The sequence below is a fragment of the Humulus lupulus genome, chromosome 2 (genome assembly GCF_963169125.1).
Source record: "Humulus lupulus chromosome 2, drHumLupu1.1, whole genome shotgun sequence".
Classification (NCBI taxonomy): domain Eukaryota; kingdom Viridiplantae; phylum Streptophyta; class Magnoliopsida; order Rosales; family Cannabaceae; genus Humulus; species Humulus lupulus.
Genome location: NC_084794.1, coordinates 157,029,962 through 157,102,050, shown reverse-complemented (window position 1 = coordinate 157,102,050; position 72,089 = coordinate 157,029,962). Strand labels below are relative to the sequence as shown.

Genomic DNA, 72,089 nt, shown 5'->3' with positions numbered 1-72,089 from the left:
CATAACCCTGGAACAGCGTTCCCTAGCCATGAGACAAACAGTCACCTGGGCCTTAGGCCCTGGCTGTAGTAACTAGTCTTAGACTAGACAAGCGCTTATAAGTTCATCGAACTTAGGGACAGTCCAGCGTCAATGCCTTAGAGCCATTCAACGCCGATATCGATTAGATCTAATCTTCATTTGGCCCTGCGTTCTTGATGCTATGCCATTCCTGACTCTTAGGTCAGTGTCCCTGACTAGTCAGTACATATACAAGTATACAACATTTGCTAGCATTTAATAGGAAATCCATGTCCACATTTATCAATCAACATGCCTCTATAACAATCACACATGTCATATATACACAGGGTGCAGTTTTCTTACCTTCTGTTCGAGCGAGAGATAATAATAAGAACGACCCCTGAGAACGATCAACCTTTTGGTTCCTTAGCGATTACCTGGTCATAACCAATTATGGGATTCCATCAATAAAATGAATAACAAAGGGTTCCCAAACCAAAACCTAGCCTCCGAGACATCGAATACTACTAAACTGGGTAGTAGGATCGATCCCGAGGCCTAAGGCTAACATCCCCGAGCCAAAAACCACTTTCTGGACAAAATGCCACTAAGGGTCGCGACCCGCCCTGGCCATGCCGCGGCCCGCCCCTCAAATAGAGGCAGTCTCCTTTAGCATCCCTCAAGAGCTGTGGCCCTCCTTGTCCATGCCGCGGCCCAACCCCCTGTTCAGCCAATACCCTAGTTTTTCTTCCCTTGCGATTTCCCTTGGAACCAACCTTTCAAACCAAGCTCAAACACCACTCAAACATCCAGTACAACCCCTAAACTTGATCTATAACACTTCCTCATCAAAACCCAAGTTAAACCCCAACCAAAACTTCCATTAATTCCAACTATCCACAAGGAAATCACAAGTTGAAAACTAAAGCCAAAACAGAGCATACCAGAAAACTAGTGGCTAGAAACTTACCTCAAACTCAGGTTGTGATGCTCTTAAATGGTGGAACACTCTCCCAAACTCCCAAAGTCTACTTCCCAAGCTAGAATCCTCAACAAGATCACAAAAATCACAAAGAAGATGAAGGAGAAGGAAGGTACGGGTAAGCTCAAGAACTTGCTCTGTTTTTCCTTCTCTTTAAAGCCATAAAGGGTTTATATCTATCCTAGGGGAAAATGACCATTATACCCCCAGGTCAATTAAGCATTTCTGAAGCTCCCAAGGGCAAATTTATCCTTTCCAACCTATCTCGTTAATCATAATTAACGCTCTCCAATTTCCGCTATTCTCGATAATCCCAAACACCAATAATTTATATCCCGTTACCCTTTAATTCCCAGTAACACTCTAATCATTAAAATCACCCCGAGACTCATCCCGAGCCCGGAACTTAAACTCGTTATGACTAGACCACTAACTAATAATCCAAGATCGTCTCATGTCGAATAGCTCGAACAAACCCACATTATGATGTGGTCTCAACAATATACCACCGACATGCATACAAATATACAATTATGCGCCCAACGGGCCAAATTATCATCACACCCCTGTAATTAAAATGTGGACCCACATGCATGCATTTAACATCATATTACAATATAATTCACATAAACATGCATATATTCATTTAATGGCATAATTAAACAAGTATGGCCCTCCCGGCCTACTAATCCCGCCATTAAACCATATCGGAGAATTCGGGGAAATACAACTATAATAACAAATATTCGTTAAAAGGATCCCTCGGCTCCAGTAGAGTGTTTCTTTCAACGTCAACTTCGATGTTGACAACCTCCTCGGTTCCTTCCTTCTCTTCCCAGGAGGTTACTACCATGTTGTTTATGCATGGTCCTTTCTTTGCCTTGACCATTGACGCATTATAGCATTCTCGTGCATCCCTATGGTTATCCTGTATGCATCCTTGCCCTATGCTCGTGGGGAACTTCAAAGATAGATGCCAGATAGATACTGCTGCGTGTAACGCCATCAGGAGGGGTCTCCCGAGCACTATATTGTAAGCCGATGAGCAATCTACCACTAGGGATTCGATCAACATAGTCTCGTGCCTAGGGGCATCCCCCACCGTGACCAGTAGTTTGACAGTTCTTGCTGGTGCTTGAAATTCTCCTGTGAGCCCATATATCACTTGGGAACACAATGTTAGGTCATTGACCGTGAGCTTCATCTTCTCGAGGGATGATTTGTAGATGATATACACTGAGCTTCCCGTATCCACCAAGCATCTCTTCACTCATGCATTTTCGATTTGAATGGTAAGGACTAGAGGGTCATTGTGGGGGTACCTCACGTGCCTGGCGTCATCCTAGGTAAAAGTGAGAGTTTCACTTTCATACTTTGGATTTTTTGGAGATCGCTCCTTGACTGCCATTCACTGGGAAGACTCCCATACCTCATATCTGAGGGTCCTTGCATATCGCTCATGATCATTGTTACTATTACCTTCTATGTTGGGCCCCCCAAATATGGTATCCAGTGTGAAGTCTATGGCCGCTAGCTCCAGTGGTGGACTCCTCTGCCTTCGGAATTCTAGATTTCTGCTTGGGGTTTCGATCTTGACTTGGTACCTTGAGAGGTTTTCTGATCGAAGAAGAAACTCTTTCTCATCCTTCAATTGTTTGCACTCATTTGTGTCGTGCTCAAAATCATTATGGAAATGACAAAACTTATTCTTGTCCTTCTTTCCTTCTGAACGCAAGGGTCGTGACTTTTTCTGAACGCAAGGGTCGTACCTCCTAGTATGTTGCCAAGTAAATCTCAGCCCTTGATGTAGTCAGGATGGTGTAATTGGTGAACCTGGGTGGTAGGGCTGATGCTTAGGCTGTTTGTCGGCGGGTGTTGACTTAGCTTTCTTCTCTCCACCCTGCTCAGCACCTAGGGTATTCCTTTTCTTACCGTTGCCCCCACTGCCGCCCTGAGGATTTGAGCCGTTCTTATCTGCCTTGACAGTGGTCGGATGGTTTATGCCTTTTTCTTCCTTTATGATAGCGTCATCTAGCTTCATGTATTTGTCTGCTCAGTTTAGGAACTCCTGCAAGGTGTTGATGGGGTTCCTGTGCATACTATCCCACAAGGGACTACAATAAATTATTCTTGCTGAGATGGCCACGAACTTCCCTTCATCTCCTACCGTGGACGCTCGGTTTGCCTCTCTCATGAATCTTTGGATGTTGTCTTTGAGGGATTCATCTTTCCCTTGCTTGATGTTAGCTAGCCAATTAACATAAACTGGTTGAATTCATCCGACACTGAAGACCTTGCAAAATTCCTTCCTGAACTGCTCCCAGGAAGTGATGGATCTAGGTTTGAATTTCCAATACCATTACCGAGCTGAGTCAAAGAGAGTGGTAGGGAATACCCTGTACCTATAATCATGCTCCACACCGAGTAACTCCATCTGATCCTCGAACTTCCCAATGTGTCGTACTGGGTCCTCCTTCCCAGTGTATGTTGGGAGTTTTAGGGTCTTGTATTTCAGTGGTGGTTGAGCAACTTGGATATTAACACTAAAGGGACTCGTACTTCTATGTGCCAACTCGATATTGGAAGGTTTCTTTACAACACCCTGGACAGCCATGATGAGTGCATCTATTTGAGCCTACAGTGCTGGTGGGATCGCTGCTCCATGTAGGGTAGACGCCCCTAGTACCCCCTCCTAAGCGCTGGTCCTCCTGTTGATGACTTCCCTCAAATCCTGAGGTTGTGCATCTTTCCCAAGCCTATCGAACACAATATTGCTGTTGTTCATCGGTTCCTTTCCCTTGCGAGACTGAGGGTGTAGGGGTGGCAGGTCCGCCTTGCCCTTGTCGGTGCGATCATGTCCCCGAGCCTCTCCTCCTACATGACTTTGAGATTTTGAGCGGCCATTTCCATTTTTTTCACGCCTCTCAGATGTTTGACCTTCATCTTTTGCATTGTTTCATCTGTCCCCCTGGGAGGGGGCCTTCGAGTTGGTAACACTCTTACTTTGAGATGAAGTGTTATTCTTCTTAGTCATGGAGGAGGCAATCTAGGAATGTGTCTCTTCATCCCGTCTATGGGAAAGTGGCTCTGAAAGCGTCCATGGGGTTCGACTCCTCCTCTGGGACTCTCTGTTACTGCTGTCTCGCATTCCTACTGCTTTGGCTTGAGCTTCTCTCACTGCCTGAGCAACAACTTTAGCGTTAGCTCGGGCTAATTGAGTAGCCCCCTACAGGGCCACAACAACCTTCTGGTGCCTTCGGTTAGCTTCTTGCTCCCTCTAGATCATCCTCTGAACCTTCTCATCTATCTCCCGTCATTGTCGTTCCATAGTTTCCCTCTGGAGGGAAATTTCTACAGCAAGGGCCACCTGCCTCGCCAGAAATTGTGCCATCTCCTCCTGGTGAGTATCCTGTGGATCTTTTGCATCAGGTTGGTCTCCAACCTCCACCTGAGGTTCATTAACGGGATCGATGAGATCCTGAGTGTTGGAATCCCTGGGAGTCGTCTTCTTTGTCTGACTGGGTTTTGGAGGCATCGTAAACTGATGAAAGTGTGTTTCTTGATTTTGTACTCTCAATGAAAGCACCAAAATGTTGACCTGTGAAATTGGCCAACGGTCGTATGTACAGTATACGATACATTTTGAATGAAATAAATATAATAAACAATAGAGTACGAATATCTTAAATAAAGACCAGAAATTTTATAGTGGTTCAGCCCTGTTCTGATGAACAGTAATAACCTAACCCACTGAGCTGTTAGTATTGAATCACTCAACAATTACACTGAGGAACAAAAGTATTCACTCGTTTCTAATTTGCCCAGAATTTCTCCCCAAATGTTCTTTGGATCTCAAAAATTCCAGAAAAAGTGATCCTTTGAAATGAAGCCCTGGGTCCTTTATTTATAGTACTCAGGGGCTGTTACACAATCAGTAATATTGGGATCGTGGTTTGGTACACGATTATCAGGTAGTGGAGATATGTGTCCACCTCCCCATGATTATGAGATCGTGGGTTTCTCATTGTTTCTCTAGATCGTGGTAGATAATGCACAGTTGAAACCTGTGGGAAAATGTTAAGTCTTGGTTGGTCTGTGAGACCTAGGTGCTAGGCCTGATGACCCTCTGGGTGCTGGATCCGTTAATCCTCTGGGTGTTGGACTTGTGATCTTTTGGGTGCTGGACCTATGATCTTTTGGGTGCTGGACTTGTTTGATCTCAGTTTGAACGAGTGTGAGTAATTCTCAGTGAAGTGTACTTGGGAGTTTAGGCCAACCACCCTATGAAGAATAGGGTAGGCTGACTACCCAGGTGGTTCTTGAGCATGTTAGGCCAACCACCCCTAGGGTATGTGGTAGGGGTCAGGCCGACCACCCCTGGGGGCTTTTGGGCATACTGGGGCCAACCACCCTTAAGGGTTGGGGTCAAGCCGACCACCCCCGGGGGTTCTTGGGCATGCTTAGGCCAACCACCCTTAGGGGCTAGGGCCAGGTCGACCACCCGTAGGGGGTTTAGGCCTGGTCGACTTCCCTATAGGTCTTGGACCTATCTTTTTTGCTCGTTGGTCTTTTCTCAATACTTCGTTGTTTTTTCCTGATTTGTGATGCCACGTGTCGCCTTCTCATTCATCATGTCATCCTCGTATTTTTTAGGGATAATAATATGCATAACAGGGACTTTGTTTCAGTCAAATGATTAGAGCTAGCACATTGTCGCTTACAACTCTAAGAAGCTTTGGACGAGCATTAGCCTACACGTACTATCATAGGCCTAACTACTGGACTTAGAGGAAAACTCCCCAACAATTATCATTTTTATTAGTCTAAAAATGAATTAGAGTGTCTCATTGATTTATAATGATAATTTATATAATATATTCATTATTTATGTATAAACATTTTAAGAATTAATATATTGATCACTATTTATGGAGTTTACCCACACATCATCGATTATATATGTACTTTTCTCCTATGTAAGACCGTTTTTAAAAAAAAAATATATATATATATATATATACCATTTTGGTCCTCTGGGTTTATACAAAATACTGTCTTCTAGTCTTCATAAATAGTGAAATGGTACCATTTGTTTTGTTGTTTTTATCAAAATGGTACCCTAAATCTATTTTTAGTCAAAATTATTTTTTCAAAGAACATTTTACCGCTACTTATATATTTTGTCTAAAATTAAAATTATTTTTAAAAACATATAAATTTAAAGAAATAATAATAAAATAAAAAGATGAGAGTGAACTAAATAAATGATGAGAAATATTTTCTTATTATTTAATATTTGATTTTAACTTAAATAACGTTAATATTTATTTAACTTAAATAAATATTATTATTTAAGTTAAATTCAAATGTTAAATAATAAGAAATTATTTTTCATCATTTATTTATTTTATTATTATTATTTAAATTTTATATATTTTTAAAATAAAATGTAAATATTATTAATTTATTAAAAGAATTAAAAATAATGTTAACTATTGACAAAATATATAAGCAAGGGTAAAATGATCTTTGAAGAAATAATTTTACCAAAAATAAGTTTAGGGTACCATTTCAGTATTTATGAAAACTAAAAGACATATTTGATATTTTGTATAAAGTCAAGTGACCAAAATAATATAATCCCTCAAATAAATGTCTCCTCTAAATTAACGAAATATTAAAGTGAAAGTTGTTAAACAATTATGGACAATACAACAATAATCGTTTGTTTTTTTGAAGGACGTTAATCTCTATCTCTTTCTTTCTTTACTTTTTTTTTTGAAAGTAAGCTCAAGTCTAACTAAAATATAAAAAAAGCTAGATGATTTATATAAATATATAGGGAGCTTTTTAGTTAGGGACATTATTTTTGCTTTTATTGTAGGAATATTTTCTATTTTCGGTACTTGAAGAAAGTATATCCCAATTTTTTTGCACGATGACATATATTATAGTTATAACATGTATTCTGCAAGTTTTCAAGAAATTCCGATGAATTTACAGTATCGAAATTAAAGTTCAAATATTACGTTTTCCAAGCGTATAAAAATATCAAACACACATACAACTAACTATTTGAACTCTGATTTCGACATTGTAAATTCATCGGAATTTCCCGAAAATTAGTAGGATACTTGTTATAACTATAACGTACGCTATCATACAAAAAAAATTGAGTTATAATTTCTCCAAGTGCTGAAAATAAAAAATGTTCCTACGGTAGGGACAAAAGTGATGCCCCTACCTAAAAAAAATTATACATATAGGGGAATTCTCCTATAGGGGCTTCACTTTAAGCCCTACCAGTAGGGCTCTCAGTGTTTACAACCCGTGAACAGTTTTCGGCGCGATTTTTTTTATGATCGTGTATATTGTACCTATTTAGAGTATCCTGCAAATTTTCAGAAAATTCCGAATAGTTTACAGTACCAAAAACTAGGTTCAAACATGTTGTTACATGTGTGACTAATTTTTTTTATGAGCGTGGAAAGCAACATGTTTGAACCTAGTTTTCGGTACTGTAAACTATTCAGAATTTCTGAAAATTTGCAGGATGCTCTAAATAGCTACATTATACACGGTCATAAAAAAAAATCGCGCCGAAAACTGTTCACGGGTCGAGAAACACTGAAAGCCCTATCGGTAGGGCTTAAAGTGAAGCCCCTATAGAAGAATTGTCCTATATATATATGGAACTTCTTATGTAGGGACATCATTTTTGCCCCTACCTTAGGAGCGTTTTCTATTTTCAGCACTTGGAGAAATTTTAACCAAATTTTTTTTGCATGATGGCGTATATTAGAGTTATAAGAGGTATCCCGCCAATTTTCAAGAAATTCCGATGAATTTACAGTACCAAAATCAAAGTTTAAATAGTCTGTTTTCCAATAGTATAAAAAAAAAATCAAACATGCGTGCAATCGATTGTTTGAACTCTGATTTCGGCACCGTAAATTATTCAGAATTTTCCCAAAATTGGCAAGATGCCTGTTATAACTATAACTATGCCATTATGAAAAAAATTGAGTTATAATTTTTCCAAGTGCTGAAAATTAAAAAAAATGCTCCTATGATAAAGGCAATGATAACTCTACAAAATAGAGTTATTTTACCACTTTTTATGTGATAATTGTTGCTTAATTATTGAGTTTTTAATTGATTTATTAAGTCTTAAAGTAATTTTGAATTTATTAGGTTTATTTTAATTTTAAAGATTTTTGTGTATTTTTATAGTTATTTTGTTGTAAAATGTTGTAGTTAATTATTTGAATTATTGTTGTTTAATTTGAGATAAAAAAAAATATTGTATTATTAAGCTTAAATGTTAAATATAAATTAAATTATAATTAATATTTTCAAAGATTTAACTTGATTTATTTTATAGTGAAAATATTTTATTATGATTTATTTTATGTTTATTTTGTTAGGGAATTTGTGGTATTTTTTGTGCTTGGAAAAAAGGATAAAAAACTGAAAAAGAAGTGAAAATGACATTTTCTAAACACTTTCAGCCACCTGGGCCCATCTCCTAGCCCAGGCCTAACAGCCTGGCCCGCCTCCATCTCCCAGCTGCATCAATGAAGCTTCTCTCACCTAGTCGAATCCCCACCTGCCAGCACCGAAGCATCTCACCCAGCAGCTGCCTCACGCCTGATGCAATCTCCTTCTTCCAGCTGCTTGGCTCCTTTAGCAAACCAGGACCACCGAACCACTCTTCCAAGCCCAGCCATTCTCCCATCAGCTCTTTAGCAAAGCAAGCCCAATTTGCCCAGGCCCTTTCTCACCTTCCAGCCTGCCTACCCTGGCCCATAAGCCACTCCTCCCTACGCCAGCCCGAAGCAACTCTCCCAGACGCCTGGGCCACCTCTGCAGTAGCCAGCTTCCCAGCCGCCCCTGCCTAGCCGTACACCACACAAAGCCACGCCTGGCCCAGCCACCCAACCAGCCACCAACACCATTCTTTTGAGCACAATATCCAAGCTTAATTTGTCACTTTGTCTCCTTTTCACCAAATTTCAATTTTCAAACATACAACATTTACATCAAATATTACCTTTTTATTATTATTTTTTATTATTTCATATGTTATTTTTGTTTAATCCTTATTTTTAATCCCCAATGTAATTTTATTTTATTTCTTAGTCCCCATCCCCTCCTATAAATAGGAGTCTCATACCACAAAATTTAGACACCCTCTCTTAGACCACTTCTTCCACCACTCTATTCTTTTCATCTTATTCTTCTTTTTGGTTATTTTCTATGTATTTTTAGAGGAAAATTTTGGCGGTTTTCCTCCAAATTTTCCCAAGTTATGTTTGTAATTTTTAGTGTGTATTTGTTATTATAGTTATGAGTTTCTAATCTTTTTAAGATTATTAAGGTGATGATGAAACAATATGTAACTAGATAGTATTTATTTTATATGTTGATTTCCCATTTTGTGCAACAAAGTTTATGGAATTTTATTATTCAAATATCTTCTTTCATCTTAAATATCATGTATTTTGGATTGTTAGCACATATTTACACTTTGTTCTTCATTAGTGCAAAAATATAATATTCTTTGTGTAAGATGTGCCATTAAATTGTACACATCTATGCTTAGAACAAAAATATTATATTTTGCTTTATAAATAATGTTCATTGATTTATTTGTTATTTCATTAGATTGATTTACACTAAATGCTTTGAAATTATAATTTTGAAAAGTGAAGAAAAATCTTATCTTGTTAGAAGTAATTTTTGCTTAAAATTATAAATCTATTTGGAGAATGATGGCTTGATTTATTTTAACTATTACTAAAACTTGGGAATCAATGTACTTATAAATATAATTGAACTTATATTTTGTGGATTCTAATCCTTAATAATCTTATTTACCATCTTGATTTCTATTATTAATTTATGCTTATATATTGTCTTTAATATCTATATTATTGTCTTTTATTTTATTTTCATCATTCAAAAATCTCTTCAATATTTGGAGTTAGGTTAAAATTTATTAATTTTGATTTAAAATAGTTTTCTTTTTTATTTTAGACAACTCTTTTGGGTTCGATCTCGTGCTTACACGAATACTATATTTCATATACGATTCGTGTGCTTGCGAGTATAAATATTTAAAACATATCCGTTTTAGGTCCATCAGGCATCGCCTTTGCCAAATTCCTATATATATATATTAATTTAAGGGAAATTCTCCTATAGGGGCTTCACTTTAAACTCTACCGGTGGGACTCTTAGTGTTCTCGACTCATAGATAGTTTTTGGCACAATATTTTTTATGACCGCGTATATTGTAGTTATTTAGAGCATCCTGCAAATTTTAAGAAAATTCTGAATAGTTTACGATACCGAAAACTAAGTTCAAACATGTTGTTGCACGTGTGACTAATTTTTTTTATGCGCGTGAAAAACAACATGTTTGAACCTAGTTTTCATAACTGTAAACTATTCGGAATTTTCTGAAAATTTGCAGGTTGCTCTAAATAGCTACAATATACACGATCATAAAAAAAAATCGCGTCAAAAATTATTCATGGGTTGAGAAATACTGAGAGCCCCACCAACAAGACTTAAAATAAAGCCTTTATAGAAAAAATATATAAAAGGGGCAGATAATCATTTCATTTTTAGAACATAAAATTAAAAGAACAGCAACGCGTTCAACACTATACATAATCGTTGAACTTGAACGTCACTTTCGTTCTTTCTTTACAAAATATAAATATATATTTATATGTTTTTCTTTTTTCTTTTTTCTTTTTTCTTCTTTCTTCTAAGTGGAGATTCTTTCTTTTGAATAGTTGAACGGCTCTTTTCTCCAAATTTGATTCCTCTCTCGTCTTTTTTATTATTGTCATTACAAAAAAAATAAAAAATAAAAACATCCATCTTTAGAAATTAAATCATTTATTTATCCTTTATTTTATGAAGCCAAGCGTGAAATTCCCGCGTCGTCTCCATATTTATTTTCATCTTTTGCATAAGAAATAGTATTGTTTATGATCAGTTTTGAGTCCTAGACTTGGTGGGTCTCGTCGTTTAGTCCAACAATAAGTGTGTTTTCAATAAATTTTCAAACAAAACAACACATTAAAGTTAAAAAAATATACATTTTTTTAATTATATATTTTATGGTTGCGCTTCAGAAGTGTTAGCTGGGGTTTATTTTATTTGTTACTAGGAAATATAGTCGTTCAAAGAGCGTTATATAACATTAAAAAAATTATATATATGGATTTTTAAATTTATTTGATTATGCTATAATATTTAAAAAATATATAATAAATGAATAAGAAAATTATAATTTTTTTATACGGATAGAAAATTATAATTTTTGTACAGGGACAATAATTCTTCCACCTTTCTCTTTAATGCTACATATATGTTATATATGTTTGTGTAATTCACTTAAAATTATATATATATATTTATATGATAATTTTTTTTATAGGGGTTTTATTTTAAGCCCTATCGGTAGAGCTCTCACTGTTTCTCGACCCATGAATAGTTTTCGGCGCAGTTTTTTTATGACCATGTATATTGTAGCTATTTAGAGCATCCTGCAAATTTTCAGAAAATTCTGAATAGTTTACAGTACCGAAAACTAGGTTCAAACATGTTGCTTTCCACGCGCATAAAAAAAATTAGTCACACGTGCAACAACATGTTTGAACCTAGTTTTCGGTACTGTAAACTATTCGGAATTTTCTGAAAATTTGCAAGATGCCCTAAATAGCTACAATATACACAGTCATAAAAAAAATTCCACTGAAAACTGTTCACGGGTCGAGAACACTGAGAGCCCCACCGGTAGGGCTTAAAGTGAAGCCCCTATAGGAGAATTCCCCTATATATATGCATACAAATAATATTAGATCATTTCTTAAAACAGTCTCATAAATCAATTTTTTTTCTTTGATTTTGCTAATAATTTTTCTAATTCTCTTATATAAAAATATGAAGAACTATATCATAATTTCATTTTTTTCTCTTTTATCTTATATGATCAACACAAAAGATAAATCATAACACAACAAAAATAAATTAACATTATACCGTCTTAATATTTTTGAGTATCTTGAACTTATTAACATGTTAGAGCATGTATATATATATTTTCCAAATGAGGTCAATATCACTATTTACCCAAAAATGGTCTTTGCTGACGTGGAAAACTTTCCTTACACATGTCTGGCACGTGGTGATTTCAAATGAAAAGATCCTGCTCGACCATCGACCAGGTGTTCCTGACACCATCAGAACTCGTGATTAGATACGACCAGTCTGGTCGCATGCTCTTAGTTATTTCCTTTAAGATACACAATCTTGTAATAATAACATTGAGATATTTTCCTTTATTTATCTTGATATGCTATCATTTATTGTAATTACGGCCCATTGGCCCATGTAACTCATCTGAACCTATAGTGATGATAGGGCTCAGGGGAAGGGGTTGAGTCTGAAAACCTTAGACATTTTTGGTATTCAGAGAGAAAAATAGAGTGTGATTATCCACAGAAATTGTAATCCTCTCAAAGCTTGTGAAACTCAAGAACCCTAGTTCTTTGATCATAATTTTGAGGTTCAAGATCAATAAGAACACTTAGTGGACGTAGGTCATTAACATTTATTGGGGCCGAACCACTATAAATCATTTGTGTCATTTCTTTACAATTTGATTCCATTCTTAACTATCATATCATTTCTTGTCGTAATTCTGACTCTGTGTCGTTGGCCAAATCAAGGGTCAACATTCTGGTGCTTTCATTGAGAGTTTGATCAAGAAGATCAAATGGCAAAGACATCCAAGAAAGCTGGACAGACCGCTGGCGCTGCACCATCTCAACCTCCTCCTCCAACTGTGGCTGAGAATGAACCACATTTGGAATTCGAAGAGGAGGAATTAGATTCAGACGAGTTGGCCAATCTAATGGCCAATCGGGAAAGTGCAACACTGGGGGTGTTGCAGGACGAGTTGGCCAATCAGGAGAGTGCAGCGAAAACATTGGCGCTGCAGCAAAGGGAGATTGAGCGTCAGTGCCAGGAGCTGAATGAGCAGCAGGCGGACATGGATCGTCGGCAGAGGGATGCCACGACCTTTCTTGAAGCAGCCATTCAATTGGCTCGAGGACAGGCTGTGCCGACATCTCAACCGGACCAGCCTTCGAGTGCGCCAGCTCATCGGGCTCCCAATCCAAGTCCTCTGCTCCAGCCAGCAAGTCCTCAAAGGTCGGAGCATCCACCTGTTTCCCAAGATGATGTCCCAATTCGGGACCCTGAGTAGCAGCCGCCATCTCAAGCTGGTCCTGGCAATCCCCAACACCAGGGCAGAATAAGGCCGAGTAGCCGCCCTGCAACCCTAGACACCCAGGGGACGAAGAGCTGAATCCACCGAGCAGGGGGCAGCGTCCTTCGACCAATAGAAGGACCAACGAGTCAGGCTCTGCGGTCAAGGCCCCCCCACGGAATAATAATGCATGGGGACCCAACGACCAGCGCAGGCCTCCCCTTGACGCTCGGGAGAACCAAGCCCGAGGAGGAAACAGTGTGAACAGCCAATCACGCCATAGTCGGCCACAGTTTAGAGACGGTCATGACTATAATGAGGCCGATTCTGGCAGGGGGAATGCTGGTCGGAAGGATGAAGGAAGAGGTGGAAACAGAAACCCCCCACCTAGAGTAAATAGGCCAACAAGCCATAACACTGGGGGGCAACCCTGACAGAATAACGTCTTTGATCGGTTAGGAGTTAGCGAACAGAGGCGCAAGGATGATAATTTGAGGGATGTACTCAACGACCTTCGTGAGAGGTACAATGAATACACTCCTCCAACACCTGTTTCCCCATCAATCCCAGATGCGGTTCAGGCACAAATTGATGCCCTGAACCAGGCAGTACAGCACCTGGTTGGGAGTCGAACATCCCGAATAGAGTATGATCGGAGGAGGGGCACTCCGTTTGTGCAAAAGATTGCTGTGGCAGAAACCCCCAGTAAGTTCAAAATGCCAGTACTACCAAACTTTGATGGGTACAGAGACCCAATATCTCACGTCAACAAATTTGAGATACAAATGGATATTCAGAAGGTGTCGGATGATGCCCGTTGCAGGATCTTCCCCGCCACACTATCTGACACCACCCAGGAGTGGTTCTTTAACTTCCCTCCTGCTAACATAGTATCCTGGGAGATATTCGTGAAGGAATTTTACGGACAATTTTATACGGGTCGCGTACACCCCATGAGGCCAACCATTTGGTTGAGATACGCCAAAAGGAGGGAGAGCCCTTAAAGGAGTATGTCCAACGCTTTATGCGAGTAGCAGCTAGAGCCAAAACAGTGGGTGACGAGGGAAAGATGATGGCCCTAACTGCCGGGGTCAGATGCCATTCTCCCCTCTGGAACAACCTGAGGAAAAATGGGGTAAAGTGTACCCAGGAGTTTCTGGATTAAGCTGATCAGTACATCAAGCTAGAGGACACGATTGCCAACAAGGGGAAATCGCCTACAAAAGAAAAGGGACCAAAGGAAGAACCCGCCAAGGCCGCCAACGGGTCGGATAAACCCAATGGCAGCGGGAAGGGCAACAGGAACAAAAATGATAGAAATGGTGGAAAAAGGGCGGGCAACGAGCCGTCAGCATCTGAGAATAAACGCCTCAAGGGCAATAGATATGAGCCAAGATTCACCAACTATACGACCCTTGTCGAAAGTCGAGCAGAGGTCTACCAGGCGACCATCTCTAATGTTCCTTATAAGCGAACTGCACCTATAAGGAAGGATATCTTCAAAAGAGATACAACAAAATTCTGTCGTTTTCACAACGACTACGGACATGACACCAATGAGTGCAACCACTTGAAGGACAAGATTGAGTTCCTGATCAGGCAGGGACATCTAAGGAGATATGTGCGAGCCACGAGAGGGTCTCGGCGAGAGGCTCAAGGTGGCAACGAGAAGGCGCCTGCACGTCAGCGCTCACCACCTTTACAGCCAACTCCTGTGGTAGGCACGTTACTCACCATCTGTGGTGGCCCACAACTTGCAAGGGACAGTGGGAAGGCAAGGGAACGATATGCTCGAACCCTACGCCACGACCAGGACATCGAGATGATAAGTGTGGAGGATCGAGTACCAAAGAAGGCTCAAACAAAGGAGGAATTAATAACCTTCTTTGAGGACGATGCTCAATACGTACGATTCCCACACTCCGATCCGCTGGTCATTGTTGTTCAAATCGCCAACATGATGGTTAAAAGAGTGTTGGTTGACACAGGAAGCTTAGTCAACATCTTATACAAATCTTCACTGGAAAGAATGAAATTGTCCGTCAAGGACCTGGAGCCATGCAACCAAACCATTTATGGTTTTTCTGGTGAAGGACTCGCCCCAACTGGGTCGATTAGGATCCCAGTTATGGCAGGAACTGCATCTGCAAACAGGACAGTACTCACTACTTTCATAGTAGTTAATTGTCCTTTTGAATATAATGCTATAAATGGGAGGCCAATTTTGGTCGACCTGCGAGCCGTTACCTCGATATGGCACCTTGCCATGAAATTCCCAACCGACGCAGGGGTAGGATGCATGTTGGGAAATCAGTAGGAAGCAAGGGAGTGCCACAACGCCTCGATATCTAAGGCGAAGAAAGGCATATCGAAGGAAGTTTCCGGAAAAGGGTTGCAAATGGCAATTGATGTACAAGCCCAATCAAGTAATGATGTCACCAAATAGGGCGTTGCCCAAAGTGAGGACAGAGATTTAGATCCTCACTTTGGGGATTTTGATGAAGAGATAGGACCCATCGAGGACCTTGAAGAGGTCCAACTCGATGAAGAAAATCTAACCAGGGTTGTGAAAATATATAAAAACTTAGAGACAAAAACGAAGCGAACACTAGTGGAATTTTTGAGGAAAAACCAGGAAGTCTTTGCCTGGTCATACAAGGACATGGTTGGAATAGACCCTGCAGTCATTAGTCATGTCCTGAACATAGACAAGAGTTTTCCACCAGTACAGTAGAAAAGGAGGCTACTCGACAAAGATAGATCAAAGGCCCTAAAGGAAGAAGTTGAGAAGCTGAAGGAGAATGGATTCATCATGGTAGCGTTTTATCCATCATGGGTCTCTAATCCTGTGCTTGTTCCCAAGACGAATGGAAAGTGGCAAACATGCATGGATTTCACAGACCTTAATAAAGCCTGCCCTAAAGATTGTTTCCCACTCCCTAGAATCGACCAACTGGTGATGCCATTGCAGGGCACGAGATTCTCTCATTCGTGGATGCTGTAACGCCCTGGCTACCCCAGAATAGTTACGGTGAACGGTGGACCGAAAATTTGACTCATTACCTGAGCCCTATGGTCGAAAACGTGCTCTAAGTGTAATTAACGGGTTAAGTTATAAAACCAATAAAAATGAAATGGAGATTTTATTACAAACTGCTCTGCAGAGCTAAACAAAACGTTTACAAGCTGTTCTCAGTACAAAATGGTCACTACTGTTGTAAAGTTACAATCCCGCCGACCTAAGCGGCAAAAATAGGGTAAACCCCCTAGTTCCTCTGAGAACACCTTGACCGTGGTGGTCAAGCGGCTGCATATGTACACACCACGACATCAGCTCTCCACTCAAGGCTAGGTGAGCTTCTCTTTCCCTTTACCTGCACCACATAGCACCCATGAGCCAAGGCCCAGCAAGAAAACATAATACTTTATATAAACATTATCAAATGATTATCATTATAATCACACTGAGCATAAAACTTTCAAACAAATGAGTAAACACCACATGAGGTCCTGATAAACCACACTGAGTGACTGACAGGCAAGTCACTAATTCAAATCGAAGAGTGGCTAATAGGTAAGCCACTAGCCTTCAACAGGTTCTGGTAACCGTACTGAGTGACTGCCATGCATGTCACTAATTCAGATGGGAGAGTGGCTGCTAAGTAAGCCACCAGCCTCCAAGCGCTTATTTCATTCATCGACCCTCGGGGTCGGTCTGGCATTAATGCTCTCTGAGCCATTCAATGCTGATAATTGATTTGATCAAATCTTGTTGGCTTGCGTGACACACGCTAAGGCCGTCCTGACTAATAAGTCAGCTCAACATGATCAGTGCTCAGTACCACCGCCGAACCTGACTAATAAGTCACAGCTTCACAGTTGATACTAGCACCCTTGCCAAACCTGACTAATAAGTCAGTACCATGCACAAATGAGCAACATATGCTAAGCATTCTGTATTCAATCCATGTCCATATTCTCACAATCACATGCCTCATGAATATCCACACATGTCACATTTGGGGTGCAGTTTTCTTACCTTTGGTTCGAGCAAGAACGAATAAAAGAAAAACCCTGAGAACGATCGACTTTTTGATCCTTTAGTAGTTACCTGGTCATAACCAAATCATGGGATTCCATCAATAAAATGAATAATAAAAGGTTCCCAAACCCAAACCTAACTTCCGGGACCTCAAACACTACTCAACCGGGTAGTAGGTTAAATCCCGAGGCCTTAGGCTTGCATCCCCGAGCCAAAAAGCTAATTCTGGCCAAAAATGCCTTAAGGGCCGCGGCCTTCCTTGGCCATGCCGCGGCCCTCCCCTCAGATAGAGGCGCCTAAACCCAGCAGCCCCCAAGGGCCGCGGCTCACCCCTGCCATGCCGCGGCGCAAGCTCCATTTCAGCCAAAACCCCTGTTTTTCCTCCCTTGCGTTTTCCCTTGAAACCAACCCTTCAAACCCAGTTTAAACACCACCCAAACCTCTCTCGAACACCCATTTAAACCTCCAAACATCACCCATAACTATCCCTCATCATAACCCAAGTAAAACATCCCAAGAACTCCCCTTGATTCCAACTTTCCATACCAAAATATAAAGCTGAAAACTATGAACGAAAACAGAGCAAAACCAGTAAAACAATGGATAAAACTCACCTCAAATTCGAAACCAAACCCTCTTCAATGACTGAGCTATGTCTACAACCTCAACCTCCAAGTTACCTAGCTTAATTCCACACCTTGAGCTCAAAACTCCAAAGAGGAAGAAGAGAGAAATGAACTTACGGGAAGGAGAAGAAGCAAAACTCTGTTTTGGTTATGTTTTCTCTACAGCCATCTAAACCATATATATCCAAATCCCAAATGACCATTATACCCCTAGGTCTTTAAAAGTCTCTAAAGCCAAGTCAAGGGCAATTTTGGTACTTTCCACCTACACCGTTAATCATAATTAACGCTTCCCAATTCCCGCTAATCTCAATATCCTCAAACTCCAATATTTTACATCCCGTTACCCTTTAATGCCCGGTAACACTCTAACCATTAAAACACCCTGAGACTCACCCCGAGCCCCGAGCTTATGCCTGTTATGACCAAAACGATAATTAACATTCCACAAGAGGAATTTCCGTAGGTTTGACGGGATAGAAAGTCAACAAACCCACATCATAATGTGGTCTCAATCTATATTACCAACATGCGTTCAAATAATCAATTTACCCTTAACGGGCCAAATTACCATCACACCCCTGTATAAAGAAATATGGACTCACATGCATGCATTTCACATCATATCATAATATAATCAACATATACATGCACTTTATCAATTAATAACATAATTAAGCAAGTACGGCCCTCCCGGCGTACTGTTCATGCCGTTAAATACATCGGAGAATTTGGGGCATTACAGATGCATACTCTGGATATAATCAGATCAGTATGTATCCTCCTAATGAGGATCACACTAGCTTTTGGACTGACACAGGGTTTTGCTGTTACAAAGTAATGCCCTTCGATATGAAAAACGCTGGTGCAACTTACCAGCGACTGGTCAACCACATGTTTAAGGAGCTAATCGGCACAAACATGGAAGTATATGTCGATGACATGATGGTTAAGTTGAAGAAGGGCGAAGGGCATATAGGAGGTATGACAAATGCCAAAGGTTCTCAAAAATTCCACGAGCAACCCCTAATGAGCTAAAATAGATGTAAAGTCTGTGGCCGTTTGCAGTCTAGGGTATAGATTTAATCGGATCTATGCCCACAGGAAAGGGCTGCGTCAAGTACGCTGTGGTGGCCGTCGATTACTTCACTAAATGGGCCGAAGTTGAGCCTTTCGCAACCATAATGACCAAGAAAGTGCTGGATTTCGTGGTCAAAAACATCGTGTGTCGCTATGGATTGCCAAGAAAGATTGTCTCAGACAACGACACCCAGATTGATACTGATCTGTTCACAGATTTTTGCGAGCGACGTGGAATTATCAAGAGCTTTTCTTCAGTCGCTCATCCTCAAGCAAACGGACAAGTCGAAGCAGTCAATTAAACGCTTAAAGATACTCTGAAGAAAAGACTCGAGGAAGTGAAGGGGGCATGGCTAGAGCAATTGCCTGAAGTCCTTTGGTCATACAGAACTTCCCATCGAACAGCAACAAGCCATACTCCATTTTCCTTAGCTTATGGATATGAGGCTATGTTTCCTTTTGAGTTAGATTCGCCATCGCATCGAAGAATAACGTACGATCAAGGCTCTACTAGCCAGCTATTGATGGAATCTCTTGATTTGGTCGATGAAAAGCAAGAGCAAGCCCAACTTCGAGTAGCTGCTTACCAGCAAAAGGTTTCCCGGTATTTCAACTCTAATGTACGTGAAAAGAACTTCAACGTAGGAGATCTAGTACTTCAGAGGGTTTTCCTCAACACCCTCAACCAGGCCGCTGGAGTATTCGGGCCTAATTGGGAAGAACCATACCAAATTGAAGAAGTCCTTCAACCAGGCACCTATAAACTTGCTCGCTTGATTGGAGATCTCATTCCTCACTATTGGAATGGAGAACACCTACGCAAGTATTACCAATAAAAAATTATTCTTAAAGAATTGGCTTGTATTAATTTTACTCTTTACAAGTTTTGAAAAAGGGTTGGTCATTTTATGTGACTGATCGTTTATAAGTTCAAGATTATTTTGTTGATCACTCGTACAGACAAGTTTTGTCCATTTATTACGAGAAATAAAAGGGACTGTGCACAGCCAGTCATTCTTGCCAATTATTGTATTTATTACAAGCATTTGCTCATTATGTGTGTTATTTTACTATATTTTTATTTTAAATTCATTGCTACGAGCAGTAATGTTCGAATAGGTTTTGGTCAAGGCAAGTGATCGAGGACCTAAAGCTCCTCAATCACTTGGGGGCCATATAAGGCATCTAGTTAGCAAAGCATATTGACAGGTATGTAAACACATGAGCAAAATAAGCGAAGGCATAGTACGGTACTTAGAGTATTTTTTAAAATTTTGTATTTTGTTAAATCAAACCAAAGTACTATGTTAATTTCGGTCATGCGAACAGATGTTATAATAAAATGCAAATATTATAATATCAAAAGGAATCCCTTTACATCGCGAGCAGTAACTGCTCGGATGTAATTGTTTGTTATAAGTAAAAGCTGCCCATGCAGCAATAAAATTAAAAAAAAAAAAAAGAAATTGTCTTTACATCACGACCCGCGGGTCGCGTATTTAAAAGATAATAAAATAAAAAGAAAAATAACAGACTATGAGGCTGGAGGATCTTAAGGAGTGTTCTGGTCGATAGTAGCGCCAGCTTAATTGTCTGCGCTGTCAATCCCCGTTGCCAAGGAAATCTCTGGGGAAGCAGGAATTTTGGCTCTTTCTTCTTCCTCTAGGGGAATGGTGCATTGGGTTATTTGAGTTCGTCTCAAGCGCTCAAACAGATAGCTGAAGTCGACCTTTTGATTATGCTTCCAAAACTAATAGAAGCAAAGGTGGGTGGCTTCCCTATACTTCTCGAAGTTTTTGGCATTAGTCTCTTCGATCTCCTTAACACGTCCCTCCAGCTCCTCCGTCTCTTTTCTGCTCGCAATCAGATCAAGCCCAAGCTGTTTGACTTCTTGGAAGTTGAGTTTGACACTCTCCCTAAATTTTTCTTTGTTTTCATTAGATTTGTTCAGGGCAGCCCATCACTCCAACAACTCTTCGGTCCGCTGGGCTTTCTGCTCGTGCAATTCATTGTTTTGGTTGGTCAGTTCTGTGTTTTTCTCGAGCAGGTCAGCATTCTTCCCCTCAAGAACCTTCATTGCCTCAATGTGCCTGATGTCAAAGTCTTTGGTCTGGGTAACCAAAGTACCCGTGCGGTACCAACCAGCAGTGATAGTCAGCAATCCCAGCGATTAGATAAAAGAAATACGATGATGGCAGAAATCAACAGAGTAAAATGACTCAACAACAGAAAACAACTTACACTGGCTATCTCGTTCAGCCCTCGGTTTATTATTTGGTCGGCTTCCACGGAGCTGGTGCCGATGATGGCTTCTTGACTGCGTTTGTGCTTGGAGAGTTTGTATATTCTATCCCTGGCCAAACTGACCACAATGCTGGCCAGAGTGTCTTTGGGTTGAGTGTGGTGTGGCTGGTCGGTAGGCACTGGAGGAGTAGAGTGTTGGTCGTCCGGTGCAGTTGAAGATAGCTGGTCGAGTGGAGAAGGAGGTGGCGTTGTTTCCTTTGTGGGAGGTGGTGTGGTTTCCTTTGAAGGAGCAGCTGCTGAAGGACCCTAAGTCTGGGCCTTCTTTGAAGCAGTTTTGCTGCTTTCTCCGCAAACCCTCTTGCTGTCTTTCTTCCTGCTCGAGGGAGTAGCAGTGGCGGTGTGGTGATCGAACACGTCTCCAGATGACATATCTGCATGTAAGGAAACATTGCGAGCAGTGAGACAATATGTATAGATGGAGATAAAAGGAAAGCAAGGAAAGTATAAGTAAAGTACCCGTGGTATAACTACTGGTCCCTACATTACTCACTGAACTACTGTTACCCTCACTTACTGCCTGGAAGAAATCTGAACCTAAGTTGCCGTCCCCGTCAAATAAGTGACAGGCAATTAGCAAACTATCTAAGAATGAGAAGACAATACCGTTCTCATCTGAAGACTCGTCGATGGTTGCAGGGGTTTCAGAAGCTTTATTTTTTCCTTTTCCAATAGGGGCAGGGGGAGCAGCTGCTCGCGTTGTGCTGGAGGGTTCCTTGATTATCACTCCAGTCATCCTCCTCCTTTGAGGTTGCGACACATCAGTGTGCTGCTCGGGAATCTTCTCGCCAGTGGCGCTCCTCGCTGTTGACTCCCTCACATCCTGGTGAGGTGCTAGAAGCCCGACCAGTCTCAGGTTAGCTTCAGTGACCAGCTGTTTAACGCTCTTCTCTACGTCAGTCATGCTGGCTAATAGTGCAGCTCGGACTTCCATTTCTAGAGTGGGAGCCGGTCGCTGCCATGGACCTAAAATATGCTAAATCTCTAAGGGGAATGCAGATAAAATACAAGGAAAATAAACGACCAGGAGAGCAAAGATATTACCTCCTTGAGTGAAGGCCAAGTTTTCGACCATGTCGGTAGTAAGAAAGTACTCTAGACGGTACTTCAACACATTGTATTTGAAGGTGGTATCACTCAGGAAAGTGCGAGTCGTTTCCTGGTGGAAAAGATGAAAAAACCTCGTATTCTCTTGGTTGGGGTTGGATTTGAGGTCGAACAGATAGTTGACCTCGTGTGGCGTAGGGACAGGCCACTTCTTATGACTATAAAGGATATAGAGTGTAGAAAGGATTCTATACCCGTTAGGGGTTATTTGGAAAGGAGCGACCCTAAAATAGTTGTCCACTCCTTGGAAGAAAGGATGGAGACGCAGGATCGCTCCTGCCTCAATATGATACCTCGACCAGGCTTTGAAGGCATCTCTAGGTAGGTTTTCATGTTGGTCTCTGGTCGGTCGAATTAAAGTTACCCCAGGAAGTCTGTACTTCCTGAGATAGTTGGCTATCATCCTAACCGAGATTTTGCTAGGCGGAGCAACGTACCATTCGACATCTGGTCGAATGATGTTTCGACGTTGGGCTTGATTTTAGATTTCTGGATCAAGAGTATTTTCATCTCGACCACTAGCCGAAGGAATTTAATCCCGAGGAGCACGCTGATTTAAAGACAGTGTGGATGCCAAAAATCCACCAAGGAAAAAAATCTATAGTCCCTGGTTGGAGCACATGATAACAGTCACTTATTCAAGTCACTGGGCTTGTCCCCATAGGTCTCATGAGACCACGTTCTGGCCAAAACTCTTAAAACCCCGTAAGTCTCTGCCTTTCTAGAGACTAAGTCACCTTTAGCCAAGAAACCACACACCATTGCGCCTGGCGAGACCCGCATGCTCAACAGGGCCATCTCGCCTCACATGCGGCCAATGGAGCCCCGCGCATTAATGCCTCGGCCAGGAGGGCCTCACGCGCACGCCGGTGCCCTCGCACACACGTTGATGTCTCGGCCAGGAGGTGTTAGGAAAATATATTTTGCCTCAATGGAAATTGATAATAATATTACAACTCTATGAAATATATTACAAATAAATTATGATTGATTGAATAAGATTACAAATCTATAACTGAAAATACAAATAAACTAAAGAACAAGAAGAAGAGAAGAAGAATCGAATGGTGAAAATACAACTCAAAGCAAAATGTTACAAGTAAAGTAAAATGTTTGAAATAAAGAAAAGAAGATTATAACTCAAAACAAGAAATACAAATAAACAAAAGAGAAGAATATGAAGATGAAGAGAAATAGAATAGAAAGAAAGAACAAACAAACTAAATAGAAGCAACTCTCACTCACACTACCAAAGTGAAGAGTGTTAGGGATCACCAACTTGAACAAGGTTTGAAACCTTTGGCCAAAAGCTTATTTCCCCCTAACTTAAGCACTAAGGGATCTCTCACAGATTATAGGAAATTCTTTCTGGAATTATCAAGCCTCAAGGTGTTTCTAGCCAAGTGCTCTAATGGATAGAAATGTTGTGTCTTTCAAGTGAGCTATAGGCTCCTATTTATAGAGTTTAAAGACACCCTTTGAATTTAAAATTCCACCAACCCCCATGGCTGTTACCAATGTTTAATTGGATTAATATGGAATTAAAAAAATGAGATTTGTGAGTTATTTGGGTTTGTTGAGCCGTTCAACAAATATTGAAAAAATTGAAAAATTGGTCAGTTTTGGCCTGTGGCCGCAGCCACTGGTCTCTGTCCCACAGGCCGCAGCCACCGACCAATTTCAGCACAAAAAATGTGATGTTTTTCCAAACGGTTCCAAACCCTCCCAAATGATTTTGTAACTCCCAAAACACATTATTGGGGTTAAAATCATATCTCTAACAGCCATATCACATATGACTTTATGAAATTCATCTCAATATTGTGTAACAACAATTTTACACAATAAAAGGTAATATTTGGAAGTTACAAATTTGTAACACCAAATATGTTACATTATTTGGATATATATCATATATCTAAATATTGTAACTCTCTATTATATGTTACAATATGTGACACACTTTGTCACATTTATTTAATCTAAAACATTATATTATAATATAATATAATATTACATTATATTGTAAAATAATATAACATTCCCCCACTAGATTAAATAGTTATCTATTGTAACACTTATTTAATCAATCATTATATTTTGAAATATAACATATCCCCCACTTGATTAAATAAGAACTCTCTCTTATAGGATTCATTGCATTAGTGCATAAAGCAAAGTGTTTTTCAACTTGAACTTTACTATAGTGTAATTATCACAAAATTTGTCGAAAATTAGGTTGCACTAGGCATTGAACCATCTTTTCATGATGACAAATCGGTGATAACACACACACCTTTGCGATGTTCACTTGAGACCTCTATGTCTCGCTTTGCACCGTTAATGGCCATGTGCACTTTCCATTCATGGACGTTCTTGAGAATACTCCCAATTCTCATGAGAGGCGGCACCACCTCTAGGTCCATATAGGTAGAATTCTTGCAGTATTTTGTTACCAAAAATACTTGTCTATACAAGACTGAATTCTATTAAAAAACCTTTCAATTTTAACCCTCCACTTGGTAACACACAAGTACTCAATATCTCAGATGGGACTTGTTTAGAGTACAACTAATATTCACTTGATTGACTTGTTGTTACCTATTGAACCTAACACTAGTTGAATAACTAGTGTTAAGATAGGTTACCATCGATCTTGAATCTCTTTAGGGAGTTTAAGTCCCATCCCTCGAGATGATGCAGCCACTAAATCCCTCGTTAGTGGCTTAGTGAAAGGATCCGCCAGATTTTCACTTGTTCTCACATAGGATATTGAGATGACTCCTCTTTGAATCAATTCTCTTGCATATCCATGTCTTAGACTAATATTTCTAGACTTCCCATTATACACTCCACTGTATGCTCTAGCCAATGTCGCTTGGCTATCACAATGTATCGATATAGTAGATACATTATCTTTGATTAGGGGAATCTCTATCAACAGATCCCTTAACCATTCAGCTTCTTTGCCAGTAGCAGCTAGAGCTATGAACTCTGCTTCCATAGTGGAATGAGATATACAGGTTTGTTTCTTGGAACCCCAAGAAATTGCACCTCCACCAAGTGTAAATACCCAACCAGTTGTGGACAAGTTGTCCCCAAGATTGGATATCCAACTTGCATCTGTATATCCTTCTAATATCGAAGGAAATTTGGAGTAGTGAAGGCTTAGTCCTTTGGTTTTCTTGAGATAACCTAGGACTCTTCCAATTGCCTTCCAGTGATCCACACTTGTATTACTTGTAAACCTACTAAGTTTACTTACCACAAATGCTATATCAGGTCTAGTACACTGGGCAACGTACATTAGACTCCCTATAGCACTAGCGTACTCCAATTGAGCCACCGCTCTTCCTTCATTCTTCTCTAGTTTTACACTATGATCGAATGGAGTATTGGCATCTTTAACCTTGAGATGGTTAAATTTGTTTAATACTTTCTCAACATAGTGGGCCTGCCCTAACGCAAAACCCCCACTATGTTTCTTTACTTTGATACCGAGTATGGTATCAACTTCTCCAAGATCCTTCATCTTGAAGGTTGATGATAGAAACATCTTCGTTTCTTCTATCCCTTTCATGCTATTACTTAGAATAAGCATGTCATCCACATATAAGCAAACAATGATCACATATCCCTTACAAGTTTTGGAATATAAACACTTGTCTCCATTGTTATGTCTAAACCCATTAGACATGATGGCTTGATCAAATTTCTCATGCCATTGCTTAGGAGCTTGTTTCAATCCATATAAAGATTTTACAAGTCTACAAACTTTATGTTCATATTTTGGTAGGACAAACCCTTCGGGTTGTTCCATATAGACCTCCTCATTGAGGTCACCATTAAGGAATGCCGTTTTGACATCCATTTGATGAACATACAAGTTGTGTATAGAAGCTAAAGCGAACAAAATTCTTATAGAAGTTGTTCTTGCAACAGGCGCATAAGTATCGAAATAATAGATACCCTCCTTTTGCCTAAACCTTTTAGCTGCTAATATAGCTTTAAAGGTTTGGATAGTGCCGTCAGTGTGGTATTTTCTCCTAAATACCCACTTACACCCAATTGGCTTAGACCCCGGTGGGAGGTCTACCAATTCCCAAGTGTTATTGGAAAGAATGGAATCCATCTCATAATTGATGGCTTCTTTCGAAAATGCATTATCTCTAGATTGCATAGCTTCTCTATAAGTCTTAGGATCATCCTCAACGAGAAGTACAATAGGAATTTTCCTAATGACTTCCTCTCTATTTCCTTCTACTATGTAGAATGAAATTCGTTGAGAATCTTTCTCATCCACTACAAGACTTTTATGATTTTTAAGCCTTTGACTTCTTCTAGGTTCAAAGGGTTTCTTTACATCCTTTTGAGAATTTTCCTCTTGAGAATCAACTTTGGATGTAGAAGCTTGAGAATTGTTCTCATATAACAAATTCTCCTTTAGAGATGTTGAAGCTTGAGAATTATTGTCACATAACATATTCTCAAAGAATTCAACTTCTCTAGATTCAATCACAATATTAGACTCTAAGTCTAATAGCCTATAAGCTTTACTATTGTTGGCATAACCAACAAAAGCACACTTTATGGCTCTTGAACCTAACTTTGTTCTATTAGGTTCAGTTTTCTTGCAATATGCAAGACACCCCCACACTTTGAAGTACCCTATGTTGGGTTTTCTTCCTTTCCATAACTCATATGGAGATATCTCATTTTTCTTCATCAGTATTCGATTAAGAATGTGACAAGCGGTTAAAAGCGCTTCACCCCATAAGTTGAAGTTCAACTTAGAAAACACCAACATAGAATTTATCATCTCTAGATAAGTCCTATTTTTCCTTTCGGCAACACCATTGTATTGTGGTGTATAAGGTGCAGTGCACTCATGAATTATACCATTTTCTTTACAAAATGTATTGAATTCATTAGAGAAGTACTCTCCTCCTCTATCACTTCTTAGCACCATAATCTTTTTATTTAGTTGATTTTCAACTTCTAATTTATACAATTTAAAAGGAACACATAGGTAAATCTACTAAAATCATCTATAAAAGTAAGAAAATACCTTTTACCACCTCTAGTTAAAACACCATTTAATTCACAAAGATCACTATGGATTAAATCTAGTAAATTAGATGATCTTTCTACACTAGGAAATGGTTTCTTAATCATTTTTGCCTTAACACATGTTTCACATTTACCATAGTTTTTAATATTGCATGCAATCATACCACATTTTACTACTCTTTTCATGGTTGAAAAACCTATATGTGATAGTCTAAGATGCCACAAAAATAAAGAATCATACTCAACAATATAGGCGGAATTAGCATTTTATTGATAACAATGAAAGTTACATCATTGGTGCACAATTTAACCATACCCTCACAAAAGTACCCCTTTCCAAAAAATACATTTGATTTGGTAAGTATAAGTTTACTGGACTCAAAAACGACTTTAATACCGGGCTTGCCAAGCAAATCACCACTTACCAAGTTTCTACTCATTTCGGGAACATAAAGTACATTCACTAATGTAACTTTCTTGTCGGAGGTGAAAAAGACTTCATTAGTACCTTTGCCAAGTCCCTTGGATTTGCCCTCATTGCCCATTTGAATCTCATGGTTGCCCTTTGACTCTTCAAAGGTCTTGAACAATGATTTGTCATAGGTGACATGGAAGGTGGCACATGTATCATACCACCATCCTTTCACCTTGCCTTAGACTACATTCACCTCACTAATGGTAGCAACTATGTTTTCTTCTTGAGTTGCGTTCACCTTAGGTCCTTGTTGGTCTTTTCTATGCCTACACTCTCTAGCATAGTGATCCTTTTTCCCACACACAAAGCAAGGACCTTTCTCGCCCTTAAACTTGTTTGGGTTGGTTTTTTGACCCAAAGGTTTCTCGTTACCCATTTTCCCTTTGTTTTTGGGATGTTTTGGTTGTGACACCGCATTTGCTTTGGAAGTATCTCCATTAGACCCCTCCACAAGTTTATCTCTACATATCGATTCCTCTTCGATTCAATTATGCTTTTGGATCTCCTCCAAAGAGTAATCCTCATTTTTATGAAGGATTCTTTTCGTATAGATCTTCCAAGTTGGTGGTAATTTAGCCACTATAGCACCAACTTGAAAGGCCTCGGGAAGCTCAATCTTTAACACTTTCAATTTGTTAACAATTATTTGCAATTCATGAATTTGAGGAAGAATATGTTTATCACCAAAAAATTTGAAATCGAAGTATTGAGATATCAAGAACTTTTTGGTACCTTCCTCTTCCGCCTTCAACTTTTTCTCAAGTGCATCCCATATCTCCTTGCCCAATTTGGTCTCGGTGTAGAGGTCATAGAGCCTATCGGATAAGGCGTTGAGGATATGACCCCTACAAAGGAGATTGTCGTCCTCCCTCTTCCTTCTTTTCTCCACCTCCTCGGGAGTGTCTTTGTCGGATGGCTCGGCTAGAGGTGCCAAGGATGACTCAAGGATGTAGGCTATCTTGAGTGTTGTCAAAAGGAATTTCACCTTGTCTTGCCACCTAGTGAAATTGGATCCATCAAACCCATCCAACCTCACTAGGTCTTGGTTCATGATCTTGATGGTCTCACCTTCCATTGAAACAAACGAGGGATAAGCTTTTGAATGTTAGGAAAATATATTTTGCCTCAATGTAAATTGATAATAATATTACAACTCTATGCAATATATTACAAATAAATAATGATTGATTGAATAAGATTACAACTCTATAACTGAAAATACAAATAAACTAAAGAACAAGAAGAAGAGAAGAAGAATAGAATGGTGAAAATACAACTCAGAGCAAAATGTTACAAGTAAAGTAAAATGTTTGAAATAAAGAAAAGAAGATTACAACTCAAAACAAGAAATACAAATAAACAAAAGAGAAGAATATGAAGATGAAGATAAATAGAATAGAAAGAAGGAACACACAAACTAAATAAAAGCAACTCTCACTCACACTACCAAAGTGAAGAGTGTTGGGGATCACCAACTTGAACAAGGTTTGAAACCTTTGTCCAAAAGCTTATTTCCCCCTAACTCAAGCACTAAGGGATCTCTCACAGATTATAGGAAATGCTTTATGGAATTATCAAGCCTCAAGGTGTTTCTAGCCAAGTGCTCTAATGGATAGAAATGTTGTGTCTTTCAAGTGAGTTATAGGCTCCTATTTATAGAATTTAGAGACACCCTTTGAATTTAAAATTCCACCAATCCCCATGGCTGTTACCAATGTTTAATTGGATTAATATGGAATTAAAAATAAGATTTGGGAGTTATTTCAGTTTTTTGAGCCGTTAAAAAAAGATTGAAAATTTTGAAAAATTGGTCAGTTTTGGCATGTGGCCGCGGCTAGAGACATTAGTGGCCGCAGCCACTGGTCTCTGTCCCACAGGCCCCGACCACTGAATGTTGGTGGCCGCGACCACCAACCAATTTCAACACAAAAAATGTGCTGTTTTTCCAAACGGTTCCAAACCCTCCCAAATAATTTTGTAACTCTCAAAACACATTATTGGGGTTAAAATCATATCTCTAACAACCATATCACATATGGCTATATGAAATTCATCTCAATATTGTGTAACAACAATTTTACACAATAAAGGGTAATATTTGGAAGTTACAAATTTGTAACACCAAATATGTTACATTATTTGGATATATCTCATATATCTAAACATTGTAACTCTCTATTATATGTTACAATATGTGGCACATTTGGTCACATTTATTTAATCTAAAACATTATATTATAATATAATATAATAGGAGGGCCTCGCGTGCAGACCAGTGTCCTGGTCAGGAGGGCCTCGCGCGGGTGCTCCAGCTGCCTATGCACCTTGCCTCGCGTGCCTCCAAAACCAGGCGCCTCGCCTGCCAGCACCACTAGGCGCCTCGCGCGCCTTGCGCACCTGCACCATCAGGTGCCTCGCGTGCCTCCACAACCAGGCGCCTCATGTGCCAGAATCACTAGGCGCCTCGCGCGCCATGCACACCTGCACCATCAGGTGCCTCGCGCACCTGCCATGCACACCTGCACCATCAGGTGCCTCGCGCACCTCGCGCGCCTCCACAACCAGGCTCCTCGTGCGCTAGCATCACTTGGCACCTCGCGCGCCTTGCGCACTTGCACCATCAGGTGCCCGACGCAGCTCGCGTGCCCCCACAACCAGGCGCCTCGCGTGCCTGCGCCATCGGGTGCCTCGCGCACGCCTCAGACCAGCTCCACCAGGGCGCCTCGCACCCTCGCATGCCTCGCCATGCGCCTCGCGCCTAGGGTCCAAGAGCCTGTCTCATGCCAACGCACCAAGCACCCCTTGGCCTCACACCAAGGGCCCCGTGACATGGGTATCGCACCAAGCATCCCTTGGCCTCACACCAAGGGCCTTACAATGATTCGACATGAAGTCATAAGAGATACGGAATGAGCCTACAGACCAATAAGAGTTAGAGTACTGATACGCTGCCCACGCCATACAGGTAGTGGCGGTACAAGAATGGTACATGGTCAGGACTCCCTCAGCCCACTTATGTGGTCCGTACCCAACAAGTAGTGAAGGCATAATATGGTACCAAGACAGGAGTACTTTTGCAGACCTCTGACATGTACTAGAGCAGACCACCACTCTTCCAACACCACTACCACCTGTGCTATTACCCTGACAGTGTGCTCATGTACTATTTTGTCCTGAGGGACCACCATGTATAAGGGGTCGTTAGAGCCCAGCTATAAATAGAGCTTGACCCCTCAGAATAAGGGGTTGGAAAAAATACTGTAGCACTACACCATAAAAAATACAAGTTCATTTCACCATTTTCTTTCTGCAACTGTTCTTTGAGTTTCCAATTAGATCTTTGAAAATTTTCATTTGATAAGTTCTATATTTCAATTTTTCTAACTTAACTTGGCTGACGAGTTCTCGCCGTCAACAGAACGGTTGGATGGTTTCTTTTTCTGGGCTTTGGACTTTACTTGACCCATATTTTGAGGTGGGGTCGATGGATTGTTTGGGGCGATACGAGAAAAAGGGATCTCCAGAATTAGCTGTGACGGTTGTTCTTCTTCCTTGAGCAGTTGGGCCAGCAGATCATCGTCGATAGGCCTCTCACCTCCCCACGGATTTTGCATGAAAGTCTACAAACTGAAAAGGGGAGATGAGAATCTAATGGCCAGAAGGATCAAGGTGTTTAAAAATTGGAATAACGTTTCTCGTGTATGAAAGTTAAGCTTTTATATGACCAACAACATTATGAAAAAAAACACTTCATTTCCAGCGAACAATTTGGTAAACGGATTTAAAAACAGAAGTGAAAAGTTTTTCAGAAATTTTTTTTTGACTTTGAAAGGGCGGGAAAAACCCAGTTTTTTCTACAAGCTTAAAAATTGAATTTTTACTTCGATTTCACGTCCTAAAGTTATAGTCTCAACTACCAAACTGATTCTTAACCCCTATAAAGCATTATTTCACTACCCAATCAAACACAGACCAGTGTAATCGTCTACCCCGAAGCAATTTTTTTTCAAGAATAGTCTAGAATGCTCAAAAACTTGGAATAAAAAATGAAGATGAAACAGGTGTTGCGTGGCATCTCAAATAATTGAAAGGTTCGGAAAACTTACTTGAATAAAAATTGGAGTACGAACACGTGCGTCTCCAATGAGTGACCAGAAGTACCTTGGATCATCGATGAAAGTTTATGGGTTTGTTTGGCTCTGTTCTTCAGTGTTCTCGAGGAGAAAGTAAAAAGTAAAAGGTAAAAAATGATCCTGGATTATTTATATTGATCGTTGCACTGTAAAAGAGGTAATCATGGAATTACTTTTTTCAAAGCATGGGGAAACGCAATAGCCGTCAGACAATTTTTTGGGAAACCGAAAAGACCTGATTGGACATGATTGGTTACCTTTTTTTGAGAAGGCATGGACGACTTTGACAGGTTTTATGGGGTGTACGAAAGATCGGACACCTAAGTTTACTTTATGCTGGTCGCAGTAAAGTAAACTTGGGGGGAAATGTTTACCCAAAAATGGCCTCTGATGACGTGGCAAACTTTCCTTACATGTGTGTGGCACGTGGTGATTTCAAATGAAAAGATCTTGCTCGACCATCGACCAGATGTTCCTTACACCATCAGATCTCGTGATTAGATACGACCAGTCTGGTCGCATGCTCTTAGTTATTTCCTTTAAGATACGCAATCTTGTAGTAATAACATTGATATATTTTCCTTTATTTATCTTGATATGCTATCATTAATTGTAATTACAGCCCATTGGCCCATGTAACCCATCTGAACCTATAGTGATGATAGGGCTCAAGGGAAGGGGTTGAGTCTGAAAACCTTAGACATTTTTGGTATTCAGAGAGAAAAATAGAGTGTGATTATCCACCGAAATTGTAATCCTCTCAAAGCTTGTGAAACTCAAGAACCCTAGTTCTTTGATCACGGTTTTGAGGTTCAAGATCAATAAGAACACTAAGTGGACGTAGGTCATTACCATTAATTGGGGCCGAACCACTATAAATCATTTGTGTCATTTCTTTACCATTTGATTCCATTCTTAACTATCATCTCATTTCTTGTCGTAATTCTGACTCTGTGTCGTTGGCCAAATCAAGGGTCAACAATCACCATAACATATAATATTTTATATACTGCTTCAAAGAATGTGAATGTGACTTTTTAAAAAAATATGTGATAAAATATAAGGTGTGACCTTATGTAGTGTTGGACATCTTAATGTGTCAAATAGCAAAATTCTGGTAGGTGTTGTTCTAAATAAAGCAGTAATAGAAAAGATGGAGGTTATATCTTGATAACTGTAGTTATATGTGCTTTTTTTACTTACACATTATTTATACATTTCACATATCTTCTATGAATTCCATAAAAAAAATGTGAAAAAATATTTCTCTCTTCTGTAAATTATTTTTTGAACAATGGAAGAAAACGTTAAGTGCTAAAAAAAAAATTTATGTTGTTTCTGATTATTATATATTTATCTTATTATCTCAATGAACAGATTAAATCCTTAATACATTTCTGGTGTTCAATTGGAATTTGGAATACAGAATATCATAACAATAGTAGAAATTGAATCCTTAGCTAAGGGGAATTTATCAAAGGGGAGTTTATCACCCCTTCCTTTTGTATCTGAAGCAAATTTCGATTTGAGAATAAAATTCTCTTTATTCCTCCGTTCATAAGTATTGCTCCACCTGTTTATATTATATGGAGTTAAGCAAAATTTAACGTAATTCGATAATAAAGAGAATAGAAATTCTACCATTGTTATATTGATTTATCTTATTTGTTGAAGAATGAAAAAATAATTAGATTTTTTTTTTCTATAAATAGAAATGAGAAATAAAAAATATTGCTTGGGATGAAAATGGGAAAATGTCTACAATACTCAAATTTAATCGGATATAATTTACAAAATTTTGTAGGTTCATTAATAGAGGCTTAACAGAACCACCACTCTTGCCGTGGTGGTGCACTTTTTGAACCATTAAACATAGATTTTTTTTTTCGTCATACATCTGCACACACCATATAATTGTTTGTTTGAAAAAAAATCTAAATTTATTTATTATATATACAGATGTTTGTAAATGTTTAAAGATATATAAAAAATATTGCCAAAATAATAGTTAAATTGATATTATTTAACAATTTATAATACTCCGAAAAATCACAAGAAATAAATATATGGTTTTTGTTTAATATTATATTTATTTGAGAAAAACCAAAATATATATTTTTAATTTCTTCTGAGATATTAATTTTGATCAAATTTATAAGTTTGATCGAAACTGAGATTTTATATATATCAAATAAAATTTTCATTATTAATTTTTAACTTGGGATTTGATTTACTTATTAATCAAAATCTAAATGGAAAAAAATGTATTGTAAAAGAAAAATATCAAAATGAATTTTCCAGTCAAAATAAAAAAGAAAATTTTTATTACCATATATTTTTACGGGGTATTATATTTGCCCCACAAGAATATATATAGACACTCTATTAATTAAAAAAATAAATCATTTTAAATACTTTTTCTCAATTTTTTTTGACATTCTTTAATTTTTTTTGTTAATTTCAATAATTTTATTTTATCTTATTTTCATAATTAAAAAAAAAAACTGTTATTTAACAAGTTTTTAAATATTTTTTTCTTTTAATTTTTTTATTTAAATATTTTTAATGTATATTATATATATATTTTTTAGAATATGACCAAGAAAAAAAATTAGAAAAATTTGAGCATAAGTTAAAAAAAATATAATATATTATATATTAATTTTGAATAAAAATGAGGTGTCTTAATTAAATTTTGGGTACAAATATAATGTCCCATTTTCAATGGTCATATTTTATCGTTAAATTGTTTTAAAAAATATATGATTTAATATTTAAATCAATAGTTTTTCGGTCATATTTTTATTTTTTATAAAAAGAATTAATATATTATTTTCGTTTGAAAATAATACTATTAATATATAGGTTCCCTAGTCACAACAAAAATCTTTAATAATATATAGTGAGATAATTATATACAAATAAAAACAATTAATAGAAAACGAGAAGTTTATACTTCAAGAGCTGAATATTCAGTTTTTAATGACAAACATGCAATTATATAGTATAGCGTGTACAGGTATATGATAAAAGATGTTTTTTTTTCCCACCACCTAACGGTTAACAACACAACAGGTTGAAACAATTTTTATGGACTTAGCTTTGTCTTCCGTGCTTTGTCAGATTTAAAAGGAAAGAAAAAAGAATTTAGATAAAAATTTGATACTGAGTGAAAGGTTTTATAGAAGGTAATTTGGGCGCACGAATGGAGAGTGGACTCAGAATTTATCACAAGAAGATTGTGTGTGTTCGGTGTTCCCCCTGGACACGTGTGAGTCTGAATGAACCAAAATTAGTATAGTAGTAGATGTACAATAAATAATAAGCAAAGTCCAAGTAGAGAGGAGTAGTAAACACCGTGGGTCACAAACTGACACTCTTGCATTTAGGATCATGTTTTCTGACTATACACTCTTTGAGTTTTATTCCACCACCTACCACACTACGTATTATTATTATTACTACTATTATATTGTAAACCTAATACTAACCAAACCCACTCCCCACCCTAAAAAACCCCTCTACTATTATAAGAAAAACACAGCAATTTTAAATTCTTCTATGAGTACATGGCTTTATATTGTAGGGTGATCTATGGGTGGTATTATATTATAGGGTGAGTGAATAAGATTTAATAATTAAGTTCATCATTGCAATAATTAATTATATTTTACAATATTCTTCTAATTAAATGACGTATACACATTTGTCCAAAGAAAAAATGACGTTTACACAAAGAAGACTTTATAAGGGGAGGAACATAATCAATTCCACTTTGAGATGGCTGGAAATATCTTTACCCTTGAGTGGTCAAATTAAAGGACTACGTTAATAAAAGATAGGTAATTTTCAGGAACATTACTAAATATTAATTAATCGCGTATCCTGGTCCTTGCTTTGATGCATTACTATAGATCGCATATCCCTCCATACCATTAGCGATAGTCAATACTGGGGTGGTCGTCAATCTCGTTTTCAACTCTTGAAAACTCTTCTCACATTTGTCTGTCCGTTCAAACTTCACATTCTTGCGAGTGAGAGCAGTCAAAGTAGTAACTATTTTGGAAAATCCTTTCACGAATCTCGTGTAATACTCTGCTAGTCCAAGAAAACTCATGACTTTATGGGCATTCTTTGGAGGTTGTCATTTGTTTTACCCAAAAACTAGTGTGATGATGTGGCAAGAATCTGAGACATGTGTTAAGCAATGGTGCAAGAAATAAGAGGTCTAGTTGATACTCAACCAGTTGACAAAGAATCGCAAGAAGATTTATCAAACATCTAGACATACTTTAGTCAAAGTAGCAGTCAACAAGGGAACAAGAATCATCGACCAGGCTTGTCGATATCTACTCGGCTAGAGTTGGTCGACAGTCTCTGAAGAAGTCTTTTGAAGCCTTGATTATAGGGATATTTCTATTTAAAATGTAAGTGCATTTTGTAATATCCAAAAAATACTAATAGGGTTTAGTGCCTTGATTAGTATGACAGGAGGGCATAACTGGATATATCTGTGATTAAGTGATTAAATGCGTGACTATGTGGCATGCATGATATATATGATAATGTGAGTATGATTATATGCATGTGTTATGAGTATTAAATATACATGCGGGCCCATTCTTGATAGTTGTGACATATATGTAATATTGGCTCGTTGCGGGCATAAGTGTTAATATATGCGAGTAAATGATTAAGACCACATTATTATGTGGATATATTTGAAGTATATGGCTCGAGGTGATCCTAGTGAGCGGATTGCCAGAATAGTCACAGCGGGGTTTAATACCCGGCTCGGGGCGAGCCAAGGGGTATTTTGGGAAGTTTGATGTATATTTGGAGTTTATTGAGTAATGCGAAAGTAATTGGAGATTAAATGACCATGTCAGGATTAATTGTGAATTTATAGGATTACTCGAGGAGTTAGCGGGAAATGTGACAAATGACGATTTTGTCCTTGGGACCATTTGAGGTTAAAGGTATACTTATGGGCAATTTGGTCTTTTACTAACTATTGGATGGGTCTTGGCTGGGGCGTGGAACTTTGAGAAACAGTCAAAAAGTATCTAAGAGACTCCCTCTCTCTCTCTCCCTCTTCTCTTTCACGTTCTCTCAATTCCTCTCTAGAGCTTAAGGGAGCTTTGAAGTTTTGGAGGAGAAGACTCAAGGAATTAAGCTTGAAATTGAGCTGGGAAGGCTAGGAGAAACAAAGCTAGGGTCAGTCAAGGATTTCTAAGATGATTAGGCTAACAATTGAGGTAATAATTTTAGATGTTAATTGCTGAAATTTTGTTGAGTTTGGTTTTATTTAAGGGAGCTTGGGTAGGTTTGAGAATTTAGAATTTAAGGGAGAATGAACTGGTGTTATAGTCTGGTTATGATGTTTAGGCTATAAAGATAAGAATTTTGGATTTGGTATGGGTTTGGTTGTACTATTAAATTGGATTTTAGGCATTTGAAGTAAGGAAAAATACTGAAAACCCATGGAATTTTGGGTTCACGGGGGTACGCCACGACCCAGTTCATGAGCGCTGCGGCCCGCATGCTCAGAATGCCCTGGGAGGGCTTGTTGATTTATAGGCGTGCTGCGACCCTAGGGGGTAAGTTGCCGCTTGCCTCCCCCCCAAATGCAGAGGTTGCGCCTCTAACTTGAGGCACGCCACGAGCCTCAGGGCCAGGTTGCTGCCCACATAGACAATTTTATCCTAGATTCTTCTTAAGGCTTAGAGAGGCTCGGGGATTTAAACCTAATCGCTCGGGATGAATTCAACTACTCGGTTTAGTGTGATTCAAGGTCCCGGAGGCTAGCATTTGAATTCAAAGCTTTTAAATGGTTTAGAATCTTATGGTTATCCATTATCGCATCATGACTAGGTTTTACTGTAAGGGCTCAGGAATTAAGGATCGTCCTCGGGGCCGTCATACGCTTGCTGCTCGGGATCCGAGGTAAGAAAGTTGCACCCAAGTTCTGGTTGGGGCTTAAACCCCTTGCATGAATATATTATGAACATGAACATGTCTGTAGTTGAGAATATCTGATTGGGCATGCTTGTATGCGCTGCCATTGTTTACTTGCTATGCATTATGCATTTGTGATTATATTTGTTTACAGGCCGACCTAAGGGTGCCGGGGGCTGATAGCAAGCGTGCGGAACGCAGCTGCTAAGGGTGTTGGGGTCAGCCATAAAGCTAGTGGACTCGGCCTAAGGGCGCCGGGTCTGGACATTATACAATAAACAGAAGAGTGGTTCACGCTTAACTATTTGTATTGGTTTATGAGGTTGATTTATATGCTTGATTAAGTTGAGTACTTTTATTGAGATTGTTGCATATATTCTATTGTTAGTTGAATCTAGTGAATTATATTTACTACTTTTATACTGTTGCCTAGTTGTGCAGTTTGTTTTAAGTTTTCTTACTGAGCTTTGGCTCACGGGTGCTACAAGGTGCAGGTAAGGGAGTTGTAAGCTGGACTAGCCATGAGTTGGAGAGCTTCAGGGGCGATGTGTACATATGCAGCCTACTCGATGGCCACTGTCGGGATAGCTTGGGAGGAACTAGGGTTAAACCCTGTTTTTGCCGCTTAGGTCGGCTAAATTGTATATGGGATCCCGTGTACAAACTTGATATTTTAATGAAAAATAATCATTTTGTTGACCAAATCTTTTATTACTTAACCTTGACTTAGTCTTTAATTACACATTTAAGTTCAAACGACTTGCTTAGCAGGTTAATCACTATTTTAAACACACAGTGTAATGGTCTTGGTTATCCAATGTGTTACACATTTATTACTCAATTATTTTATTACAGTTTGTTACGCAATTCATGGGAGGCCCACGACCCATTTTGTAAATTCCTAAGCCTATAAATAGAAGCTTAGTGAATCATTATTTTTTATGAATGAAGTATTCTAGAGAGAGGTTGTGAGAATTTTATACACTAATTCTTGTATTCTCTTAGGCACATGAAACTCGGTTGATTCTAGTTAATATGATCGTGTGTTTGAGACCTTTTACAGTAATAAAAGTACAAGTGGATGTAGGTTATTACCAATTATCATGCCGATCCACAATAATTTATTGGTGTCATTTATTATTTTATAGTTCAACTCTTCCTTTTACATCGCTTATTTGACTTCGTGTCGTTGGCCAATTTTGTGGTCAAATTTTTTATGCTTTTATTGAGAGTTGAACTCAAGGATATCAATAGTAAAAAATTAACTAAGAAACCATGCCTCCACGGTCTAAAAAGACTCAAGGTCAATAGGCAGGTCAGACGTTTGAGGGTCCACAAAATCAACCTCCTCCTTCGGGAGTCACTAAAGAAGAGCCTCAGGTAGAGTTAGAGGGAGATAGCGAGGAGATTGATGGAAAGACCTTGCGAGTAGCCATGGGGATGTTAGAATATGAGTTAGCCACCTTATAAGCTAACCATGAGAACGTGGCTAAGAAAATGATTGTGCAACAGATGGAGATTGATAGGAAATGGACCGCCAACAAAGAGATGCTATTGTTGCCTTGTAATCTGCTATTCATCTAGCTAAGGGACATCAACCTTCACAAAATAAACAATAACTTGAGCAGCCTCAAAATCCACCACTACCTCAGGACCCTCATCACCCCGAAAAACCTTGAGTTGCTCAACCAGAAGGACAACCACAAAATTCTGGCAAACATAACAAGCAACGTCCACCTCGGCATTCTACTCGAGTAAGCGAGGAAAATCCAAGGAAAAATAGGGACAAGCGCCATCCCCATAGCCCAAGACGCCTAGTGACTAATGAATAGGTTCTCCCTGGAAGGGGACTAGGAAATGTACCTTCGGGAAATAGGAGGCAGCCTGACATTGGCTTTGCGTTCAGAGGTCCCCCACGACATAATAATGTATCGGGACTTAGCGACCAGCGCAGGCCGCAAAGGCCACTCCTTGTTTATCGTGATGGATTTGATTGAAGAAAAGGAGACAACATGTATAGTCGGTCGCGGACCCATCGATCACAATTTAGGGATGGACATGACTATAATGAGGGAGATTTTGATTATTATCGGAATCAAGGAGAAATTCTTGTTGACCAGATGAGTAGAGGCATGGACAACAGGAGCCTCCACCCATGAATAACTGACTAGAGAGCTTAAACGTTGGGGGCGACCAAGGCAGCCCAATGTGTTTGACTGATTAGGAGGATCGGAGGAAAGACGAAGAGAAGATGATCTGAGGAATGTGATGAATGATCGAACAGAAAGGCACGATGAACACATTCCAACAATAGCTCATGCTCCTGCAATTCCAACTCCTGTTCATGCTCAAATTGATGCGCTAAATCAGGCCGTACAATAGTTGGTCGGGAATAAAACTTTTGATATTGAGTATGAAAGAAGAAAAGGCACTCTGTTCATCAATAAGATTGCTCTTGTAGAAGTCCCGAGTACATTTAAGATGCCAGTCCTGCCAAGCTATACTGGGAATGAAGACCCTGGATCCCACGTAAATAAATTTGAGATATAGATGGATATTCAAAAAGTATCTGAAGATGCTTGATGTAGGATATTCCCTTCTACCTTGTTTGATGTCGCTCAAGAATGGTACTTTAATGTAATATCCCAAATTGTCTAATAAGGCTTAGGGCCTTGATTAGGGGGCCAGGATGGAAACTTATGGAAATTATGTGATATTTATGTGTATCAGTGTATTATTATTTGAGTTATATTATAATATGACTTGATATGCATGTTTAGGTGTATTAAATATGCATGTGGGCCCATTTCTTATAAGAAGGGCAATTTTTGGAATTTGCCCGGTTATGGGTATATTTGGCATATATGTGATATATGTGAGAGGCTACATTATTATGTGGATATATTTGGGTTACTCGGCACGAGGAGATCTTAGGGAGCAAGTTAGCGGGAAAGTCACAACAGGACCAATACTTGACTGGGGTGAGTCAAGGGGTATTTTGGGTATTTAGTACATTTCAGAGATATTGGGTAATGAGAAGGAATATTCGAGGATATATTTGGAGTTAGTGAGACCAGGAAGTAATTCTAGGGATTTTGATTATTTTACTGTAATGCTCCAAAATCCCTAATGCGGTTTAATGGCTGGATTAGTAGGCCGTGAGGGCCATAATTGTTTAATTATGCCATTAAATAATTATATGCATGTTAATGTGAATTATATTATAATATGATGTTAAATGCATGCATGTGGATCCACATTTCATTACAGGGGTGTTTTGGTAATTTGGCCCATTGAGGGCGTAATTGTAAATTTGTATGCATATCGGTGACATATTGTTGAGACCACATTATAATGTGGATTTGTTCGAGCTATTCGGCATGGGACGATCTTTAAATATTAATTAGCGGTTTAGTCATAACAGGTTTAAGTTCGTGGCCGTCTTGGGGTGATTTTAATGATTAGAGCATTGCCGGGAATTAAAGGGTAACGGGATATGAATTACTGGTGTTTGAGAATATCGAAAACAACGGGAATTGGAGAGCGTTAATTATGATTAACGAAATAGGTGGAAATGTCAATTTTTCCCTTGGGAGCCTTTAGAAATCCTTATTTGACCTAGGGGTATTTTGGTCTTTTCACCCCTAGGATAGTATTTAGCCATTGAAGGCAATAGAAGGAAGAGAAAACAGAGCAATTTTAAACACTTCTCCCGTACCTGTTTTTCCTTATTTTCTCTTTGGATTTTTGAGCCTAACTTGAGGATTCAAGCTTGGGAAGTAAGTCTTGAGAGCTTGGGAGTGTGTTCCACCATTGAAGAGCATCATAATCTGAGCTTGAGGTAAGTTTCTAGCCATTCAATTTCCTGGTTTGCACTGTGTTTAGCTTTGGTTTTCAGTTGAGATTTCTAGGTTGGATGATTGGTTTTGTTGGGAGTTTTTGGCTAGGGTTCTTGTGGTTGTGATGCTTAGGGCATGTGAGGATGGTTTTTGGGTTCATTTGGCACCAAAAATGAGGTTTGGAAGCATTGGAATCAAGTTGGAATTGAAGGAGTCGAGGGATGAGGTTTCAGGGGAGGATCTGGCTGGGTGTAGCGCTACAGCGCCCACCAGGGGGGGCTATAGCGCTACCCAGTGCTTTGTTGGGCGGTTTGGGGTTCTAAGAATAGCGCTGGGGTGCTAGTGAGCAGTGCTGTAGCGCTGCTCTATTCCTTCAGAATCCCGTTTTGAGTGTTTTTAAGGGTTTTTGGCTCGGGGTTTCAATCCTTAAGGCCCGGGATCGAATCTACTCACCGTGTGGGTACGTTTCGAGGCCTAGAGAGTGGGGTTAGGTCAAGGCCCTTTTATTGTTGATTTTCATTAATGGAGGTTATAATTGGTTATGATTAGGTAACCGCTAAGGAATCAAAAGGTTGATCGTTCGCAGGAGTCGTTCTTGTTCTATTTCTCGCTCGAACCAGAGGTAAGAAAATTGCACCCTATGTCTATGACATGCATGATTGTTGTTGAGGCATGTTGATTGGTAAATGTGGACATTGATTGCATATTAAATTCTTTCCAGAGCTTGCTTACTTGTGTATGGCACTGATTAGTCAGAATCGGCACAGGTCGCGTATTACTGACCTAAGAGTCAGGAACTGCACAAGCGTCCTGAACGCAGGGCCGATAAAATATTGGATTTAATCGATATCAGCGTTGAATGACTCTAGGAGCATTAATGCTGGACTGAACCTAAGGTCGATGAAAATTATAAGCGCTTTACTAGTGTAGGACTAGTTACTCAGAGCCAGGGCCTAAGGCCTAGGTGACTGCTTGTCACATGGCTAGGGAGCGGAATCCCACGGTTATGACTCTATGGTCACGCGATAGGTTTTATTGGTGACCAGTTCATCGAGCACCTATCTTGATAAGCTAGTGAAAGGATCACTTATTTGTAAAGCTGTAACGACCCAAATTTACTAATAAGGCTTAAGGGCCTTGATTAGTGTGCCGGGAGGGCATAACTGGATTATTTGTGATTCAACGATTAAAGCATGTTATATGACTATTTGAATATCTTTGATGCATGACTATGTGTATTAGTATGCATGTAGGCCCTGATTAGGTTAGAAGGGCATAACTGTATATATTTGTGATAAATTGTTGAGACCACATTATTATGTGGATATATTTGTAATCTGTGATTTGAGAAGATCCTAGTGAGCGGTTTAGCAAAAAAGTCACGGCAGGGGTTTGTACCCGGCTCAGGGCGAGCCTGGGGGTATTTATGGGAATTTAGAGAGTGCACTGGGGTCAATTTTGACATTGAGGAATATAATAGGTGATTAGTTAGGTGTCGGGAGGAAAGCGGTAACAATCAGAGACATTCGAGGAATTAGAGGGAATTGGGTGAAATGATCAAAATGCCCCTAGGTGGATTAAAAGGCTTAGGAATTATGGGAGGGTATTGTGGTCATTTGGTTTATAAAGGATAGGTATTATTAGGCTTTGTACCTTAGTGGAATAAGTAGAAGGATTTAGAAGTGTGAAGGAAAAGAAAGGAAAAATGGAAAAAAGGGGAAATTGGAAGTTTATCTTTCTCTCTCTCGGTTTAAGCTTTTCTTCATCAATTCTTGAGGTCTTTTAAGGCAGAAATTCAGGGAGAGTCAGAGTAGATGCTTGAGGCTAGGGTCCTTGATCTGGCTTGAAGAATTAGCAAGGATTTAGCAAGAGCAATTCATCCATTTGAGGTAAGGTCTAAGGTTGTCTTTCTTCAGTTTCTGGTTTTATGTAAACAAGGATTTTGAGCTAAGCTTTGGTGGGAAAACTAGGGAAATTGAAGCTGAGCTTTGAGGAGGTGAAGGCCAAGCTAGTGAGGAGGATAGCCTAGGTTGAGTTCATCCATCAAAGGAAAGAAACTCTGGCTTAAGTTATGTAGTTTCAGTTGTTGTTCTTAGTGAGTTTGTGAGCTTTAGGTTTGGCTATGGTGAATTCTTTGATTAGGGGTGCATGTGATTGAGTTATGTGTGGTTGGGATGTTTGGGTTGAGTGGAGGATGTTGGGAGGCTTGCTTTGAAGTTTGGTTGAGGTTTGGTTGGGTTTTGAGTCGGTTTGGCTCAGGAAAATTCGAAGGAGAAAATGCTGTGCTGTGACTAGTGCTACAGAGCTAGTCACTGGGCGCTGTAGTGTTAGGCCTGGTGCTCTGGGGCATTTTAGGCTCTGTTTGTAGTGCTGAAGCGCTCTCCTTAGAGCGTTGTAGTGCTACCGTGTTTCCAGAAAGCGGTTTTTGGGTCATTTTCAAAGGTTTTTGCCTGGGGGTTCGGGGTTCGGTTCCACCACCCCGATTGGTGGAATTGGGGCATCCCGAGGGCTCGGGATTGGTCCCGAGGCTAGGTTTTGGACTTGAGGTTTGGTGATGATTCTAATCTATGGCTGTGACTAGGTGTACGCTAGGGCTTGGATGGGATCGTGCTTGAGGATCAAATTGAACAAAGCTAGCAAATCCAAAGGAAAGAAAACTAGACCCGGTTATGTGTTTGTGATGGGACTAAGAGCTCCCTATATCTGTATGATTTCATAGATGGTATTATGCCATGGGACATGTGAAAAACGACCTAAGGCTAGCATAAATTATACTTGTGCACAGGGCGCGGCTCGGCCACTGGTAGCCGAGGACAACTTAATATTCACTGAGCTCGGTTTAAGCGGGCTGGAGTCAGTGGGAAAAATAGAGGGTGCGGCCAAAGGGTGTTAACCCTAGTTATCATATGTTGATTGATTGGTGGTATAAAGTGATATACTTGGTATGCTTAATACTTGATTAACATGAATGCTTAAACTGTAGAGTAGATGCTTATGTAGTATGAGTTATGTAAAGCCCTGGATAGCCAAGACCGCTACACTGTGTACTTGTAAAGTGCAAGACTTGCTAATCAAGACATTAATTTAAAAACGTGTCGTTAGTTTAAGTGTTCTAGGGTTAAAACACATTTTGGTCCCAAAAGATACATTTTATAATTCAACAAACAGTTTACAAAAGGGATCCCCAAAAGATCAGAGTTAAAAATCTGAATTGCAAAACCCAACAATTAAAAGGAAACTTTAGCCATACTAAGGCAAAATACAAGGTTCTGGTCCTTTTGTCCCTGTAACCTCCTCAACCGTGGTGGCTGAGCGGCCTGCCTGCACCATGTAGCACCCGTGAGCCAAAGCCCAGCAAGAAAACATCATATACAACACAAACAATGATAACAGATGGTTAAATCATTACACATGTACTCCCATTAGATAATCCACAGCAAATATTCATCACATACATTTAGATTCAAGATACATTCAATCACATATCTCATTCATATCACATGATATTCAGGGCCGACGACTTAGGCCGCACCCTCTGTTTAACCCACTGACTCTGGCCCGCTTAAACCAAGCTCAGTGCATAATAAGTTGTCCTCGGCTACCAGTGGCCGAGCCGCGCCCTGTGCGCTAGTGTAACCCTTGGCACCCTTAGGCCGTTGGTTCACTAAATAGCTTGCATGGCATAATACCATCATTTCAAGCAATCACAGTAGAGAACCCTTAGTCCCGTCACATATATTTAACCAGGTGCAGTTTTCTTACCTTTAATCTTTGTAGTTATTGAATTACGAGAAACGCCCCGCAAGCACGATCCGTTCCCGAGCCTAAGCCTTTATCACCTAGTCACAACCAAATTAATTATAGGGTTCCATTAATACTCGAATATAGGTTTCCGGTTACAAAACTAACTCCCGGGAATCCGAATTCAACCAAGCACGGTGGTGAAATCAATCTTGAGCATACTAGACCACATTCCCATGCCTAAAACCCTCAAAAATTCATGTGCACAACCAAGGGCAGCGACCCTTGATGCTTAGACGTGGCCTTAGCCTCAAAACAGAACCAAGACTATCCTGAGCAAAGACACGCGCCGTGGCCCTTGCTTTGGGCACCGCGACGCCCTCCCATGGTCGAGCGTCCTTGGCCCTTTTTCATCCTAAGGCCGCAGTGCTCTAGAACAGAGCCGCGACCCTTCCCTTCGTGCCCAGAAAACCCATCATTTTAAAACTCAAAACCCCAGCCAAAACCACCCCTAAGCTTCCTACTTCAACACCCAACATACCCTCAACTCATGCGACACAATTTCAACAAAACCTCAGCTCAATAAACCATAGAAAATTCACTTCCAATCCTTGAAACTCTAAGAACATGAACACCCTGTTATAACCAGTCAAAACTCAAACTCAAATCATCAATTCATGAAACAAAGCTTACCTTCTTAATTGAACCCTTCCCTTAGCCAAAACCCAGTTGATTCCAAGGATTTCTCCAGCTCAATTCCACCCTAATCATCAATTGAACAATACCTCAATACCCAGCTGAAACTCAAGTTCTAACCACAAGGGGAAGGAAATTCATGCTTACCTTGGTCCTGATTTAATCCTTGATTGTCTACTGAGCTAATCCCCAAGGTTGCTCCTGAATTCCTCTAAATTTCCAGCAATTCTTCAGCTTCAATTTCTCCAATTCCCTTGAGAGTATTTGGTTTGGTTCCCTTTGTTTTTCTTGAGAGTGAGAGTGAGAGTAACCATCTGAGGGGAAAAAGATAATGTCGGTCTAGTTTTCTAAAGGATTCGTAAGTTTGTCTTACTCGTCAAGTTAATCCCACGGCTCGGGGTGTCAGAATCATCCCCGAGGCCAAAACGGTAAAATCCCCCAATATTTCCGCCTAGATATCCTAACCTCAAATATATCTCCATATATTTATTTTCATAACCCGATAGTCCAATTCACTACCCGACACCTAAAATACCCCTGACTTGTCCAAAGTCATATTTTAAGTCCCGTTATGACTTTTCACGCTATCTGACCTGAGCTCTGCAAACCTACCACATAATAATGTGGTTCCCACATTTATCACATATATATATCATATTATCACATAATATCTTTAATTATCATATAGTCATCATCAATCACATATTCACACATTTAAGTCAATATTATTCACTCTAATCACGTTTATGCCCTCCTGGCACACTAATCAAGGCCCTTAAGCCTTATTAGCGAATTTGGGTCGTTACAACTATCCCCTCCTAATGAGAATTTCGTCCTCAAAATTTACCTGAATAACTCAGGATACTGATCCCGCATCGCTGTCTCTAGCTCCCAGGTCGCTTCCTCGACCTTGCTATTCCTCCATAGTACTTTCACTAACAGAATTGTCTTATTTCGTAGGACTTTGTCCTTCCGATCCAAAATCTGGACTGGTCACTCCTCATAGGATAAATCTATTTGCAATTCTAAGTCCTCGTATTTCAGCACATGCGTCACATCAGAAACATGCTTTCGCAACATAGAGACATGGAACACATTATGAACTCCTGATAGCGACGGTGGCAAGGCCAGCCTATAAGCCACCTGTCCAATCCTCTCTAAGATCTCAAAAGGTCCAAGAAACTGAGGGCTCTACTTTCCCTTCACTCCAAACCTCCTCACACCCCTCAATGGTGAAGCTCGCAAAAACACGTGGTCCCCAACCTGGAACTCCACGCTCCTACGCATAGGATTAGCGTAGCTTTTCTGCCTTCTCTGCGAGGCAAGCATTCTAGCTCGAATCTTCTCAATGGCTTCATTAGTCTTCTGAACCATATCCGGCCCCAAATACTTTCTCTCACCCATCTCATCCCAGTGAACGGGCGATCTGCACTTTCTTCCATATAACATCTCATAAGGAGCCACTCCAATCGTGGATTGGTAACTGTTGTTATATGAAAACTCGATCAATGGGAGATACTTACTCCACGAACCCTCGAAATCAATCACACATGCTCTAAGCATGTCCTCCAATACCTGAATCGTCCTCTTAGACTGTTCATTAGTCTGAGGATGAAAAGCTGTGCTAAACTTCAGCTGAGTACCCATGGCTCTCTGTAGAGCTCCCCAAAACTTGGAGGTAAAGATAGGGTCTCGATCAGATACAATAGACTTCGGAACCCCATGGAGATGAACTATCTTCCTCACATATAGCACTGCATACTGTTCCACTGTATAAGTCGACCTCACTGGTAGAAAATTAGCTGACTTGGTGTATCTGTCCACTATCACCCACACCGAGTCATGAAGTCCAACTGTCCTGGGTAATCCTCCCATGAAATCCATCGTGATATCCTCCCATTTCCATTTTGGGATACCTAGAGGCTGAAGCAATCCTGCTGGCATTGATGCTCAGCCTTAACCTGCTGACATGTCAAACATCTAGACACATACTCAACCACATCCTTCTTCATCCGGGGCCACCAATATAATGTCCGTAGATCCTGATACATCTTCGTGGTACCCGGATGAAGTGAGTATGGTGTAATGTGAGACTCATCCAATATCTCCCGTCTAATCCCCTCATCTGCTGGAACACATATCCGTCCCTGATATCGGTGCAAACCTGTCTCAGAAACTGCATAATCCTTTGCCGTCCCCGCTAAAGCATGCTGCCTAACTTCCTGCAACTGTACATCTACCAACTGACCCTCCTTGACCCGCTCTAACAGGGTCGACTGCAAAGTGATATTGGCTAACTGGCCTACCACCAGTTCTATTCTTGCCTTGGCCATCTCATCAACCAATTCCCTCGAGATCTGGGTGGAACTATACAATTGTCCTGGGCCCTTCTAGCTCAGTGCATCTGCCACTACGTTGGCTTTCCCAGGGTGGTAAAGGATGTCACAGTCATAGTCCTTAACAAACTCCGACCAATGCCTCTGCCTCATATTCAGATCCTTCTGAGTAAAGAAATACTTCAGACTCTTATGATTGGTGTATATTTTGCACTTCTCTCCATACAAATAATGACGCCACACCTTTAGTGCGAATACCACTACTGCTAACTCCAAATCGTGAGTCGGATACCTCTGCTCATACTCCTTCAGCTGTTGCGATGCATAGGCTATAAATTTCTCATTCTACATTAACACACAACCTAAACCCATCCTCGATGCGTCATAGTAGACCACAAACTTCCCTTCCTCCGAAGGAAGACTCAATACAGGTGCAGAAATAAGCCGTCGCTTCAACTCATGAAAGTTGATCTCACACTTCTCTGACCAGAGGAACTTCTGATTCTTTCTTGTTAGCTCTGTCATCAGTGAAGAAATCTTTGAGAACCCCTCTATGAACCGCCTATAATAACCAGCCAACCCAAGAAAACTCCGCACCTCCGAGGCATTCCTCGGCCTCGACCAATCCCTAACTGCTTCTACCTTGGATGGATCCACCTTAATCCCATCCGCCCCAACAATATGTCCAAGAAAGGTCACCTCTGGTAGCTGGAACTCACACTTCATAAACTTAGCCTACAACATATGCTCCCTCAACCTCTGCAAAACCTGTCGGAGATGCTGCTCATGCTCCGCCTCTGAACTAGAGTATACCAAAATGTCGTCGATGAAGACAATGATGAACTGATCCAAGAAGTCCTTGAACACCATGTTCATTAAGTCCATGAAGGCTGCTGGGGCATTGGTCAGACCAAAAGACATGACCAAGAACTCATAATGCCCATAACGCGTCCGGAAAGCCGTCTTTGGTATATCCTCATCCTTGATCCTCAGCTGGTGATAACCAGATCGAAGATCAATCTTTGAGAACACCGTCTTACCTTGCAGCTGATCGAACAAGTCATCAATCCTTGGTAGAGGGTATTTATTCTAAATAGTCAACTTGTTCAATTCTCTGTAATCGATGCACATCCTCAAAGGCCCATCCTTCTTCTTAACAAACAACACTGGAGCGCCCCATGGAGAGTAGCTAGGCTTGATAAACCCCAAATCCAAAAGTTCTTGCAGCTGTATCTTCAACTCTTTCAATTATGCTGGTGCCATTCTGTATGGTGTCCTTGATACTGGTTCTGTCCCCGGTGCCAACTCAATCTCAAATTGAATCTCCCTGAGCAGCGGCAACCCTGGAAGATCCTTAGGAAATACATCCAAAAACTCACACACCAATCTAGTCTCTCCCGGCCCTGCCGTCATAACTCTATCAGTATCCACTACACTAGCCAGGAAACCTATGCATCCCCCCTGCAACAAGTCTCTGGCTCTCAATGCCGAGATCATGCACTACACCAAATACCCATTTTTATAACATAAAAATATAATACTGATGAAAAAGTGTTATGCTATACTTATATATATATGTGGTAAAAGGAAAAAATGGCGGTAATTTATTTGGGAGCCCGCCTATAATAAAAGTTGTGTTTTTTTTCTTCAGCAAATTCATTTTTTCCTAGCCCGAATATAACTCCCCCATTTTCTTCTTTGACTACAATGTCCCCAAAGTCAATCCCAGTGGTTCGACTTCAAATTTCCTGCATCCCTCAAATCTCCTCTCTCTCTCTCTCTCTCGTCTTTCTCTATCTCTCATTCTCTCTGTTTCCAGTCAGTCCTCCTCTAACCCATCTACGCCTCTCCTTGCTTCGAAATCTTCCATTGACGCAATACCCACCATTAGAATCGACCAGTCCCTTCTGAACGATGACCCTTTTATGCTCTGTGCCGTTTGCAAGGACCAGTTCGAGCTTGGCATTGAGGCCAAGCAACTTCCCTGTTAGCATCTCTACCATCCCTAGGAGGCAGGATCTTCTGTTTTTCGCTGGGAATGGTGGTAGCGGCGGCGTTTAGGGCTCATTCTCTCCTAACTAGATTGCGGAGGTGGGGACAGAGACGGAGATGGGAGCGGTCTCCAGTTGTCCAGTTGCACGTAGAGCTCGTATAAATTGTGAAGATGGAGGGTTGAGTTTAAGTCCCGGGGTCATTGAGGAGGGCGATGTTGCCATTTTTGAAAATTTGAGGCATGTACTATTTCTTTAGCTACTTGAAATTGGGTTTTGGAATCTTGATTGGTGTCTCAGTTAGGATTATTGAAGAAAAGGGTAAATTAGATCTTGGAAAAATCTTCAAGAAGGAATTTTATAAGACTCAATAAATGGAAGTTTACTTCGTTTTGTAGGAATTTAGGGTCTATTACTTCTCACTGATGGTCTCACAGAGGGATCCGAGCCCCCTCTTCTTTCTTGAAATTTTGGTAAAATATGAATCTCTCTATTTAATTTCGGATGTAGTATACCTATATGATTCTATAGATATGATTTTTTTTTTCATTAAAGGCATAAATCTTTTACGATATTGAGTTTGTCTCCTTTATTTGGTTTGAGAATTTACAAAGGCCTACTGTAAATGTTTTTTTTTGGTTTTGGAGTCGCTAAAATTCTAGAGTAAAAAAATGGCAGATGTAGTATTTTTTTTAATCTCTAAAGTTGTGTTGAAAAAATGGATATTTTACAGGTTTGAGTTTTGATTTGCTCAGACCACAAGAAATTGGGACCTTCTCTATTCTGCTCATGGTGGTGGACTAGATTGAAATTGTTATCTCTTCTCTTTGTCAGGTAAGGTGAGTTCAGTCAAAATTATTTACAAATTCTATATTATATCTTGATTACTTTCCATTTTGATCAAATGTAATTGGGTATATCTTAGTTTCTTTTTAATTATTTGGTTTTCAATCCCTCTAAATCATTCTAACAATCATCATTTATGCTTTAAGATTAGACAATGTTTTTGTTGAATTCAATATTTTCTTCATTCGTTGATGTTTTTTTAACAGCTGATTTATTGACTGAAGTTGCAATATGATGCCTTTTATATTGAACTGTGGTCCATTCTGTTTCAGAAAAATGTTTATTCTTTGTTTGTAGTTTCCTTTCATCTTCTACTTAAATTTACTCTTTGAACTTGGAGTTAGAGGAGAAAATCAACAGTAAGAATCTTATTAATTGTTTTTTTGACACCTTATTTTAAGACATAAGAAATCTTACTAAACAGTGAGACTAATGTAGCTAAATGCTGTCAGTCATTAAATTTTCATGAAGTTTAATTTTAATTTTCCTTTAGATGAAGACAACCCTTGATGTGGTAGCAGGTTCAATCAGGTAAAATTTCTTGGAGACGATATAGTGATTGTGGCGTAAATTTCTTGCTTCAACAAAATGAACGTTTGATTTGTTTTAAGTGTTTTTTAATATTTTTCTGTAGTATTTTTTCCTTTGAAAATTTTCTCAAGCAGGGCTTACCGGACTCCAAATTCCAAAGCAAAGCGAGGAGGGTATAAGGATACTCCAGCTGATGATTTACTTGCAGTTGTTTTAAAGGTAAACAACCCATTGATTTTGGCTTGTAATACCATTACTGTATATGATTTTTTTTTTCTTATATGTGATTAATATACAATTTAGGCCATGATAGAGAAAACAAATCTGGACCCAAGTGAAGTTGAGGATATAGTTGTTGGTACTGTTTTGCCACCTGGTTCAGAAAGAGCAACAGAGTGCAGAATGGCAGCAATCTATGCTGGTTTTCCTGGTAAGCTTTCACTTTTATTTTTTCAGCTGCACCTTTTATTAGTTTTTTCCAATGAAAAAATAAAAAGGTAGCTTAACTACCACAACAACGATATACAAAACAGAACATTACAACAAAAAATTCCCTCTCTCAACCAATCTGTGAATGAAAAGTCTTTGAAGTCCTTATTTGAGTGGACCCAAAGAGCACCACTCATTATAAATTTATCCCAAATTTCTCCACCCTGTTTTCCATTTCCTCAAAGATTTTCTTATTCTTCTCTAGTCAAATAACCCAACAGATAGCTGTTACTACAATCTGCCAAAGAGTCTTCTTCGCCTTTGAGCCGCTCACCTGAAACAAAAAGCACCTAGACAGTTTGCTAGAACACACCAGACCATTTTAAATTCTTCCAAATTCTTGTACCAAACATGGATTGAGATCGAGCAGTGGAAGAACAAGCCATCTGCATTTTCAGAATTCTTCTTACACAAAACACACCAATCTTTGGCTGAACACCATAACTACAAACCAGCTATGATTACCACTTTGGCTTTACAATCTTTTCATGTAACCGTTATATGCGATAGATGATGAATATGATGATAATTTCTCTAGAAAAGTTTCCCTTTCCTGTTTTGATCTTTGAAGGTGGCATGTTGCTTTTTGGACATTCATTTTACATTAAAAAAAAAGCATTACAGAAGTTTTTATGATCTGATGTTGGCTGTGGCTTTTTTGTTGTTGTAAATATACTCGGGTCTCCATTGCCCCTGTTTTTTTATGCACTACCATTCTAACTTTGGCCCTTTTAACTTTCAAGTGTCTCATTTTAAAGTTTGAGGGCCAAATAAATACTCTCTTTAGTAAAATGTAAAGTGAAGGAGATAAATAGTGTAATTCAAAGATGATGACAAATGTTGAATTGGTAAATTGTAGTGGAATTAGTGAAAGAAGAATTAGAGTGGTAGAAGAGAATGAAGAGAGGAAATCTGAATAATTTGTACTGTATATATTTACACGCACTAAAAATTTATATTCGCTTTCAGGTCTTGAGAATAAAATTAATAACTTAAGATTTTCCAAGTTTAATATAATTCTACACATCAGAGGTCAATATTTTAAAGACTGGTTGTTCTTGTTTTGGTATCGTTATCACTGTTTTGGTATGCATTTTCTTGGAATCGTTATCACTGTTTTGGTATGCATTTTCTTGTTTTTTTCTTCATTATTTTGTATTTTTGGTAACTGTAAGGGTTTTTTCTTTTTTACATTTTCCCTATATCAACATTATAGGAAAAGAAAATCTCTATTTCACCATTGAAGATCTGCCCCTACTTGCTTCTCTTCTGGTCATCTTGAGTGTCTCTAGTCATCTCTAAAGTTCTTGGTCAACTATGTCTCATAGTCTACTCTATTGGAAGGGTAAGTTCTCCATTCTTTTTGTCCTCTGCTATACTTTAATGCCTTGAATGTTGATATTTTTGTATTGTGAAAATGAGGTTCACCATTATTTTCAGTTTACTTTTGGCAATAGTGCTAGCTAAATTATTTTTATTTTTCTTCTGAAATGATTTTTTGAGATAGTGTTTCACAGTACAGATTGAAGATAAAAACTGAAAGCTTTTGTGATAGTTTACCATATACAGATTTATGATCTATTAGTTTAAGTTTTCGAGTCTTTGTCTCTTGTGAGGTGTGATTTGCTACTAATTGCTTGCTTTATCTCTAGTGGGTGTCATATAGCTAGCTGCATATCTCTTCATTCATTGCACAAAAGCTCCTCTTATTTAGCTTATGATAAAACTCTATATCCAGGTTCTTAAAAGCTTGAGAAATTGGTCTACCTGTGTTGTCTTCTTATGGTAATTATACTATTTTCTTTTTAAGTATTATTTTTTATTGGGACATTGCACTTTATATCAATTGTTGGCTTCTAGTTAGTAAGCACACATAATTAACTAGGTATATCTTTCATAATATAAAAATGTATGTTATTGACTCTGCTCCCATATTTGCCTCATTCCATTGGACTCATGTGTATTAATTCTATTGAAATAGCACCATAGATGTAACGACCCACTAATCTAGACTACTTGGACCATTAACGAATCTATACATAAAACTTATATTTTTGCGGAAATACCATAATTATATTGAAAACTTATGGAAACAAAGGTTACTTTCATAAAATAAGTAGGATATGGGTACCCATTGTCTTTAAAACAAAAGAAATACTTAAAGTAAAAAGGGTTACATAGAAAATGCGGAAAAATACATTTAAAAACCATAAAAACATAAATAAGACTACATCCTCGAATCGAATAACGCTCGGCCCCTTGACTCCATTCACCATCGATACACATCCTCTAAGCGTCACGAATCTTTCCGCCTCTAAAGCTTATTTCCTGCACATAAACAGAAAGGAATGAGCCTAATGCCCAGCAAGGAAAATCTAACACATAGTCATAAACATAAACATAATTTCATAATAACGTAAAGACATATCATAACACATAATTCACTTATTATAATGGCCATTATTACTTGGGGTCCCATAGACTAAACAAGCATATGCCCATGGGATTAGTGGGGTCCTACTAGCTAAGTAGGTCATATGCCCATAACCCATTTGGGGTCTTGTTAGCCATATGGGTCATATGCCCAAGCCTACAAACATACACATATACATATCATAACACTTTTAATAACATAAAACATATAGATAACATAAGCACATAACATATAGATTCTAGCCTATTTTCCTTACCAAAGTTACCGAGATTATGGACTGAGTTGGGACTTTTGGAACACTCCTAAAACCATAAGAAAGAGTGAGTCTAAAGAGAGGAGATGAAATGAAAGAGATGGAAAGACTAAACCATAAAAACATACTTACCAACTTATATGCTTAAGAGCTTGGATTCCCTAACCAAAATAAGAATAAGGTTAGGGGACTGAGTAGAAGGTTTTGAGAAAAGAAATAACATAGAATACAGAAAGGACTAGAGTTTTGGGTTTACCTCAAAGATTGCAAGATCAATCTAACATCCACCGAAATACTATAACACTCACTTACTTCCCAAGTGTTTGATAAGCTTATGATGTTTAAGCTTATAGTTTTTCCCCAAACCAAGTGTTTACACTCTCTCACTCACTTAACACTAGCAGCCTCTGAACTTAGAGCAAATGGTGAATAATGGCTGGGTACTAGGTCCTATTTATAGAGTTTGGGAATGAAAATATCTTGATTTTACTTGAATAAAAATAATGGCTTTTTAGGTGAAAATCATTTGAATAATCGTTCAGCAGAGGCTGAAGACTCGTTCACAAGATGCTGGACTGTTGAAGGAGTTTGAATGGCTGAAAGGAAATGAATTCAAAAGAGTTTGAATCCATGCTGAAGGAGGCGATATATCGCCCCCTGTAGGCGATATATCGCCTGGGCCAGTATGCCCGAGGCGACCGTGCATCGTTTCGTGTTTTCCGTATCTACGTGCTGCGACATATCGCCCCCTATAGCTGCGATATATCGGCATACGCTGAATATTTAAACACGAAATTACACATTTTTAGCTAGGTTTGAATGGAGTAAACAGCCTTGACTAAGCCCTCAACGTACTCAAAGCTGCTGACTGACCCTATAACATTCAAACTTTACTCCTTATTATATTTAATCCTCAAAAATCTTAATCCTTAATTACCATTCAAAACATGTGCTTAAAATCCTATTGGTTGATGTCTAAACCTTATAATATAATAATATAATCCTTAATATCAGTCACTTTAATCAAACCTTAGGTTATACTTAATATTCTTAAACTATAGGTTAAACTTAGAAAATCTATAAGTACTACTATGAGTGTCCAAATAATTCCCGGTCTGAACCAAAAATCCATAGTAACAAAGATAACACTAAACATACTATAATACTACTAAACAATTAGCTAAGTAAAGTTCTTGGACTCTACAATTCTCCCCTACTAAAAAGAATTTCGTCCTCGAAATTTACTTATCACATAACTCCGGATACCGGCCTTGCATGTCCTCCTCCAACTCCCACGTTGCCTCGCATTCAGAACTGTTGCTCCATACGACTTTGACTATAGGAAGGCTCTTAGACCGTAACTACTTCATCCCTCTATCTAGGATGCTAACCGGTCGTTCCTCGTAACTTAAGTCTTTCTGGAGTGCTATCGTATCGTTCTTGAGGACGTGAGATGGGTCTGACACATATTTGCGTAACATCGAGATGTGGAAGACGTTGTGACTATCGGCTAGTGCTGGCGGTAGGGCTAGTCTATACGCAACTGTTCCCACTTTGTCCAATATCTAAAAGGACCTATGAATCGGGGACTAAGCTTGCTTTTCTTTCCGAACCGCTTGACACTTTCATAGGAGATATCTTCATGAAGACTTGATCTCCAACTTGGAATTCCACATCGCGTCGCTTGGTATCCGCATAGCTTTTCTGACGGCTTTGAGCAGCCAGCATACGCTGTCTAATAAGCGTTACTGCTTCTTGAGCTTGTCTAAGAGCTTCGGGCCTTAGAAGCTGCCTTTCTCCTACCTCGTCCTAGTGCAACGGTGATCGGTACCTTCGTCCATATAGCAACTCATAAGGTGCCATTCCGATCGTTGACTGGTAGCTGTTGTTGTACGAGAACTCGATCAGTGGTAAGTACTTGTTCCATGATCCTCCGAAATCAAGTATACACGCGCGTAGTATATCCTCTAAGATCTGAATCGTACGCTCAGACTGCCCATCTGTTTGAGGATGGAAAGTTGTACTAAGGCTTAACTTAGTACCCATATCTCTCTGTAAGTTTCTCCAAAATCTTGACGTAAACACTGATCCTCTATCTGATACTATCGTCTTGGGGATTCCATGCAATCGTACAATCTCTTAGATGTAGATGTCTGCATATTGGTCTGCCGTGCATGACGTTCTAACAGGCAGAAAATGAGCCGACTTGGTTAGTCTATTTATTACTATCCAAGCGGAATCATGCTGCTTGTTCGTCTTTGGTAGCCCTGTCACAAAATCCATGGCTATATCATTCCACTTCCATTCTAGTATGCTAAGCGGTTGCAATAAACCTGCAGGCCGCTGATGCTCCGCTTTCACTTGCTGGCATACCAAACACTTAGATACATGCTCTGCTATGTCCTTTTTCATCCCTGGCCACCAATAGATTGTCTTGATCATCTTGGTAGACCCTGGATGAACTGAGTATGGGGTGCTGTGCGCTTCTTCTAGGATCATCTTCTTAATACTCCGATCACTTGGCACGCATACCCGATCCTTATATCTCAATAATCCTTGGCTAGATATTGAGAAATTTGTATTCTTGCCTTCTCTGACTGCTTCCATATGTGATGCTAGTGTGTCGTCATGTCCTTGGCCAATTCGTATATCCTCTAACAAATTTGATTGGATAGACAGGTTAGCCAGCTTGCCTACAACCATTTCTATTCCAGCACTGATAAGCTCCTGCTGTAGTGGCTTTTCTATCCCGGATAAGGCTGCTAAATTCCCATAACTTTTCCTACTAAGTGCATCGGAAACTACGTTCGCTTTCCCTGGGTGGTATAGGATTTCACAGTTGTAATCCTTTACTAACTCTAACCACCTGCGCTGCCTCATGTTGAGCTCCTTCTGCGTAAAGAAGTATTTTAAACTTTTGTGGTCCGTGTAAATCTCGCACCGTTCTCCATAAAGATAATGGCGCCAGATTTTTAACGCAAAGACCACCGCTGCCAACTCCATATCGTGAGTTGGATAGTGTTGCTTATACTCCTTCAACTGACGTGAGGCGTAGGCTATCACCTTGTCAATTTTGCATCAACACGCATCCCAATCCTAGCTTTGATGCATCGCATTAGACAACGAACTTATCGTCGGGTATCGGTACACTAAGTACTGGTGTTGAGCAAAGCTTATCCTTAAGCAATTGGAAGCTTTCTTCACACTTATCGTTCCAGTTAAACTTTTGTTGCTTCCGGGTCAGGTTGGTGAGTGGAGTGGCTATCTTAGAAAAAGCCCTCTACAACTTTCTATAGTAACCTGCTAGCCCTAAGAAGTTTCTTACTTCTGACGCGTTCTTTGGTCTAGGCCAATCCTTCACGGCCTCTACCTTCGATGGATCTACTGCAACTCCATCTTTCGATATGATGTGCCCGAGGAACGCCACTTGTGAGAGTCAAAATTCGCATTTCTTGAACTTCGCGTAGAGTTGGTGCTCCTTCAATCGCGTCAAAATCATCCTCAAATGTTCCTCGTGCTCTACTTCATCCTTGGAGTATACTAAGATATCGTCGATGAATACAACGACGAATTTATCTAAGTAATCCTTGAAGACCTTATTCATTAAGTCCATAACGCGGCTGGTGTGTTAGCAAGACCAAAAGACATAACCAACTCGTAATGTCCATAACGAGTCCTAAAGGCTATCTTAGGAATATCTTCTCCTTTTACCTTGAGCTGATGATACCCGGACCTTAAATCGATCTTAGAGAATACAGTCGCGCCTCGGAGTTGATCGAACAAATCATCAATCCGAGGTAGCGGGTATTTGTTCTTAATTGTTACTTTATTCAGCTCACTGTAGTCTATGCACATGCGCATACTTTCATCCTTCTTCTTCACGAATAGTACCGGAGCTCCCCATGGTGAATGGCTTGGCCTAATGAAACCCAAGTCTAGGAGTTCTTGTAGCTGCGTCTATAACTCCTTGAGTTCCATAGGTGCCATCCGGTATGGTGCCTTAGAGATAGGCTCGGTGCCTGGTACTAATTCTATCGTGAAGTCTATCTCTCGAGTTGGCGGCAATCCTGGCAAGTCATCGGGAAAAACTTCTGGAAATTCTTGTATAACTTGAACATCTCTAACTTTAAGTGACGTCTCCTTCTCCACATTCGTGATGCTGGCTAAGAAAGCTTGGCATCCTTTCTCCATCATTCTCTGAGCTTTGAGAGGTGACACTAACGGTGTGCGTAGTCCTGAAGCTTGTCCTATGAAGCATCGTCTCTGGCCGTCCGGGGTCTCGAACATCACCTTCTTGCGTTTGCTGTCGATCGTTGCGCCATGCCGTGCTAGCCAATCCATGCTTAGTATTACGTCGAAGTCCTTGATTACTAGCTCTATCAGATCTCCTTCTAGTCCTATGTCCTCAATCTTGATCGGTAAGCCTCGTACTATTCGTGATGATAGAACTACTCTGCCCGAAGGCAACTCGGTTACAAACCTAGTTCTAATTCTTTCACTAGGTTTGTCTAGTTTTTCTATCATTCCTAACGAGATATACGAGTATACCGCTACCAATCTAGCGATACATATACTATTGAGGATATGATCTGACCTATAAATGCTTGTTACTAGCATGGGTTCCTCCTTGGGTCAATGCAAAGACTTTGGTCTGGAACCATCGTTTAATCCCTCTTAGCATTCCTCTGAATCCTTTTTGTTGTAGTTCCCAGGTCTGCTAGCTTAACCCCTAATTCCATCTTTGGTCTAAGTCCTCTGACGGACTTGGTCAACCTCGTAAAGTCGGTTGGGACCAACTCTGGTGCAAACTTGACTAATCTGATGAACTGACGAGCATATTCTTCTACCATTAGCGATGAATGCCGAGGTGTAATACTTCTTGTGGAATGGTTCCACAAATCTTGTCCATATCATGGTGGTGACATCGTTAGTCTGATGAACTAAGTCCCACCATACTCTGGCATCCTTCCTGAGTAATGACGAGACGCAGGACATGCGGTCCGTATTACTGAGGTTCATGTGCGTAAGAATTGGCTTCACATTCCTTAGCCACTCTTCTGCCTCAAAGGGGTCTATAGTCCCTTCGAAGTTTGGAGCGTGCTGCTTGCGGAACCTTTCATACACTGACTCCATATTCGGTATGGATGTGGCACGTAGTTCGTCACTGGCCATCCCCCATATGGACCAACTTGTTGGGGTGCTAAGGCCATTTGTTGTAGCTGCGGCTGCGGTTGCGGCGGAGGCTGAGGCTGCGCCTGTTGACGTTGTTGCTGCAAGAGTTCCTCGACTTGTTGTCGCCGTCTAGCGATTTCCGCGGTGTTGTCAGCTGACGGAGTCGGCGCGTTGCGGCTAGTAGTAGCACGCACTCCTCTTCTGCGAACTGGAGGGCATCATTGGTCGTTGGAATCAACGTTGGAGGCGTTTCCGTTGGTGCGTGCAGATCTTCGGAGCGACATCTTCACCAAAAGTTCTAACAGTCGAGAACTTGTTAGAACTTACCCTAATAGGCTCTAAGGCAAAAACTTATTCTAAAACAAACATATCTCGGACCTATTTATTATGACTTCTTATGAAAAATTATATAGGTCTTTATTTATATTTAGAGTGGGTTTCTATACTTAGAAAAATAAGTCATCTTTATTTTCTAAGTGTGTTTCTAATCATCCTATATGACTTAATTCTCAGGCTCGAAACTTATCTTTGTTCCAAAGTTAACCATATTGAGGGAGGGCTGGGATCAGTAAAATTGTTCCCACTACTAAGGCCCCCTAACTCCCAATAAGGAAACTTGGTTCATTGATTTGTATCCACCTTCACTGAACTTAGTCATTATTCATTTTATTTATTACTCATTATGATTGCGAAAAAAAATCAAACTCATACATGAAAATAAAATAACATGAACTTAATTTGGAAAAAAAAATAATAATTTTCACTTATTACAATCATAAAATAAAGAAATAAACAAAACAAACATTGAAAAAAACTAGCTATTCTTAAAAATCGGGATCTTCTACATCCGATCCTTCATCTAGCATATCATTATCTATCTCCTTATAATCATCATTGTCTTGAGCCTCAAAATTTCCTCGGGGAAGATTTAAGAAGATCCTATGTTGTTGCTCATTAGTGAATTGAAACTCTAAGTCATAGGTGAACTTAAGTATGAGAGAATAATATCTTAGGGCTGCTTGTAAGTCATCATCATTATTTATATTCTCCCATATTTCTTCTAAAGTTAAAATTGCTGAAGGAAAATCTTTTAAAAGCCTAATTACTAGGACATATTGTTCTGCAGCTCTCATCATGATTTTCTTAGACTCTTGAAGGTGACCTATCTCTTTGTGGAACAAGATCAATCTTTGAGTGATCTTTTCTAGTGCTCCTACAGTGTTTCTTGGCTCCCTTATTCTTTTTAAAGCCTTAATGGCTCGGATATCCTCATTGCTTAAAGCTCCGTTCATTCTTAACTGAAAACATAAACACTAAAAGTGTTAGCTATACACATAGACAAAGTAACTTGTAACTTGTAACTTAAACACTTACTTGGCGGTCCGATTCGGAGCTTTGAGCATGTGTATCAAGGAGAACTTCATGCGAAGGAACCGTTGGCTCTGATACCAACTGTAACGACCCACTAATCTAGACTACTTGGACCATTAACGAATCTATACATAAAACTTATATTTTGCGGAAATACCATAATTATATTGAAAACTTATGGAAACAAAGGTTACTTTCATAAAATAAGTAGGATATGGGTACCCATTGTCTTTAAAACAAAAGAAATACTTAAAGTAAAAAGGGTTACATAGAAAATGCGGAAAAATACATTTAAAAACCATAAAAACATAAATAAGACTACATCCTCGAATCGAATAACGCTCGGCCCCTTGACTCCATTCACCATCGATACACATCCTCTAAGCGTCACGAATCTTTCCGCCTCTAAAGCTTATTTCCTGCACATAAACAGAAAGGAATGAGCCTAATGCCCAGCAAGGAAAATCTAACACATAGTCATAAACATAAACATAATTTCATAATAACGTAAAGACATATCATAACACATAATTCACTTATTATAATGGCCATTATTACTTGGGGTCCCATAGACTAAACAAGCATATGCCCATGGGATTAGTGGGGTCCTACTAGCTAAGTAGGTCATATGCCCATAACCCATTTGGGGTCTTGTTAGCCATATGGGTCATATGCCCAAGCCTACAAACATACACATATACATATCATAACACTTTTAATAACATAAAACATATAGATAACATAAGCACATAACATATAGATTCTAGCCTATTTTCCTTACCAAAGTTACCGAGATTATGGACTGAGTTGGGACTTTTGGAACACTCCTAAAACCATAAGAAAGAGTGAGTCTAAAGAGAGGAGATGAAATGAAAGAGATGGAAAGACTAAACCATAAAAACATACTTACCAACTTATATGCTTAAGAGCTTGGATTCCCTAACCAAAATAAGAATAAGGTTAGGGGACTGAGTAGAAGGTTTTGAGAAAAGAAATAACATAGAATACAGAAAGGACTAGAGTTTTGGGTTTACCTCAAAGATTGCAAGATCAATCTAACATCCACCGAAATACTATAACACTCACTTACTTCCCAAGTGTTTGATAAGCTTATGATGTTTAAGCTTATAGTTTTTCCCCAAACCAAGTGTTTACACTCTCTCACTCACTTAACACTAGCAGCCTCTGAACTTAGAGCAAATGGTGAATAATGGCTGGGTACTAGGTCCTATTTATAGAGTTTGGGAATGAAAATATCTTGATTTTACTTGAATAAAAATAATGGCTTTTTAGGTGAAAATCATTTGAATAATCGTTCAGCAGAGGCTGAAGACTCGTTCACAAGATGCTGGACTGTTGAAGGAGTTTGAATGGCTGAAAGGAAATGAATTCAAAAGAGTTTGAATCCATGCTGAAGGAGGCGATATATCGCCCCCTGTAGGCGATATATCGCCTGGGCCAGTATGCCCGAGGCGACCGTGCATCGTTTCGTGTTTTCCGTATCTACGTGCTGCGACATATCGCCCCCTATAGCTGCGATATATCGGCATACGCTGAATATTTAAACACGAAATTACACATTTTTAGCTAGGTTTGAATGGAGTAAACAGCCTTGACTAAGCCCTCAACGTACTCAAAGCTGCTGACTGACCCTATAACATTCAAACTTTACTCCTTATTATATTTAATCCTCAAAAATCTTAATCCTTAATTACCATTCAAAACATGTGCTTAAAATCCTATTGGTTGATGTCTAAACCTTATAATATAATAATATAATCCTTAATATCAGTCACTTTAATCAAACCTTAGGTTATACTTAATATTTTTAAACTATAGGTTAAACTTAGAAAATCTATAAGTACTACTATGAGTGTCCAAATAATTCCCGGTCTGAACCAAAAATCCATAGTAACAAAGATAACACTAAACATACTATAATACTACTAAACAATTAGCTAAGTAAAGTTCTTGGACTCTACAATAGAGTTAATTAATATTATATAATTAGGTTAAAAGTTAGAAGACACAAGATATTTATTTATATATACAAAACTTTTTTGGAATATTTAATAACATAGGATAGTGTTTTGAAACTTCCTTTTTTTAAAGGTTATTCGTACAGTGTGTTGATTTGTTTTATTATGATGGCATTAATTATTATAGGGTCTTATGCTTGCCTATATGTTTTTCTTGTCTTTTGCAAAGCAGTGTATACATGTTATTTTTTTTTATCTAGCCTTATCTCGTGTTCCCCTTGTGATGCTTTTATTATTGGTAGATATTATCTTTCTTTTTATTAACAAATTCTTTGTTATTTCTCTTTCTGTGTTTCTTCAGATTTTTTGTAAGTGGATTAAGCTATAATGACTACTGTAATGCATGTTGGTGAATTGGATTGCTTACTTATTTATAGTAGTGTTTGAAACTAATTTGTTTGATGTGATCTGAACTAGTAACTGAAGTTTTTTCATGAGTTTCAAAAGCTTGATTTATGAATTGGATTGCTTACTTCTTCATGCAGAAAATGGGATCAATGGCAGATGAATTGGATCCATGTTGAACAATTAGTAAGTTGCTTAAAATTTCTGCTGAGTTGTTTATGTCAAGCATAAGTAGAGAAACGAGTATCAGGTTACTACTTGGGTATATTGTTAAATGAGTCCTTTGATTACAGTTTTTAAAAAGATGATGCTTCTTCCTGCCCTTCTTTATTATTGAAATTAATTCCCCTGCTCATGTATGTTGTTTGGTGTGATTATATGCTGAATATCATTCCTTGTATTTTCTCCTGTGTGAATTGATTTTGTTATTAATTTTTAAATTCTATACAAGTGTAACTTAAATAAGTATGTGAATATTTTATCATGATCTAGAATAGGATATTTTAGTCATAAATTTACGAATTTGATATTGTTGTTAGAAAGTTACTTAGTAGACTTTGTCTATTTTCAGTTGGTGAACATAGGAAAGGAAAGGGCAAAAGTCAGCCTTCTTTTTACATGGGCGGTAAACATCTCTTTTCCTAACATAATTGTGTATAATTACTCCTAGATGTTAAAATTCTTGATTTCAGGTATTGACTTGCATGAAACTTATATATATTTTTCTTCATTTTGTTTGAGACAACTGTGACAAAGTTCAGAGTGGGGTTTTCCTGATTATCACATATATGGCTGTCATGAAACATCTAATATCTAACAATATTTGAACTAAATGTATGCTCTGGTGTATTGAGCAAAACTCATATTGCAGTTCTGAGAGAAAAATATGGTTCTTTTGTTATTTCATTGTTGCTATTGGATGGTTGTCTTCACTTGTCCCTAACTGACAAAATAATATTTTTTCATTACTCTCTTTTTCAAAGGAAAAAAATGTCCAGTTAACAATAATTTCCGCAACTAGTGTTATGGTGCTCTAAATTTGATTATTGTACCCTTCCTAAGACTATTTCATGGTTTGGAAAACTATCTATGGCTCTGAGGTTTTTTTTCTTAAAAAAATAGATGTTAAAGGAGATAACTTTTGACTAGACAATCTCTAGAAAATGGTTGAGATATGACTTTACTTGTCCATTCATGCCATTTTTGCGAAGTACTTCTGATTTATGTTTTCCATGGTTGGACTATGTGCTCTTTCTTCTGCATTGCTCATATTTTGATGCTTCTCTGAATTTTCATAATGTGTTTTCTAACCAGGAAGGCAATGTTGCCAACCAAAGGGAACATCTAATTCTTCTCCTTGCCAATATTCACATTCAGAAATCTAATAAGCAGTCTGTCTTGAAGGTATTCTGATTGTTAATTAAGGTTGTAAAGCTTTGGCTTTAACTAATCCTCTTATATAAATTTGACTTTATGATATTTGGAGTCTAATGTCAAAACTGGATATTTATTCAGCATTGTTCCTTTGTAAATTTCTATTTAATTAGCATTTGAAACATTAGTGGTGAAATTCGGGTTTTCAATAAGGTCTTCTATTTCTTTGAAACTCTTTTATGACTCTTTAATTTAAGGTCAATCACTAGAGTCTTGCTTGGTTTCTCACCAATGTTATTGGTACTGCGGAGTTATACACAGTATATCCCTTTGCCAATCAGTGACCTTGATTCTTGGTTGAAGGCACCCTCCATATATGTTTTTGATTGCTTTGTGGCTGGGGGAATATTGTGAATGCTTTTATTGAGGTAAAGCTTTAACTCAGAACATATAATGAATTGATATATGTATTGATAATTAAGGTGCTACGTGACATGAATTCATTATCTGTAATTCAGATATTTATATATAAATATATTTGTAAATATAGTGAATTGATTTGATGGTTTGGCAGCTTCATGATTGGGTTGCTTCTAGCTCCTCTGGATCCATAAGGGATTGCATTCTACTTGGAGCTTGTGAAGCACATGAGACTCTTCCACAAAGTGCTGAATTTCCTACAGATGTGTTTACGTCTTGTCTCACAACACCTATTAAGATGGCTTTGAGATGGTGAGCTTCTTTTCTTGTTCGTCTGTTAGGATCGCCTATCGCGTTTATGCATCTTTATTTGAGATCATGTAGTTTTCTGGTTTTGCCTTGTGGTGTTTATTCCATATTGGCTGCTTCCTAGTTATTTTTAGTTTGTCAACTGAAAGTCTTTTAGCTGTGCTATTTGTTTAAAGCTGTAGGAAGTTAGAAATGGCATGGTATTTAAAACACAGAGAAATCAATCCTTATTCCTAAATCCAACTTGACTGATGCCTTGTGACGTGATTGGCTTGAATAGATGCTTTGAAATATACACAAGTTAGCTAATCTCTGCCTCTATTTTGGGCAGTGAATGCTTTTTCTTATGAGACTAAATTTTTTTTTGTTGTATTTTAAGTTGTGGATAATAATTGGTTTTTATTTTTTAAGATAACAATTGGTTTTTGTGTTGTGGATCATTAGATCTTTTTTATTAACATAAGGATGTAATATTTGCTTCTACATTTACTATCATTCTAGTCATAGAAATTTAGTATAGTTGAGTTACAAGTTTAATTGTTTTGCACCTATAAGGGCTCTATAGCCCATGCTTGCAAACTAGAAGTGACATCAGGGAAATAGTGTTTGAAGTGTTTGTTGATAAGGAAGTTTTATACTGTATTTAAGATGAATCTGAATCTACTTTTCATGAGGCTTTTCTTAGTCATCTTATGGAAACTGGTGCAATAGAAAGTTCATCTTTATGTGACCTTCCTAAACAGATGGAAGGTGATCAACAGAGAGCCTCTGAACAGACTAAGAACATCTTCAGTAATTTAGTTGCTGCTGTTGACAATTTGTGGTATCTAAAAGATGGAATACATACTGTAGTCTTGAAAAAACTTTCAGAAAATGGTAAGAGCTATGTGGGTTTTACAGTTTTATTTTTGTATGATACTTCAAGCACTGATCTGTAGACTTATCTCAGTTTTTGGTGGATCCTACTCCATTTTCTAGGATCTTGCAGGCAAAGGACACCAAGTGAATTAGATAGAGAGGTTAAGAACTTGAGGGTGACATTTACTGACCTGTTTTTGAAGCATAACACTTTCAAAGAAACTGCAAAGCCATCGAGATATTGATGCAAAGAATAAAGCCGAGCTTAGAATATTAAGAGGTAACTCCTAGTGAGCGGAGAGAAGGCACTTCAACTTGGATTGCAAGTAATTGCAAAGATTAAGGGCTATGCTGATGCAGCTCAGGTACTCCAATGAATTGGCTTCCTAGTTCTATTTTACTGTTGCTGAAACATAGCTCAAAGAAGATTGTCTTTGCAGGCACCTGAATTCTTTACAACTGCTCCAGCCCTTGTGATACCAAAAGCTATTTCAAATGTTGGTTTAGATGCTTCTCAGATTGATTACTATGAAATAAATGAAGCATTTTCTGTAAGATTTTAGTACTTGTAATCCCTATAATGTTCCTGATTTAGTAAGCATTTTTTTTTCATTCATTTATATTTGTCCTTCTTCTCTCTAGGTTGTAGCTCTAGCCAATCAAAAGTTGCTTGGTCTTAATCCTGTGAGTTTGGAGAAAACTAGATAATTTCTTTCAAGTTGATTTACTTTATATGCTTACAGGTGGAAACTAGCTTAAGTCTTGTGTTCTTAATAATAAAAGGACTTTTTTTTTACAATGTGCAGGTATATTGAGATTATTTCTTTGGAGCAATTCTTGACAACATTTGTAGTTGAGGCCTTTAGAATGGAAGAATGTATTTCACTAATTTTTGTATACATTTCTTGTTTTGTATTTAGTGATAAAGGAATCTGAATTGGGCATAAATTATGTTGTAATATGATTTCTTAAGCCTAGACTAGTAGACTAAATATTGTAATTACATTTGAGTAATTAATAAAAATCTATTTATGTTACCTTATTTGGCTTCAACTTTCATATTTGTTTTCCTAGTTTTGTGTAAGTAAAAAAAGATTATGTTTCTCTAAGCTAATATAACACATGTGTTATACTAAAGTGTAGTATAACACAAAAAATGTGTTATACTAAAGTGTAGTATAACACAAAAAATGTGTTATACTAAAGTATAGTATAACACAAAAAAAGTGTTTTACTAAAGTGTAGTATAACACAAATTTATAAGTATTGAAATGTGTTATATAATCGACTATAAATAACATAATTAAACACTTATCTATTTATTAAAATAACACAGAAATTGTGTTATCGTTGACAGTATAATAACACATCTGTATAACAATGATAAAGTGTTATGTAAAGTACCCTGACCTACGATAACATAGTCGGTCTTAACACATAAAAAAGTGTTATGGTATGTTTTGATAGCACATTTTCGGTGTTATTAAAAGCATTTTTTCTTTTAGTGATGGGTACGCGGTTCAGACACCGCACCCACAAAAACAAAAGGGTCCTCGCCCTTAGGCTCAAAAGTAACCATCTTCTTCCTGAAATCAATCGTAGCCCCATATCTAGCCAACCAGTCCATCCCCAGAATCATATCGAAATCCTCCAAATCTAACTCAATCAGATCTACCGAGAGTTCCCTACTATCAACCATCACTGGCACTGCCCTAATCCATCTCCTAGAGACTACCAGCTCCCCTGTAGGCAACAAAGTCCCAAACCCTGCGGTCCGATACTCACTAGGTCTACCCAATCTATCAATCACTCTACTAGAAACACAAGAATATGTAGCACCAGAATCAATCAATACTGTAAAAGGAAAGCCAACACTAGAAAGCTGACCTGTCACTACTGAGGGACTAGCCTCAGCCTCCAACTGAGTCAAGGTGAATACTCGAGCTGGAGTCAAGCTATCCACCTTCCCTGCTTCGCCCTTCTTTACCGTTTGGTAGTCTTTCCTGAGATGCCCTACTTCCCCGCACACAAAACAAGCCTTGGCCTGACACTCACCCAGATGGCGTCTTCTACACCTCAGGCACTCTGGATAAGTTCACCATGCCTCGCCGCGACCATGACGGCCACCCTGACCACCCCGACCCCTCCTATCAGGACCAGCAGCGGTCGAAGTGTCAGGAGTCTTCCTCTTGAAGTCACTGGGGCCTCCGCCCCTACCTGTCCCTGAATAAGGAGGCACTGCTCTGCGGCCCTCACGCCTCACTGCGGTCTCCCTCCATATCTTGTTTTCCGCTTCCTCAGCGGTAAGAGCCTTCTCAACGACCTGGGCATAAGTTGTTCCTCCACGTACCGTTGTAATCCTGACATCCCGAGCTATCATAGCATTAAGCCCCATGATAAAATGATCTTGCCTAGCGGCATCGGTAGGCAAAAGATCTGGTGCAAACTTCGCAAGCCTATCAAATTTCAAGGCATACTCAGTAACAATCATATTTCCTTGCACCAAACTCACAAACTCATTGACCTTAGCTGCTCTGACAGCAACATTGTAATACTTCTGGCCAAACAAATCTTTGAAACATTCCCAACTCAAAATGGTAACATCCCTGGTCTGCGATGCCACTTCCCACCAGATACGGGCATCCTCCCTCAACATATAAGTGGCACAGGCCACTCTATCATGCCCCTCAATCCTCATAAAATCCAGAATTGTAGTGATCATAGTTAGCCACTGCTCGACTTTCAACGGATTTGGTCCACCCTCAAAGATTGGGGGTTTCAGCTTCCTGAACTACTCATATAATGGTTCCCACCTGTTAACAATCTCCCCAGGCTGCACAACTGGTACCACTGCAGGTGGTACAATAGGGGCAGCACTCCCTGGTGGAGCTTGGTGTCGCAGAATACGGATCTGCTCATCCTGACTCTGTAGTCGAGCCTGCATCTCTGCCATTAACTGCTGCCAGTTCTCAGGGACTGGCGGAGGGTTTTGGCCCTGGTCATCATTCCTGGCCCTAAACCTAGTGCCGGCTAGTCGTGTAGATTTTCTTGGACGCATAATTATCAAAGTCAATTTGCAAATAACGACTCGGCAGTCAGACCATGATGATAGGGTAAAAGCTTTTCCAAGATCCACCAATGGAACATAACCAATCACAAGCATTCAGCATATAAACATCCATCCACATGCACCGGCTGCTCATAAGAACGCCTCTAATTTCACTACACAATGACTGTAAAGCAAGCATTCATCCATGCACTATATACAATTAATAATCCATATATTCATTTACATGCACGACGATGTTAATAAACATGCCTCAATATTTTCACACAGCAGTCAAGGGCCAGGCCCTATCAGTATCTCATGCTTCCTAATAATTTAGTAAATAACAATATTCATGGTTCATCTCAAGCACATAAACACATATACACATTACCGAACCCTGATTTGAGCTTGTCTCTAGCAGCGAATATACATGTCTAGCCTGTCTTCAGGAACCCTTAAACCTAGGATGCTCTGATACCAAGTTGTAAAGCCCTGGATAGCCAAGACCGCTACACTGTGTACTTGTAAAGTGCAACACATGCTAATCAAGTCATTACTTTAAAAACGTATTGTTAGTTTAAGTGTTCTAGGGTTAAAAGATATTTTGGTCTCAAAAGATACATTTTATAAATCAAGAAATAGTTTACAAAAGAGATCCCCAAAAGAACAGAGTTAAAAATCTGAATTGCAAAACCCAACAGTTAAAAGTAAACTTTAGCCATACTAAGGAAAAATACAAGGTTCTGGTCCTTTTGTCCCTGTAACCTCCTCAACCGTGGCGGTTGACCAACCTGCCATGTACATTCCTCTCGCTAAGCTCTCCAATTAGGGCTGGTCCAACTTGCCCTTGCCTTTACCTGCACCATGTAGCACCCGTGAGCCAAAGCCCAGCAAGAAAACATCATATAAAACACAAACAATGATAACAGATGGTTAAATCATTACACATGTACTCCCATTAGATAATCCACAACAAATATTCATCACATACATTTAGATTCAAGATACATTCAATCACATATCTCATTCATATCACATGATATTCAGGGCCGACGACTTAGGCCGCACCCTCTGTTTAACCCACTGACTCTGGCCCGCTTAAACCGAGCTCAGTGCATAATAAGTTGTCCTCGGCTACCAGTGGCCGAGCCGCGCCCTGTGCGCTAGTGTAACCCTTGGCACCCTTAGGCCGTTGGTTCACTAAATAGCTTGCATGGCATAATACCATCATTTCAAGCAATCACAGTATAGAACCCTTAGTCCCGTCACATATATTTAACCAGGTGCAGTTTTCTTACCTTTAATCTTTGCAGTTATTGAATTACGAGAAACGCCCCGCAAGCACGATCCATTCCCGAGCCTAAGCCTTGATCACCTAGTCACAACCAAAGTATAGGGTCCCATTAATACTCGAATATAGGTTTCTGGTTACAAAACTAACTCTCGGGAATTTGAATTCCACCAAGCACGGTGGTGAAATCAATCCCGAGCATACTAGACCACATTCCCATGCCTAAAACCCTCAAAAGTTCATGTGCACAACCAAGGGTTGCGACCCTTGAAGCTTAGCCTCAAAATAGAACCAAGACTATCCTGAGCAAAGACACGCGCCGCGGCCCTTGCTTTGGGCGCCGCGACGCCCTCCTATGGCCGAGCCTCCTTGGCCCTTTTTCATCCTAGGGCCGCAGCGGTCTAGAACAGAGCCGCGGCCCTTCCCTTTGTGCCCAAAACATGCATCATTTTAAAGCTCAAAACCCCAGCCAAAATCACCCCTAAGTTTCCTACTTCAACACCCAACATACCCTCAACTCATGCTACACAATTTCAACAGGACATCAACTCAATAAACCATAGAAAATTCACTTCCAATCCTTGAAACTCTAAGAGCATGAACACCCTGTTATAACCAGTCAAAACTCAAACTCAA

General features: G+C 39.2%; 1 long non-coding RNA gene across 4 annotated transcripts; it reads left to right on the top strand.

The window, feature by feature from the left end:
• The first annotated feature begins 52,183 nt into the window (after positions 1-52,183).
• On the top strand, positions 52,184-67,729 carry LOC133818646 (uncharacterized). 4 transcript variants are annotated; one of them, XR_009885999.1, is made up of 8 exons: positions 52,184-52,268; positions 52,353-52,479; positions 53,755-53,883; positions 54,277-54,323; positions 64,293-64,338; positions 64,724-64,777; positions 67,234-67,478; positions 67,554-67,729. It is a non-coding gene; the product is annotated as an uncharacterized LOC133818646 (long non-coding RNA). The 4 variants fall into 4 exon arrangements; XR_009886002.1 differs by lacking the exon at positions 53,755-53,883; XR_009886001.1 differs by lacking the exons at positions 52,184-52,268; positions 52,353-52,479; positions 53,755-53,883; ... (1 more) ...; positions 64,293-64,338; positions 64,724-64,777 and adding exons at positions 65,896-65,954; positions 66,101-67,131.
• Positions 67,730-72,089: the final 4,360 nt, after the last annotated feature.